This window comes from Calidris pugnax, unplaced genomic scaffold, assembly GCF_001431845.1.
Source record: "Calidris pugnax isolate Ruff unplaced genomic scaffold, ASM143184v1 scaffold138, whole genome shotgun sequence".
NCBI classification, from domain to species: Eukaryota; Metazoa; Chordata; class Aves; order Charadriiformes; family Scolopacidae; genus Calidris; species Calidris pugnax.
The window spans coordinates 894,078-965,943 of record NW_015090858.1 but is presented as its reverse complement, the minus strand read 5'-3'; the positions used below and the strand labels follow the sequence as shown (position 1 = coordinate 965,943).

The 71,866-nt window shown below is 41.9% G+C and overlaps 3 protein-coding genes across 9 annotated transcripts in view; 1 reads left to right on the top strand and 2 right to left on the bottom strand.

Annotated features, from left to right (window-relative positions):
* Positions 1–13,294: 13,294 nt before the first annotated feature.
* TXNRD2 (thioredoxin reductase 2) lies at positions 13,295–42,063 on the bottom strand. The gene is made up of 17 exons (XM_014943996.1): positions 41,988–42,063; positions 40,826–40,891; positions 40,065–40,121; positions 39,074–39,218; positions 38,681–38,755; positions 37,757–37,835; positions 36,767–36,829; positions 36,168–36,238; positions 33,402–33,421; positions 32,925–33,016; positions 31,096–31,270; positions 25,286–25,422; positions 19,907–20,002; positions 19,580–19,672; positions 18,879–18,950; positions 16,969–17,066; positions 13,295–14,737 (listed from the first exon to the last, which is right to left on the bottom strand). The coding sequence occupies exons 1-17, from the start codon at positions 42,061–42,063 to the stop codon at positions 14,614–14,616; spliced, it is 1,539 nt and encodes a 512-aa protein (XP_014799482.1). The 3' UTR covers positions 13,295–14,613.
* Positions 41,923–65,194, top strand: COMT (catechol-O-methyltransferase). 6 transcript variants are annotated; one of them, XM_014944001.1, is made up of 5 exons: positions 41,923–42,147; positions 57,902–58,184; positions 59,932–60,125; positions 62,057–62,188; positions 63,922–65,194. In XM_014944001.1, exons 2-5 carry the CDS (start codon positions 57,902–57,904, stop codon positions 64,099–64,101), a joined length of 789 nt encoding a protein of 262 aa, XP_014799487.1. In that variant the 5' UTR covers positions 41,923–42,147; the 3' UTR covers positions 64,102–65,194. The 6 variants fall into 6 exon arrangements, with proteins under 6 accessions (XP_014799487.1, XP_014799488.1, XP_014799489.1 ...); XM_014944002.1 differs by lacking the exon at positions 41,923–42,147 and adding an exon at positions 42,223–42,404; XM_014944003.1 differs by lacking the exon at positions 41,923–42,147 and adding an exon at positions 42,718–42,739.
* Positions 65,195–68,987: 3,793 nt separating this feature from the next.
* ARVCF (armadillo repeat gene deleted in velocardiofacial syndrome) overlaps positions 68,988–71,866 on the bottom strand; it is a 249,277-nt gene continuing 246,398 nt past the window's right edge. For both annotated transcript variants that reach the window (XM_014943992.1, XM_014943995.1), the window contains one exon: positions 68,988–71,866. This exon is cut by the window's right edge and continues 2,289 nt beyond it. The gene's annotated coding sequence lies outside the window, so the exon portion shown is untranslated.

Genomic DNA, 71,866 nt, shown 5'->3' with positions numbered 1-71,866 from the left:
GCATACATTGTGGTAGCGTTAAATTTTCTTGCATTCGGAGCCATCATCTAAAGTGAAGCATCTTGGGTCAGCTCAAGAGCTTAGGGAAGTATCTGTCAGTGTGGAGAATGAATAATTTCAGCTCTTATTCTTGAATTCTACGAGTAAACTGTGCCAAATCTTCAACATATTAGACTAGTGCCAGATGAAGGCTTAGGAAGTTTTTTTTAATATATGTTCTTTATTAGCATTAAAACTTTTATTATTAAAAGAATTAAGTTACAACATACATGCACAAGATCCATCTAAACTTTTAAAAAAATAATAAAACAACTGAGAAAGCTACATTCCTAATATTTTTTTGTTAGTCCCTTTGGGTTACAACTCATCTGAGCCACAAGTGAGGAGGACACAAACCCCCGCACGCAGCGAAGGGAGCTCAGTGACCACAGAGGGAGAGCGGGGCGGTTTGACAGCGCAGGGTTTGCGGCCACGGCTGAGGACAAGACAAAGTCATTGGAAAAAAATTATTATAGTGAAATTGTGGGGACTTTGGATCAAGGGCTACAAAGAAGGCTAAACTGCCCGATTCAGCCAGCTCCCCTCAGATTGTTCCTCCAGTTCCTGGGCTGCAGGAGCCACCCTGCACAACTCTACCACTTCCCACCCCAGCCTCGCTGGTCAGGCTCCAGTTCGTAGGCACTCGCATCTCCCCCCATTTGAGCCAGTTGGCTAGTGTTGCTGGTCAGAAGGATGCCAGATGGCTAGTACCTTAGTTAATCTAATTTCTAGATAACTGATTTTTCTAGCTACCACTTTAATTAAAATTTTAAAAAATATATGTGAAAGACACAAGTTTATCACCTGCTAACACATGCCGTGGTCGTCTCTTGGTCAACCAGTGTGCAGCAGACAGAGCCACAGGCTTCTCTTCCACACCACCAGTATCTAGAGGAAAAAAACCACAACTTAGTCCATCTGCTAAAGCTATCAGGGCCTTTGTGCTTCACTCTATTCATTCTTATTCACAGGATCCACTGCCCTCTACTGAGCAGAACCAAAAAAAGCATTAACGTGTCCCGGGCCCCGCAAAGTTCCTGTAAAGGTACAGGAGTGTTAGAGCTGAGGGGCTGGGAGCCTGTCTCTCCCCTCCGTGCCCCCATCGCCCCATCTGCCACCAGAGCTCCCAGGTTATTGTAAAGCAACACATGGAAAGCATCGAGGACCCTGCAATGGCTGCAGAGCTGTCAGAAGAGTAACGTGTCACTTTCTGGAAGGGGAAATCCATGTGGACATATGGTAGTCGTGAAAGGAGCTGGACTAGCAACCTTGGCAGGCTTGAGTTGAGCAGAAATGTTGCTGCTTTGCCTTGATCTTTATTTACAATAAACGCCTGGGCTCCAGCTCAGCGTTTTATCTGGGAGCAGCCGCCGGCGTTTCTGCGCCCATGTTCCGTCTCATTGCAGCACTGACATATTTACACGCGGGCCGGGGCCCGGGCAGCTGTGAATAAGGGGCCATATATCAAGAAAGGAAAAAGGGATGCAAAGATGAATTTTATGAAATATTTTCCATTTTTCTTTGACTTGGTTGTGCATTTTGCTACGGCCCATTGGGCACTCACTCAGCACTTGGACACTTTGCTCCGTGCAGTCTCGCCTATATTTCTAATTGTGTCTGCATGCCAAGCCCAGCCCGGTACCTGAGGCAGCCCGCAGGGAAATGGAGATTCCAAAAAAGAAAAAGGTGTGTGGGAGGGAAATTTCCTGCCCTTCGATGGCAAGTACCATGGGAGCGAGAATGTTGTCTTCTAAGTCACCGGTCTTTTCTGATTCCTGCAGGACACAGGCTGTTGTGTTTTACATCCAAGTGCCAAAGTGAGAGGAATTATTTCCAGTACTTTTTCTGAGAGAAAACGATCGAGTCCCTTTTCCAATATCATCTTTGATTTCTTCTCTGGGCAATGGGAAGGGTTAATTCTTTACAGTGTTGACTTAATCCTTTCCTTTTCCCTGTGGCTGACTAATAGGTTAGGTGTGTTGACTCTGTTTAAAAAGGCAAGCTTTGGACATAATATTAATGATATTGTATGTGCAATACCATTAGAAAACAAACACAGAGGCACCTGGGGAGTCTGAAGGCATCTTCTGGCCTTTCTGGGCTGACAGCACAGAGTGGCCCTCCAACATTCCCATGTGGAAAAACACTATCTAGCACGAGAGAGTTTACTTTGAGTGACCCTCTTGCCTTTCAAACAATGAGAAGTCAGGACCATTGTGAAGCTGAAAACCCATTTCATAAGAACAGGCCATTGCTCAACCAGCTGAAGAGGGGAAAAAAGTAAAAAAGGAACCCAGAGAAACAATCGGAAAGAAAAACTGGACGTTTGAATGGAATAACTGCTGATGTCTTTCCTCTGGCATTGACATCCCAACAAAGGGTGTGAGAGTTTTCTCCCTTATGTTTTTGCAAGGCGAAAATGGGAAGAGAGCACTCGTTTATTTATTCATTTGCCTTAGAGCCCCACGGGCACAAAAAAGCCCTCCTGAATAGACAGCATGCTTATCTCACTGCACAATTCCAGTTGTGTCACCTTGGTAGGGTCTGAAAGGTGGGTAGGCCTGACTGACCACTTGGAGGTACTAATTACCACAGGTACGTACACGGCCTTGGTACAACCAGTCTCACTTCAAAGACCTGTCAGGCTTTGTGCAGGTGTCCCCTCCTAAGTGTCATAGCACAAGCAAAATAAACTGGATGCCCTACTGCTGCCAAATCATAGATTCTTCTAGTACAGCTGTGCTTAAATGGAGCTGAATCAAGGCAACCTCACCTCGAATAAAGGGCCAGCAGTTCCCAGGAAGAGATATTCTCTGGCTAAAACATCTGTCAGCAATGTTGAAGAATCTTCTCAGCTGGTTGTTTGGACCTCTTGTCTCTGGGCAGTTTCATGATCTGCACCGGAGCAGCTGAAGTCGCACTGGAAAGGAGCACTGGAGGTTCTCAAGCACGCCCAGAGCTCAGCAGGAGACTGGCAGGGGAAAAAAGACAGTCACCACTTTAAACTAAGACAGGAGGATCATTTAGTGACTCACCCAAGATTACCCAGATGGTGCTTACACCAAGAATTAGACTCACCGAGCCATCCAACACCTCTGGATTGTTCATTGAGGATTAGAGTGCATTTAGGAGTCCATTTCAATATATAAATGTAGGATTCGGAGCTATGATGGAATGGTAAATTAAATACTGAGGAGTTTGTCACATCTCTGTTCAAAGCAGGCTAACATTTCATGTAAGGAATTACACGCTTGCTTCAGACAGTTGCAATCATCTTCTGCACAAATAATTTAAGCTTACTTTGTCTGTTGTATTCTGATTTAATTTTTTATTGGAAATATAAATACCTATGTCGGTCACCAAACCAAATAAAACAAACATATTGAGTAGGGTCTATTATAGACTAATATGGAAACAAATAATCTGCAAGTCTGGTTTTATTTATAAGCTTATTTGAGTTTTTACTCTAGGCTCATATTAATCGGGTTTGTGGTTTCCACATCTGTACTGCTGATGCCCAGTGCAGACAGCGTGCCAAGTCAGACCTGGGCATCCTCCAAGCTCTAAATGGAAAACATCTGCCCCAACTCCAGCTACCTCGAGAGCAGCAGTGCAAGTAACCTACCAAGTAACCGCAGCGGGCGCAGCAGGCAGAGCAAAACACTCCGGGGAGCTTTCGGAGGTGCCTGCTCGCAAGCTTCTTGCTTCTGACTTGCTCCAGGGGCAGCCAGGCTGCCGCCTATATTATATTTGTTCTCTCTGATGATCAAGAGATACCAATTCCCCTCACAGCCTCCCTTTTCCTCTAGCTGTAGCTAGAAATTCCCAGACTGGACCAGTTAGTTCACAGTGTCAGCCAGTGATACATGCTCTAGAGGAAGATGGAAGAACTCCTGCAGATGATGGCAATGCATTATGAATTCTTTCCAGAACCCTTGATTATTTTTAATATTTATAAAAAGCATTCTGAATGTTCACGAGAGCCATAAATATACACAAAAAAATGCCCATGCCCCTTGTCAAGCCAAAATGGATCCAGCTGTTCTGCGGTGCTGGTCTCTGATTGCGGAGAATCCCTGTATTAATGAAAGATGTATAAAGGGAATCCCAAACTAGAAATATGATCTCTGCTAAAGACTGTTCAAATCAACTATTAGAGAATATTTCAGGGAAGTACGTGAATAGAGAGCTGACTCTCGATACAGCTGAGATCCAGCCCTGGGAAGCCATCTCCACAAGGACATCTGTGCTGCTTGCAGACACCTTTCAGCGCAAGCTGCTTCCAGACAAACTTTGCTTTGTGCTGGTCCAGCATCTCCAAAGTTTTGTGCCAGTGCAACTGCATCACTGCAGATCCATCCCCTGGGGCCCAACAGAACCTCAGCACAGTGTTAGGGCCAGACCTGCTTCTTCCTGGAGCTCAGGAGGGAGGACAGTAGTAAGCTATGGCAAAATGATGTGTATGACAGCAGTGAGAGTAAAGGAAGCAGCATTGCTGGTTTAAACACTAGAAATTTGGCAAAGTAAAATTTATTCCCGATGTACCCTCTGGTGCTCACCTGGCAGCCTCTGCCACCTGTACTAACTATCTCTTTCCTGACAATTTTTACATAAGTAAGGTATAGCAGTACCATAAAATACATTTTTTCAAGTTACGATAGCATTGTCTGTGTGTGCTCATACAGCAACGCCATGGTTCATTTCAAGAATTCAGAGCAGGGAAAGGGGGAATATTGGGGGAGATAAAAAAACTAGCACAACCTCAGTTCGCCAGCCACGTCGAAGGGAATCACTCCGTCACCCATCGTTCTCCTCCCTCCTCAGAGAAGTGCTTTGCCCAGCACAGCTGCTCCGCTGGCCCCTGGGCAGAGGCAGTTATCATGGAACCGAGATGGCAAAAGAGCAGTGGCTGATAACGGAGGGGCAGATCTGTCATCAGCACAGAAGGCACTCATTCCTCGTGGCAGGGGCTAGAGAAAAGAAGATGCAATTAACAATTAGCTTTGGTAAGAGAAGACAAAACCCTTAAAACACAGTTTCTACTGCAGGAAATCAAGCCACAGACTTCAGAATTAATGGTTCAAAGTCTTGGTTCTTGCCTTCCTAGATACAGCGTAAGATGAAAGAGAGAGTGAATTTCTCCTGTCACTTCATTCTGGCTAGCTAAGAACTGGGGCTTAGCCATGGAAAAAGGCCAACCTCGCAATGGCTACAGGAAATGAGAATAGCTTTGCAGCATTTCCAAGCAAATCCAGCACACCTCCAGCTTTGTATTTTAGGCAAAAAATTCAGGCTTCTCACCCCAGAAAACCAAATGGAAGCTTTTCAGTGGGTGCTGCACTATCTTCCCTTCCCATCCTCCCCTCGCAGCCCCCAGTTTCTGAAGTTAGAACCAAATTTGCACAGGGCTCTTGGTGCATCAAACAGGCTTTGCTTTCATAGGTTTGACCTGTGAGTTGCACCTCCCTTCTCCCAAACTTGGTTAATGGTTCTGGAAAAACATGGTCATGCCAGTTACACTGTTGATATACATAAACTGGAGAATTATCTATGGTGCTTTCTTCCAATCAGCTCTCTCAAACACTGCTGTGAGAGCAGCCCTGGCAACAACCAACCCAGGAAGCCATGTCCCAGGCACTGAGTCTGAGCTACGCTGTAGGAAATGGCACGGTTCAGGGGACATCGTCCTAAGACACAGGCCATGGGTATTGTCAAGTGTTGTCTTAGAAGGATGGACTGGATTTTTAGCTCAGAAATTCTAGCTGTAATTTAGATCTGCTGATCTTTATTTTTAATCAGGACTCTCAAATGATGTTAAAGAACAACCTTGTTCTATGATTTCCCAGTCTGCAGGTGCAGGAGACCAAATCCAGCAGAGCCTACAGCTCAACATCCCGCCCAGCACTGCCAGCCATCCTCTCCTCCCTCCCTCCACATCACTTGGGTTCTTTGTGCCCTACAATCATTTCCCCTCCTCTTCTCCAGCTTCTTTTTTCCCTTTGCCCATAACACACCACAAATTATTTGTGGTCACAGTGATTAATTTCACAGCTCGCACCTAATTTGACCCTAATAACTTTGGCTGCCAAGTGGCAGAAGGGACAATCCCTTGTTGATCCAGACAACTTATCACCCCCAGAACACAATAAAAAGGCAGAGCTGGTTATCAAGAGGGAGATGCCCATTAGTATTTTCACAGGCAGAATGTCTGTAAGGAGGTCCCTTATCAGGCAGGGGGAGAGCTGGCGTGTAGGCCAGGCATGCGGGGGGAGCAGGCGGCTTTCGGCCTGCAAGGCCACACAATATGGGAAGTGGGCGCTTGAAAGAGGAGTGGGACGAATGACAGATGGTTTGTGCCTGTGCGTTTTTGTAGAGGACACCGGGTTCCTGCCATGGGAACAGGGTGGACAGTAAAGGCAGTGACTAGACGTGAAGAGTGACAAAGCAAGTCAGCCACGGACGGCCCGTGGGAGGCCGGAGGAAATGCACCATTAGTCAAAGTCGGAGGAAAAATAAAATGCGATGACAACTGGGCCATTCATGTGCTTCCCCTTCAAGGACTGACCAGACCCTTCGCAACTCAAAAGACTCAAGTATCAGCTTCTTTTTCTCTTCAGCCAGGCTAATGTGCACCGGCACAGTCTGAGAAACTCCCTTGTCACTTATATTAATTCTTATCTTGTTGTTCTTGGCTACACTTCACTGAAGTACAGTGAGGGAGAGTGCTTCCATCAATAATGTGGATCCAAGGGAGCTCCCCCCTCTGCTGTTCTTAGGCATCAACTCAATAGCTTAAAGCAAATGTTCACCCAACTTGTGAACTTGGAAAGATCAGGACTTCCAGAACCAGAGTGTAAGACAACGAGGTGGCCTCACAAGGGTATTTAAGCACCCCCCCCGAACAATCTCATCACTCCAGGGTACCTTTCTGCACTTTGAGACTTTGCTACTCGATACAAAAAAAATGCAAGACCCCAGTGACAGAGAAGGTGGCCTTGCATTTCACAAGCAGATTTCATGAGATGTTCCAGTTTGCCACTGGCACAGAAACCCTGAGGCAGTGCTGTCACAGCTTGTGAATCTGATGCATTTTTCCTTAAGGAAAGGTGATGCCCTTCAGAAGGTCCAACTTTAACCAAGTTAAATAGAATGAGCATCTCACAAAAAAGCAGAACTAGAAAAATTTGAGGAGTAAGGAAGAACACACTTAAATCCCTAATTAAGGACGAGGACCAAAGTCCTGAGCTGAAACTTCCAAGGTATCCTGGATATGTGTAGAATGAGCAAGGTCAGAAATCAACGCAAGCAAAGTCTGAAGTGTCAAGAGAATTCTCCTTACTTTTCCTGTGTTTGAAATACGTCTAAGAAATAAATTCAATGAGAATTAAAGAGGTAAAAATCAAAAGCACTCTCATGATTTAATTAGATCCCAGTCTGGTGTAAATTAAATGAGTCAAAGAAAAGAAAAGAAATCCTTTGACAATCTGAGAGCCATTTCTTAAGTCTCCAAAGCAGCCTGTATTCTTTAAATTGCTTCCTGTTATATGGTTAATAATCTCTGCTTTCTACATTACGGGAATCATTCATCTAAGCCAGCCAAACCGAGCAGGGCTATCGGAGCACGAACACCCTGCTGCCCAAAGCACTGCTCTAACAGCATCTCCCAATTACTCAGGAGTCTCTTGCCAGCAGAGCATTAGCTGACTCCATTTCTCTAAGGAAAACGCCTGGGTTTCCTGATGTTTTCAGCTGTGTTTGTACAACTTGCCTTCGTGTGAAGTTGAAAATTAATGCACTTCCTCTTGATCCTTTGAGAGAGAGACAAAAAGGAAGATTATCAAGATTAAATAAAAATGCCAAAGCTCAGTCCTTTGTCCCTGTTGAACAAAGGCGTTTAAATAAAGACCGCTGTGCATCACTAATTGCATTACAACCTCAGCGTCGGGTAGGACAGCTCAACCCCCTGCACAAAGCTAAAAGCTGTCGTGTAACCTGTTGTTCTCTTCACACACAACATTGGTTGGCTGCATTACACCTCATTCCCACATCAGTAAGATAAAAATAAAACAAGCTTTCAGTTCTGACTGGTTTGTCAGGGAGTACGCAATGGAATAATATGTTTGGGCCTTGTCTCACAGGGAGCCTGCAAGGAAGGGAACATTTATTTATTTTATTTTTGTTTAAATCCTGAAAGCCGTCTTTTTCCCCTTGTTTTCTTTCCCTTGGTATTTTATTTTACTGGAGTTACTCAATATTCTAATAGATAAAGACTGAGCAAGTATCTAGAGTCCTTTTGGTTAGATTTGTTCAAGTTATGTTACCACCTAGCTAATTCTCCCATAGCCTTGGGAAAAAGATAACTCCTCGTGAAAGGTCTAAGACGAGGGATCTTACTGTTCCGTTCTTGGCCGAACCAAGGAAGAACAAGCCTGATTTCCACCTTGCTTTAAAGTAAAGGGAAGAAGGACAGGAAAAACCCCAGCAGTCTCTCTGGTCTTCATAGGATCCGCAGGAAAACAGGGGAGGAGATGCAAAAAGGGTGAGTATCTTTACAGTTCGTTTTTCATGGAGTATAGAGGGTTTCCTTAAATTATTGCATGAGTATATCGGACATACTCTACCCCAAACTGCTGAGACTTTTACCTGGAAAAGTTCCACCCACCCTCTCCTCGGAGACGCTGGTTCTGACAGGCTGCAGCTCCCAGGAGCCCCACGGAGCAATCGACACCGAGCGCCCTGTTCAAACAGGATCGGTCTCCGTCTCACACCACCCCCAGGGAACATCCACTTCTCCCTTCACACTCTGTCTTTCTGACTGATGCAATCAGACTCTGGAAACCTGCCTTATTAGTTTATATTCCAGTTTCTTAGGGATGATGTTAATTTTCCATTGTAAGGCCAGCAGATTTTAGATGTGCCAGATCTTGCCTATAAGAAACAACAATAAAAATGACACGCAGAGTATGACACTGAGCGATGGACCTCGGTGAGCAGCTCTCCTTGCAAAGGAAGTCTAGGGGTTACAAAAGAAGACATTCCAGCAGTGCCTGAAATAAGGTATTTTACAATTAAAGGATGAATAAATAAATATGCATTTTCTTACTTATTCACATGAAGTATTCCGCTTAATTTCTGCACCAGTTCACCATCCTAATTGTTTCCTTCATAGATCAGTGGTTTAATATTAAGCCTTTATACTAGGATGGCCAAAGAATTCCATTATATCCATTAAAGATTAGATCATTTTCTTTTGTTTCCCACAGCAAACAGGATCCCATTCATGTCCCAAACAGAATGTCAGTAGTTGGAATGGTGTTTTCTTAAGGTGCATATAAGATTAAAGACTGAAATCAGATGCAGTGTTGCCAAAGCCTTTGTAAAGCCCATGTTTTTCATGGCAGGATGATTGACAAGAATTGCAGTAAGGTGCTGAAGGGGATATTTCACCTGGCCCATCAAAACTCAATGTAGAGGATTAGAACTAAGAAGAGCTGACAATATTGACTTTGAGTGCCACGACGGAAACATAATTAGTTCTTTGACATGTAGTGGACAGAAATACTCCATTTTTAAAAAATCAGTTAGAGTAATTACACCATATCTGTTGCACACTGCCCTGGAAAAAACAAGGTCTGCTCTGCTCTTTCCTCTTTTCCCAGTGAAATTCAAGTTTGGCACTGGAATAAATGCACGCAAACCCAGCCTTTCTGCTGGAAGAACATCAGGAAAACTTTGTGCATAAAACGAAAAAACCTCTCTTAAAAGAGAGCGCGCAGACCTGAAAGAATGAAAAAGTCAATGAATTTTATACAAGTTTACTTATTGCAAAACAAACTGTCTGCACTATGCTTATTAAAGGCATATTTCATTGCCTAATCATAGATGTCTATTGTACCTTTTATGTTTTGAATCATAATTGCACTCTGTTCCCCAACTGTAACAATGAAAGACGTTTTGGCATATGCTTATATCGATTCCCCTTTAATAAAGCACTTAAGACACATACTTGCATCCCACTCAAATTAATGACTAACATTAACTTTGAGTACATTAATTTCACCAGGATTTAGACAAATGGCAATTCATATGGGCACAAAATTGCCTACTTTGTTGGATAGCAGGAGGCTCTGAAGGGAAGCCTTCAAACGTCTGTACAATGTGCAACTGTTTTGGTTAGAAATATGTTGCACTAGAGCATCTATGTTTTTATCAGAATAACCGTGCTAGCAAAAAAATGTGTATCTGCTGCACTGAGGTATCTTTTCCAGCTCCTGGTCTGGAATAATCTAAACTATAGGAACATTTTCCAGTAGGTAGAACGATATACAGTGCATGCCAAAAGGCAAAATTAATTGTACACCATACCACAGTATTGAGAACAAGCTATCATGAGGTATTATATAAATAATTCAGTATATTCAATTCCTAATTTATAAAGATTATTGTCTATATGCTTGTCTATTATTCTTGTTTTGAAAATAAGGAGGAAAAAAAACAGCAAGAATTATGCTTACCTTATTCCTTTTTTTAGCCATTGTTTGTAGCTATCTTAATTAGTTAGAACCTGCAATGAAATATTCAAGGAAATTAAAACAGATTAAAAATGCTGAAATAAAAATGCCTTCAAATAAAATAAAGTCAATATTCCTGCTCAGTATCAAGTCCAGGGCAAACACTGAGGTAATACTGAACCAGCCTGTTTCAGAATCTCAGTGTCACCTGACTTAATGGGAACTTCTCATCAAAATAAGTGGATTTAAAGAAATAAAATTGAAAGAAATTTGAACAATGTAGTCCTTTTCTGACAGAGAAGTTTCTCAGAGTATTTAAATACATTTTGCTAGTTATATCCTAATTCATTTTTCCAACACTTTGACTTAACAGTACCCATAGCTACCCAGTGGCTCTGCCCCAATGCATTTTTTCCACATGTTCTAGTTGAAAACCCAAAGTGAGCAGCTGATACAGAATAGCTTAGCTCTAACACCTGCACTGCACTGTATTTCAAGGGAGCCTACTCCTGCCGAGCCTTCGGGAAGCACGTCAACCAACACACATGGGCCAGGAAAATACCTGTGAGACCTCAGCAGATGGAATAAACAGGAGAGTGTTTGAAACTATACTTACCGAGGCCAGAGGTTCTCTTAATTTAAATTGAAGAAGGTAATCCAGCCTGAAATAATCTCCCTGGCTTTTCAGTTTACACATCAGAGAGGTATCAACGTTTCCTTTTTAAAAGGTCTAAGTCTATTTCTTTCTTTGTTTCCTTAACACATACCTCAACCAAGAGGAACAGCATTAAGATCAAAAAAGAAATCTTTTGTAAGCAGAAGCCATATGTTTAAAATTAAACGAACAGAATCAAACATTTACTAGAAAAAAATTGTCTTTATTAATTAGTTAATTCACAATACAATAAATATTGGGATCACACATATGAGGGACCCAGCAATGCTCAGACTCGTTCGCACCACGGTGTGGTTTGACAAACGAGCCTTCATCCGCTGGCATCCTGAGAAGAAGCCTGACTACTATTTCTTTATTTTTAATTTTTCCACACATAATCAGCAATTTGCAGCATATATCAGTCATTTCAATTGATGTTAGTCAGGCTTTTAAAAACAACTCTTAACGACCATCCCTGGCAAATCCTTCAGGAAAAAAAAGCACAATCACAGTAGTTGTCATTATTCCCTGGCTGTTGCCTCTGACGCTGTGAATGGGTGTTTCGTTTTACTTCAAGGGACAACAACCTCTTCAGGAAATGAGGAACAGAACGCAGCTGCTGTTCAAGACACAGGAGCAATTTTCACACAGTCCACTCAGCCATTCTAAACCCAGGAGAGCTATATTCCTTCTGAGAAGGATGGCGTGCCTTAGTCCCACACCCCACATACACCATGTTTCCTTGAGATCTCTTCACTTGTTATCCCAAATTACTATTTTGAACTTTATGATAAATGAAATTAACTCCTCTTTCCATTGATTTGTCTGTAGGGACAGACAGCTCGATCTGCTGGATGCACTGGTAGGACAGAGAGGAGAAGCAGCTTTCACATGGCTTATCACCAATGGTTTCATTTATGCGTAAAAAAAAGAAAGGAACTGCAATAGGTAATGGCCAGGAAGAAAAAATCTTGCAAGAATACACATTACAGTTCAGACAGAGGTGGGGTGTTCCTCACAGCAAAATCTCTGGAGACTGAGATGCTCAGTATCTCAATGTTTTGAAATATTAAGCAAAACTTAATTTACTATGAACTTTTTTTGTGTGTGTGAAGAGCTGGGAAAACTAGTAGGGTTTTTGGCTGTCTCATGATGCTCAGTATCTCAATGTTTTGAAATATTGAGCAAAACTTAATTTACTATGAACTTTTTGTGCATGCGTGTAAAGAGCTGGGAAAACTAGCAGGGTTTTTGGCTGTCTCACTCGTAAGACATTTATTAAAGGAAATGGGAACTTCTGAGGGTGCAGGTATGCACACATTTATATACAGATATAAAGTTTTCAATCATTCCTTCTAAAGGCAGTTGCAATATTCAGGCAATGTTTCAACTACACTTCCACCCAAAGTATTTCTTTTAAACTACACGCTTATGGATAACTTCACATACAAAAAATGGCACCAGCAGATCTGATAAGGGATGCCCCTGGCTGTCAAATTCCTTCCTCTCTTACAGACTGGAAACATGGACCAAAAATCTGGAAACTTGGTAAAGAAAGCATTTACAATTTCTTTTGTTTCTGTTCAAATCAGAACAAATCTTTGAAAATAGAGTATTCTAGTATCAGTGAAAGTGTGATAAATGCCATTACATCACAGGGAGGTCTGATCACCTTTTGTCTAACAGTTTCTCTGACAGGTACAATTCTCAGGGTAAAAAACCCCAGATTTTGCACTTGAAGTAAACCAACCATTTGTCCATGTTACACGTTGTAGCAGTGAAATAAACAAAGAAAAAACAGCAAAGATATACCTTATCATCAGGTTATTCTTCCAAACTGCAACAAGGAGGACAGCTACGAAAACATCCAATTCCACACACAAAAGCACTGATCTAAATTAACTGCAAAAAGGACACATTTTGTTTCACTTCAGGCTGATCACTTTTCCCAATGCACTACTCTGCTGGAAAGGGTGCAAGAAATGATTTGATTATACCTACAAAAATGTTGGCAACTGCAACTGGGATTGAAATTCAGCGCAGTTTGGTTTGTGTTTGTCAAGATACTTATTTAACAGGGCACTGCAACTGGGATTGAAATTCAGCGCAGTTTGGTTTGTGTTTGTCTTTGTCAAGATACTTATTTAACAGGGTTCTGCAAGAGAAGCTTCACTATCAGATTTCTGTTTCTTTATTGCCAGAAATTAGCCAGCATCTCCCCCTTCTGGATAGCAGGAAAATAAGCAGAAATTTGCAACAGATTAATGCTTTCTTATTCTGGCCAATACTCCGGGGGGTGGGGAAAAAAAAGTTTGCAGATAATTATTTTGTCTCTCTGTTCTGAGCAGGACCATTTCCTCTCTAGATCACTGTTTAATATAGTTCCCTTCAGTAACATATTTTATTAAAGCCAGACCTAAATCTATTCAGATGTAGCATCCAGCTCATCAGTGAGGAAATCTTAAAATCAAACCAAAAAAATATATCACTGTGTCAGCCAGATTTCTGCATTCATTAAACGGAAAATGCTGCATGAGTTGGATTATTAGTGGTTTTGATTCCACTTGTCAGCACTGCTTAATATATGGTGTTCAAGCAGTAATTTGTGAGATGCGTCAACTGAATTTGAACAGAATTAGAAATTTCAAGAGTAGGCAGAGAAGTCACCATCAAATTTATCTCTTCCTTTAGCACCTCTGAGCTCATTCATTCCCAGCCATCACCATAACGTTATGAGCAGGCTGCCACTGACTGATCCACTGGGATTCATCCAGTAGCAGCACATTCAGTGAGAAGTGATTTTCTATTAAATTCCTGTATGTACTACATTTTAAAGAAAAAACCCAAAGATGATTCCTTACCCATTGTTTCATGCTCTGGGAACGTGTTTCTACTAGTGAGTACTGAGCCTCAGTGTCCAAGATTAGGATCGGTGATGAGCTATACCCAAGTGCTCCGGAGAAAGCACCATCCCCAAAATTCTACGGGAGGCCCTGTCCGACTCCTGCCGTTGTATGAACGTTATGGGAAACACTTCTGTTGGCCATCAGTCGTGCCAACAGAGAAACCCAACTGACAACTGTTTAATTTGTAGATGGCCTCAGATGTCACTGGCTTCAGTTACATTTACATGTACAAAACTGTGATTATTCCTTAGTTCCCAGGAAGAGAAGAGCTGTTGGCACTTGGGAAGAGAGAGATTTGTTACAGGGAACTGCCTTGGGTTTAGAACCGTGATGGTGTGAGGACCATTTCCTTGTCCAGTGATGATAAAAACCTGTCTACAGGGAGAACAAGAAAGTTTCCTGGAACTTGAACCATTAAAGCTGATCCAACTCTAAGTGCCCCTTTTCTTTACAAATATATTTTGTGCTTTTTTTTCCTTCTTTCCAGGGATGGTATTTAACCTCAGCAGCCTGTAACTGTTGCATCCAAGCCAGAACGCTTTGTGATGTGCAACTTGGTAATTTCTTCAGCACAGGTAGGGTGAATGCCAATTGTCTTCATGAGCTGAGGATACGTAGCACCACATCTACCAAGAAAAAAAGATCCACAAAGTCAAACCCTATTCACCTGAAGCAGGTAGAATGTCCTAAAACATTGAAGTAACACTGCTCTTTTCCATTCGATCGGGTAGAGGAGTTGCATTTATTCTTCAGACAATGCTATTATTTCTCAGGCCCCTACACAACAACATTTAAACGCCAGCTTCACTACACTGTTAGGTAGGGAAGAATTGTCAGAAGAGTTGAGACAGAGAGAATTAAGCAATTTATCCCAAGTCACCACAGAGCCTATAGCAAAAACACGACAAAACTGCAGCCTTCAGCTTTTCTTGTACGTACATGTGTGTTTCACTGAGACTCCAGATGGAAAAACACACACATACACACAGAGAAAGAAAATCTAATTAGAACTGCTGGCAAGAATCTGCTGAAGGAAACAATACCAGAATCTTATTCCATGATCTTAGAGAAAGCCTGGTGCTTACACTGAAATTATCAATGTTATAAGTGGGAGGAAAAAAAATCTCTCATTTGAAAAACCAAACCAAAACACACCACCACCAAAAAACCCTTGAGCAAAAATCCCACTTCCTTAATTCCTTTACGTATCCAATAACGTTCTTAGAATTGATGACTTTCCTTTAAGCTGCTATTCCTGGCAGGTCCTGCTGTAAGAATAGCTGAAATGGCCCTAAATTTAAGAATTGTTTCAAGCTCCCTATGGAATAACACTCTCTCCCTCTATAAACACAGGGAAGAGCACCACAGATGTCTTCTGGTGTTCCCATCCACATCCAAAAAAGCACCAACAAGCAAAAAGTCATTGCTGAGCACAGATGTTACCGGAGTAGTAAGAAGGGTGGGAAAATGGAAAATCATCCTTTGGAGAGGCTGAAGCAATACTAACATCTGACCAAGGAGAACAGCAGCTCTTACAATGGGTGTTTCACTGAGAGCTCTGGATTTGTGAAATACAATAGAAGCCAATACAAGAACCTGACCTGCTGAAAACCCCTCACTGTGGCTGAAGTTTTCGTTTCCCTCAGGCGAGGCAGAAAAGCACTCCAGTTTCATGTGCTTCCTCTTCACTGGTTATTTTGGATAAAACTTCAAAACAATGACATCCTAAAAAAAAATGCAGTTCTAGAATCTATACCACTGGCAATTAATGGACTACAAACACATGTTGAAAGTGTGCACTGAGGGTATACTGCAATCAGCGATTTCCAAGAGATTCCTCACATGATACTTCTTGGTCCTGCCTTCTTAATCCTTTCTGCTTTTCATTTATGCTTCTCACTCACAACTGTAAGGCTAAAACTGCAATCGAATGGTGATGACACTTAGGAAAATGAACTAAAACCATACTTGGAGGTGATTTCTTGTGTCCCAGCCTACTTTCCTCAGAGAGGAGTTAAAAGTAATGTAAATACACAAATTAACATTTGTGAAGATGTGAATCAGCAGTAAGAAGGGAAATGAAAACACAAATAAAAAATAATTGTAGCACATGAGGAATAGCAGGAATTCTCCATCTAACCAGAGAGGACCCAGAATCCTTACTCCTTCAAAGAGAGGGCTTCTATATGAATATTTGCGCAAAATCTCAAACCCAATCAGATCACAAATGTTCACCTCTGTGGTTAAGTTTCTTACTGCAGTTATGAGACAGCTCCAGACAAAAGTACCTCCCCTCTCCCATCACCCTACGGAGGTTTTTACTTTATCACATTATGGCTAGCTTATACTCCAGAAATACTAAAATTCATGCAAGCTCTTGCTGAGCTTTTGACAAGCAACGGCTACGTGTATTTAAAGATGAGATTAGGAACGGAAATGCTTGGCAGGTGTAAAGAAAGGTTTTTATGAAAAACACAAGTATCCTTTTAAAGAAATGATTTGCAAAACTCCACAGTGATCTCCCATCCTGTGCACAGAATGCAGAAGCAGCTACACTTTGAGAAAACTAACATTAGTGAGTTAATGCACAATTTTGTTTTTTGCTTTAACTATACGAAGCCAACAATATACTTTCCTCAGTTGTTCCTTAACTATATCCAGTATTACAGTAACTAAATCCAGTACATCTTAATGAAGAACTGCAGTATTTTTAGTGAAAATATGTGCAATACTACATAAAAGTAACAAAAAGCATGGATTCTTTATAGTGTTGCCAAAACTAGGCAGCTATCTTTTATAATCTTACAAAAACTTAAAAAGCAGGCTTTAGAAGCTAGAGACATTCTTTTGTACTTACTTGATTCCAAGAGCAAATCCTTGAATAACTTCTCCTGCATTTGGGCCAATGAAATGAAGGCCAAGTATTCGCTGCTCTCTCTCCCGTAAGCACACCATCTGAAAACAATACATTACACAGAGATCTTTTCTTAGAACATTTGAGGCATGAAGTTGAATTAAATGAAACTGAAGTGCCTTGAGATCCTAGTTCAGCTGTTTATTCCCCGGGTGCCAAGAACTTACGCACTTGCTTAAGTCTCACTGACTTCAATAGCTCTTACGCTTGTCCTTAAGCACTTTCCTGAATGGAAGATTTATTAGTGTATTTCTGTCAGACTTCAGGGAGCCACTAACAATCATTTCTGGTAAATCGAATACTTTGTTGTTTGTCATTTGTATGAAATCCTTAAAATACTTTCTGTAGTCTAGTAACTGGACTAGTGTTATTTTGATGCTGAACAACCACTTTACAGTTCCCCAAGCCCGTTCCTCTGGGCAGCTGATGAGCTGTACTGCCAACGATGCCCACCACCAATTCCTGGACATTTTCTGCCACGGTGACTCAGGCCGTGAGCGCTTACAGCAGCAGGTTTGGTGAGGTACAGCTGTCACTTCAGCCACAAAACCTGAAAAGGAGTCAAGCTTGGAAGCGGCCAAAGAAGAAGGTGAGTTCATAATGATCTGGGAGGGCCTGAGTCGCTGCACACTGAACTGCCACCAGAGAACTTAATGAAAACTTGTCAGTTCCTCTAAGACCACCATCTTTATAATTATGAAAAGAAAGTCAGTCTCTCCCTGTGCCCTCCCATCAAGCATCATCATCATTAATCTAATAGATTCTGCTACTCAGTGAAGTTTTGGATGCTTTGATTTGGAATCCCAGGAACAGCAGTGATCTTGGTGGGGTACTTTGAATATTGAGAAGGTTTAAAAAAAACAAACCTCTTGCAGGAGAGTTTGCAACTCTCCAGTTTGATGTTTTTTCATGTGTTTGGGAGTTTAGTAAGGACTATATTGAATATCACCCAACAACTATTATGCTATTACTACTTCACACTCTAATATTTACTTAAATTGACATAATTTAAAGGCAATAGCTAAAAAGAAATAGCATCACCTTAATTGCACTGATCCTCGGAGGGTTAAGGTAAGCTACCAAGGCAGTTACACAAATTAGATAGGACAAAATATAGTTAGAAAAACTGGTTGCAACCATTGACAAAGGATATTTCTCACATAACACAACAATAACAACATAATAATTTGTGATGGCCTTACAGAAGTTGCTATGTTTATTCAAAAAAAGATTGTTCCTTGATATTGAGGAGAATAGAAAGAAAAATAACATAAAATTAAAAAAAAATAATTCTACTAACAGTACATTTCACCTTATCTAAGATACTCTGCTATGGGCAAGTGCATCAAAAACCTTTTCAACACTGAAACAACTGGACACATTTCAACTCCAACACTTTGGTCTAAACCGGGACATTTTTGTTTTCATGAATAAGACTGAGCAGTTACTCTAGGTTTTTAAACCTTATGCCTAATTATTTTTGAAGGTAGTGTACTTTCCTGAAGAGATGGCAACTCAAATATTATGCATAATAACTAGTTAAGAACTTTGCTGGGGGAAGCAGAGATTAATCTCTATAGAATTTGGAATATTTCTGAGGACCTTAAGAGCAGTTCAAAGATCAGCAAAATGTCAGCTTTGAAAAATGCTAATATCGGTAAAGCAATTTCAAGATGCAATAGGATATGTAACAAATATTAAACATTTGAAGTTACACTAGAGAAACAGACTGTCACCAAGAAAATATCTCATCCATCTTGTGAAGTTTTTTTGCCAAAGAGTCCTCCTTAAAGCTGGCTGAACCATATCTCTTGTTTTAACTTAAAAGCAAGTTAAAAGCTCATAACACTCACTTTTATATAGCATTGAGTCGCATCTCTTTCAGCCACTGTAAACTCTAAAGGTTTATAATACGCATGGTAGACCTGGCAGGGAAAACAATAACAATTTGTGTTAGAGTTCTATTATGTCAAAACCTTCCATTTAGTATCATAATGACGACTACTACTACATAATTATAATGTTGTATACAAAAATTGATTTATTTATAGCCTGTTCGTTATTTTAAAGAAAAATACGGAAAGCACAATAAGAGTTTGACACAAACCTTTATTATAGAACCATTAGATTAATAACGAAACTGAAAAAAATTACAATCATGTTACTCAAACCAGCACCCCAAATTAAAAATGTTAGTTTTGTTCCTTTAAGTTTCTCCCAGAAGTTTAACACCCTGTTTACTGACAATAATCCAGGAAGTTTTCCATATCTATAATAACGTAGACTACAAGATAACCCAAACTGTAATTTTTGTATTCTGAATAATAAATGCTTATTTTTTCATTAAGGATTTTGCCCACAGGGTAACAGTTTCCATTGTGACCTGCTGCAATACTTTTGAAGTCCTGAACTTTCCTGAAGACACCAACTCCCTAACTGCAAACATAGTATTTTTGGGGCACCAAAAATTTTGCCTGATACAACAGTGAAACTTCTGTCTTTTCACAGTGCAACTCCAACACGGACTGTAAAATAAAAAAAAATGTTTTCCTACCTCAATATTATCTGACCCATAACTCTGCGCGGCCGCCTCTTCTGACAGTCCAACACATCCGTACTCCAAGGGAGTGAAAACTGTCGTAGGTACCTGCTCGGGAGGAAACACAAAGTGGGTCTGATGAACCAGGGGAAGCTGCTGCCCCACAGACACGGGGGAGACTTGTCCATGACTGAGCAGTGCGGCTCCATCACACACATCTGCTCTGGCTACTGTCAACGCTGCGTTCCAGACGACAAAATGCAATGCCTTTAAAAATTCTTAAGGGAAAAAAAAAAGCATAAGAATTGCTTTTTATTGTTGAAAAACGAAATAACAACTCACATTGTCATAGTCCATCAGTTCTGAAGACTGGCCAAAAAGACGCCGAGCCAGCAGCTTTCCTGCAGCTATTGCTGTGGGTGTTAATTCAGGACGGCCCTAGGAGAGAGCACAAAGCTTTGTTTTAACCAAGAGAAGCAGCATCCAAGGATTTCTCCTGGGACAATGGTCAGAGGAAAGCCAAATCTTTGGAATTCCAGCCTAGTAGCCAGCACTGCAAGTAGAGAGGGCAGTAGTAATTTCTGTCCAAACGTGCTTTTAAGTCTCTGAGTGTAATATGCGTCTTGATGGGGAGGGAAACAAATGCCACGAATGAAGGTCAAAACCTTCTATCTTATCACCTCACCCCTTGAAAAGCAGAGGGTATTCACGTGCCAACCATTCATTTCCCCCTTTCTTTACAGAGTAAGTCATCAAGAAATTTTTCAGATAGTCTTTTTAAAGCAGAAGAAGCTTTTTAAAGCAACAGTGTTTTTATAACATCAGACCTTTTTAAAAAAAAGTGATCTGACACATTTTTACAGAACACAGACACACAAGGTAGTATTTGTAGGCACTATTACTGACTTCTGTGTTGGTTCTGGATCGGAGAAGTGGAACCTATGGGTTGAGCTGGTCCTAGTCTTGGGTTCTGGATTAGAGGGACACAAAAAGGGTTGCTATTGGCAAGTGTGAACTTCCTGCAAGTGAGAAAGGGAACGACAGCAGGACATGACCAAGACACGTTCCAGTTCAAGTCATGAGTCCAAGCTACTTTTTATATCCAACAAGGACTCTGCAGGGTGCCAGAACCCCAGTCCTGAGTGCAGGCACAACACCGCCGGAGCATCGGGACTCCAGGGCTAGTCTTAAGCAAGCTGGAAGTTCTTGCAAATTGAAGTCAGGCATTTGCAAAGGAATTTGTTGAAGTCTGAGGAAGAACAGCCCATGTAAGTTAATAAGATATAACAAACTTCATAAACCTAGTAAAAAACATTATTTAAGAATTTACTCAAGACATGTCATCAAGATGCTTGTCTGAGACAAGGAAAGAGGTCACAAATCTAGAAGAAATGATATGGAGACATAAGAAAAATGTAACTGAAAACCAGGCTTTATAAAACACGTGCAGTTTTGATTCTTACAGGTCCTATCTAGATACAACACTTGTCTCGCTCCTGCAAAGCCCCACTTGGAGGTCGTCATCCAATAAGCCCTCAAAACCAGCCTTCAGCAGAAAATAAGGATTCCCCACCAAACACGTTCAAGTTTTTCACACTTTTTTTCATTATGCTAAAGTTCTTTAGCATTTACTGCAATCCATTCCTCTTTCCCAGCTTATCTGTTCTGAATGTGGCTGGATAGATTTTGTACATGGTATTAGCTATCATTTACTTCAGTGCACATACCAGTATCTGCACATTAATATGCATTATTAATAACCACTTAAAACTTCCATTGCAAAAAACCAAACTGAAACATTATGTCTAACTTTATAACAGAAACTACAATTCTAATTATTAATGAAGACTAATCTATTTTTCCCCATGGCTTACGATAAATCACAAAACTTCAAGTCTACCCCTTTTTTCTGCCTAAGATCCATCAAATTATGGTTTTTCAAATCCAGCATTTTGACTTTCAAGTCTGTAAATGTCATTTACCAGATGAAATTTGCCATTTGTTTTTTCTTATACACATTTGCCTGAAACATGGCTGCCAATCATTTCTGTAGCAGGAAATACAGATGTTGTTTTGGCATTCCAGAAATGAATAGAAGATTGGAACGAGAGATAAAATTGTGAAAGCACTACCATGCATTCCATAAAACCCAACTAATTACTAAAACATCCATGCAGATAAAGCCCAATTTCTCATAAACAATGACTTAAAGACCTTTGTCGGTAAATATTTGAAATGAACATTCACTTTGCAGTCATGTGTAGAACTACTCTGCTGATTATTATGGATACAAATTGTTCATAAGAATCCTCCAATGTATTATACATTTAAACGAGATGGCTCCTAAGAGAGTTTAAAAAGCTTTGAAGTAATGTGTATTTGTTCTAACACAACTCTTTTTGGTCTTATTTCTACTCAAAGCAACATACTGTACATTCCACCTTCTCCACACATCTTTGTTATAACACCCTTTGAAATATGACAGATGTATAGTGGCATGACCATATGATAAACCTCCTTCTGAGAAAACTTCTTTATAGCGTGTGCCATGCTTTTCAACAAGAATACTACTGGAGGAAGAATTTTAACACAGAGAGGTTATATTAGCACTGGGAAAAAAAAATCAAAATAAAATTCCAGCTTGGTCTTCCTCATCCTGGTTACAGAAGATGAAAATGCCTAAATGCAACTTCACCTGTCAGTTGAAAAGAATATTTTGCCAAAGCTTGAAAAACTTTTTTTGAGAGTAGACAAACTGGCTGTAAGGGTTTTTTTTCCCCCCATTCTCTAAATGAACAGCTTGGATAACATTAGGATTCCATTTGCCATACAAGGGTGCAACAAGACACCCATGTACACGGATTTCCCCATTTGTGCCAGCTGGGTACGACTCCCGAATGAATGTCATTCTGAGCACATCAGGAAAGCAGCCTTTCCCCTCTCTCACTCCCTGTCCAGCCAGGGCACTGCCTTAAAAAAAAATAAATAAAAAAAACAGTTCTTGCTATTTGGTAGCAATTTAGTGTCTATTCAGCAGGGTGTGGTAAAGGAGGGAGCAGGAGGGCTTGAGAACTGCTTGCAAAGGTTTGAGCAATAGCACTTCCTCGGAGCAAAAAGACTCTTCCAGGGAGAGAGCAAAGGAAAGAGGAATCGTGAGCAGGAACACTGGAGAAAAAAAAAAAAATCGTATTCCTATAAGCAATATTGGGGATCAGTGATGCTCATTCACAGGAAACAAGATTCCCCTTCCCATGCTCTTGTGGTAGGTCTCTCCCGGAGTATCCCACACCAGGCTCTGTGGTTCTTACCCCAATGCACTTCATTCTTCTGGGTGCATTTGAGATGTGCATCAACACAGAACTTTCTTTTGCTGGTGGTTCCCATGCCAATGAAATTTATTATCTAAATTGATTCTGCTTAAAAATGGACAAAATTAATTTAATTTTCAGATAAAATAAGCTTTGTTGCTTAGCAAGTGGAATTACACGGCTCACATTGTACTGGAGTCAGATAAGATAATGCCAATAATTTCTTCTATCTTTAAACTCTATAAATACATGAGTACTATACTGCGACTTCTTTAATACACTATATTGAGCTCATATGCAGATAAAAGCTTAAGAGAGTATTTCTACAGAGCACTGATTTAACTCTTCAGTTCTTCCCCAGTTGTTCACTGGACACAGCACAGAACTATGTTGCTGTTTTTAACACTTACATTTAAAAGTGCCTATTGAACAACTCCAGTTCAAAAGTCTGCACTAATAAGGACAAAAGCAGGAAAAGGAAATCCAAGTTTTAACAACAAAATGAAAATGACAAATAAATGAAGACATGATTTTTTAGATCCCGAGTAGGAAAGAGGAGAGCATCCTGCCTCCAGCTTCGTATTTCTTAGTTAACTAAATCCTCAAAGGGCAAAAGGCAAAAAAGCACCCAAAAGGAAATTACTTGCCCAAGATAACACTGCAGATTAGCAGCAAAATGAGCAACAGAATCTAGGGCCCTGCCAGCATCGCCTCTAACAACTGCTGCTTGGATGGCATTAAAAAGAGAAGCTTGGAGAGCAGGAGGCCCAAGCGAGGCCTGTACCAGGGACCTGCAGGTGGAGGACACTGTGCAGGGAACAGCCCAGGGCAAGGGGTGACATGGACAGAGGGACCCTGTGTCTGTGTGTGACGTGAGGAGAGAGAGAGAAACTGCCCTAATCTCAGAGCTCCGAGTGACTGGATGGGACTGAGAAGCTGTGGAGAGTAAGGGGGGAAAAAAAAAAAAAAAGGATAAATAGCTGAGCAGGAAAGAGTTTTAACACGGTTTAAAAGGAAACGGCCAGTCATTCGCATGAAGATGGAGACAGACAGGAAGAAACATATGTCTACACAGAGGGGAAGAGGTCGGGAACGGTCAGCAGATTTATGAGATTTAAGTGTCCCTGGCAGTTCCAGAGTCCAGTCAGAAATTTGCAGGGCTATTCCCAAAACATTGTGTAACCTGTTACACCTCTTCAAAAACCCTGAGCATCTGTAGGGTTTATACATTGGGGAGACCTTTAAAACATTTTAAACACAGCAGAATGAGAAATCTTTTAAAGCTCTCCCAAATAATACTACCTATATATGGTCTTTGGATATTGCTACAGTATTTACATTTACCAGACTTTTAAAAAAAGATGCCTTCACTATATCAAAACCAATCTTGATAGGAAGGCATTGCTTGACTCCATTCAGTTCCACAACCAGCGAGAGGACTCTGCACCCTGCAGTGTCCAGCCCCTCCGTTCAACACAGTGCCCACATTTCCCAGGAACAGCTGGTAGTGATGAAAACACCCTCCTGGATGCAACTGGACAGTTAAGGATCCAGACAAACATTATTTTTTATGAAGACAACATATTTGAAGATGGCTAACTTACAAGAGATACTCTGAGCTCTGTAAACTGAGAAATGAGGGACTGAAAGTATTTGAGTACACTTTGATCAAGACAAGACATTCTTGTCACAGATAACTGAAGACTATCAAATAGCAATAGATTAAGGCCACAAAATTCTGGTTTTGCATCTAGAATAAGTAAGTAATTTTGCTAAAGTTATAATGTCCCTTCCCTTAAAAAAAAAACCCAAACGCAAACCAAACCACCTCATGTTCACTTGGCATAATCACTCAGAAATCACGAACAGAAGTCAAATGCATTTAGTATCTACAGGAGTTTTTCTTATTCTAGAGGAAGATACATTTGTCAGAAGCATTTTGTGTCAGGGAGCAGAAATGCTGTCTTGTGACTAGTCTCAATTAAACCCCACAATACTAAAAATGGAATTACAGAACTTTTCTCAGTCATTCCCAGTAAGAGTATTCAGCTCTAGAAGGCAAGAACTGCTTTCACTCAGCATTCGTAAGCAGTATGAAGTCATACGTCTGAAGTGATAAAAACATTATTAGAAAGATAACTGAAGTGATAAAGACATTATTATTAGCCTCTGACCAATGATGCATTCCCTGATAAACATCAGTAATAATCCCTAATGCTGAGATACTTCACAAGATCCACGTGAAGGAAATTACTGACCCAGGTGGTTGGCACAAACACCACAGCTCTGCAAAATGAAAAAGAGCAAAACACCAAGATATATGCTAGAGCATGACGACATCTGGGGACTAGTTATTAGTCAGGAACAAAGTTGGCTTCCTGTTATTGTAAAACAGTTTATGTAGTCTCAGTACCTCTGTTATGTCTCCAATGGCATAAATGTGAGGAACAGAAGTAGCTTCAGCGGCATCAACAATGATCTTTCCAGTTTCAGAATTAGTTTTCACTCCAACTGTCTCCAAATTGAGAGTTTTAGTGTCAGGGGCTCGGCCTTAAGGAAAAAAAAAAAAAAAAAAAAAAAGAAATTAAAGTTAAAACCATTGAAAAACTTCAGCAGTGTTAATTAAAAAAGATGGCATCCCCCACTGGAGGCTTTTAAGAACTTTGTGCCATTTGATAGTCCAGTTCTCATACTGGAAAAGCTGTGAGGGTGGAAAGCAGGGGTAGGAATTTCTTCATGAAAGAAGCTCTATTGCTATTGCCTTTGCTCAGACTGTTTCAGTGAAAGGTATCCTTTAAAAATGCACGGGACAACACCCACTGCAAAAAGTGCAAACTCCACGTGATTTATTGCATGTTCTAAATTCAGTTTCCTAATGTAGCCAACATTAGGAAAGTTTCCTAATGTCACACACATACAATAACTAAGAAACTTCTACATTGAAAATTTCCAATAAACATTAATCCAATGGGACTCGACAGTAACAACAGCCTGTTGTGCACACTTGTGGACAAAAATAATGCTGTTCAACGTTAAACATTCCTGAAGTCCTCTTTTCTTGTTATCTGATACACTTATCTTCAAGCTTTTTTAGTTCCCTCAGCTTGGATGAAAAACTTTATCAACTTTGCTCTCAAGTCCTTAATGCCGAGTTATTTAGCTCAAACTCTGTATTTTAGCTATTTCCGTAGAGTTTAGAAACAGTACTCCTAGAGTGTAGAAACACTATTTAAATGGATTTAAAAATAAAAGAGGCAAATTCTACCAAGCCTAGATTTTATTACAGCTTCCTCCTCCAACAATTTTAAATTATCTCATCTTTAAAAAATATTTTTGTAGTGCTTTCTGCATAGAGTTACCACTTACACCACTAAAGTCTCGATAACATTACACCCAGCTATCTATAAAGCATCTGACAAAGCAATTCCTCACCCAGAAACTGGAATCTTAAATCCTATCTGATTTTTCAAATGTATTTGAAGGTTAATAAGTATAGTGAAATTATCAGGTACTCCCAAAATTTGTAGGGACACACAGGAGCGTATAGAAAAGATTACCTGAATATATCCAAATGAAGGAAATTTTATAACATTGCATCCGTTTTGGAGGCTCTAAATGACTAAGGCTATATCTATATCTACAGCTACATTTATAGGTCTCCTTTGCGTGAGTCACGGTTTTGTGTTTGATGTTAATATAGAGCCATAGCAAAGCAAAACAAAAAGGGAAACGTGTTTTCATTATAAAAACAAGCTCTTTGATGTTAATGTAGGAAATTATTAAACAAAAGGAAAACCTGGCTTGTCAATACAGACCTAATTATATGTAAACATATGATTCACTGCTTTATACATCTGCCATATCGCCAGGCCTCCCAAACAATGTCACATCTGAATGCCTCTGTAAAGACTTCTGTGTATTAATTTCATCTGGTGAAACCAACACTTCCTCTGGGAGCAGTGACTGAAGCTGTCGGCACTTGGCTATCTGTCTGTCTTCCCTCCCGCCGGCCCCGCGGGACGCAGATCTGCTGTTCCCTCTCTGCCCCCGCTCCCCAGGCCTGATGCTATCGGGCAACAAAAATAATAAACCTCCAGGACCTTATCTTGGCTCGGATGTGAAACAACTTCCTACCGTTGTATTTCTTTGTGTATTGAGAGTAAAGCCTGGATATTCTGCAAATGGACAACTAATGGGGTTTTCTAGTTTCCCCTTTTTCCTGCCAGGCAGAGCCAAGAGAAAGCTTAGCACGCAACGGCAGGCACTGCCAGAGGAAAAAAAGAAAAAACTGTCAATAGAGTCATTTAAAGACCCGTGACAACAACAGCTGAGTTTATCAAATCTGCAGGATAACACTTAACCTTTCGATTCCAGTCTATTTTAACATGTGTACAGCTTGGTATTAATAGCTAAGGGTTACAAAAAACCTGTTGCTACTCAAAGAGAAATTTCTCCCTCAACTTTACTGCCTAAATATTATTTCTGAAAGCAAAAATAAAAGTTTAAAAAAACTGAACTGAAGCTTTATTGGCCTTTAGCCCTACGCTGGCTCACCTCCAGAAGCCACTTGCTGATCCTCACCTCAAATTCAGTAGCTCAGGTTCATGACTATCCAATGTGTCTTGGCAAGTTTCAATGTCAAATTAAGGAAATGATGATTTTTCCTGGCATTCACTTACCTGTATTATAGAATCAGTTCTCAGCATTTCTCACTAATATTGGATCAGAAGGACATTTGTTTCATACTGTAACTCCTAAGTTTTTTACATTTACAGCCTCAAAAATGCATGAGTTTATGGCTTATTTCCAAAATCCAGAGGGCAATACAAAACCATACCAAATCCTAGCAGGCACGCAACACGGAGATGGCCCCAGCCCCTAAAGCCAACACGTGTTTTGTTTGAAGGTGTCCCCTGCCCTGAAACTGCCACAGAACAAGGAATGTTTGACTGCATAAGACACTAGATTTAGCTTTTATTCAAACCAGTGAAAAAAAAAAAAAAATCTGAAAGCAAAAATAAAAGTTTATAATCTGACCCTTAAAAAGGTTACCTGACTCCTGCACTTTTAATACCACATCATAATCTCATCTTTAATAGACCCACACAATAACCACACAGCTGTGAAAACCATCCAGACCCCCTGCTCTCAGGACCTGCCCCCATTTGCTTCTGTAAGATACTATGCCAGACAACTAGAAGAAATGTGCCAATTCTAATCTGACCCTTAAAAAGGTTACCTGACTCCTGCACTTTTAATACCACATCATAATCTCATCTTTAATAGACCCACACAATAACCACACAGCTGTGAAAACCATCCAGACCCCCTGCTCTCAGGACCTGCCCCCATTTGCTTCTCACTTTTACCAAAAAAAAAAAAAAAAAAAATCAAAAGCTGTTTTTTCTTTTACATCTAACAACATGGTTTCCTATGGGGGCTGCCACAGACACGTGCCAGGCTGGTTATATGGTGACATGGCAATCCTAGACTTTTATGGGTGAACAGAACCTGTATTCTGTAGAAAATGTCAGAGTAATTATACTGGTTTAATGAAATTACTTTGGAGCATCTTCTACCATTTTTTTTATTTATTTAAAGCACCCATCAGGTAAAGGCCATCACCTATAACTCAAATAGCACCTTACAGTTCTGAATCCCAAACGTTTTCTCACATGCAGACGAGAGGCATAGTCCACCATCTAACTTCTCCTCAACACAAGGAAGTGGGTTTTGTAGTTATAAGCTGGTAAAACAAGTAGCATAAAATAAGTGTTACACTCAAAGTTTATGGGTGGGTTAAACAAAAGAAGGAAAAAGTACCATCCAGGCCTCTTTCAATGCAGACAAATTACTAGCACGTTAAAAATTGCCCTGTTGAATAAAGTCTGACTGAATGTCATTAAAACTAGATATTGGGGAAAAAACCTAGAAGTACTGGCTGATGTAATGGGAATGACAATTTTCATTAGGACTGCAGAAACCCCAGCTTACCAAGACAGTAATAAATTAAAATTAATGAGAAAGAGACATGGGAAGTTCAGAACAAAGACCCAGCACCCCAACAAACCACATCACATTAGCACTAACAGTTGTCTGAGATCAAAAAAGGTGCATTATTTTTCACTGAATAGTTCAAAGGTTAAAAACTAGATGGGAAGATTTGGTTTGCCAAGACAGCTCTAAAGCCCATCCCCATTTTTATAGGGGCTGGCAGAGATATGCTCACAGGAGATCACAGCAGTGTTTTACCATATGGGACTTTTCAAAGAAAATCTCCAAACAAAATTTCTGTTTTCTTAGTTAATCCAAACCGATTTGGTCGTAAGACTTGAAGAAAACTACTATAAAAATAAAAGTTACGTACTTAACCCCTTCTTGCTATTGAACAGTGAGGATCTTACTTTACTGCAGTACAAAATAAATGTGCCAAGTGCCCAGCCTGACACAAAGGCCAATGTCCTTGATTGCCCGTGATGTGCAACACCTGATACCTGCTCAGCTTTACACCCAGCTAATGTTGCAATTCCTTTTCACAGCAAAGATGGTATTATTTCTAAGACACAGTGGCTTTCCTCTAAGCTTATGAATGCAAAGGAACTTGAGAATAATTGTTCCAATGCTCTCTTGAGAGATAAAACTATTTTTCTAAAGCCAAATTCAAACTCTGCTGCTGGTCATTGCTCTTTCTGTTGACAGTTGGAAAGCACATTACCTGCTCTCTCTGTCACACCAATCCCTGGGTATGTTCGAAACACTTGCTTAGTTTACAAAGTATGAGATATTAATGAGATTTTTTTTTTTTTCCTCACATACTTTGACTTTTTCAAAAAAGCTGCTAGGAAAGCAAAGGGTGCATTGGCCCTGCTTTTATTGGCTTATCCATACAAACAGAAAATGACACATTGCAAAAGACCAAAAAAACCTCTCCACAGAAACACAATGTACATTTTTTTCTCAAAGCACCTACATTAAGAGATAATACTGTAGCCTACCAAGCTCTAATTGTGTCCCACTGTCAGTAAATATTTTTAACATTTGTCATAAAATCCTATTAAAATTCCACAATGCGCTTAAAAAATTTAAGGCTATATCTACTATAATTCAGGCTACGATTAGTTAACAATAGCGGCTGCCTTTTAAGCAGCTCCACAAGCTGCCTTTCTTCAATCAGTATTGGAACTGGCACATCTGCTGGCAGGAAATCCTCAGCACCACCGAGTTTCCCAGCCCATTATCTGAGACACCTGGTGCGGGTGTGTTGATACAGAGCGAAACAATGAATCATATGGACTGCACATCAATTAACCAGCTTTGGCTGTTAATGTGTTTAATCCTTCAGGGTGGAGGGCCAATTTGGACACTAAAAAAAAAAAAAAAAGTCAACACAAGAAACCCCAAACCCTCAAACTATTCAGTTTGCAGTTTCTAAATATGGACTGTAACTCTATCTATGACAAAAGTTATAATACATGTAGTTCCTCTGTATCAAAATAGTGAGTGGAATCACATTACAACTGAGCTGCAATAGAGTATCATGCAACCTGATTCCATTATAATTAACACTAAACCAGGACTTTTTTTTCATATTATTTGAATTTAATAGCTATTTTTTCCATCCCTGACAAAAGTAAACAAAATGACTTGACATTTTGCAGGTGTGACTGCACCTCAGCATACAGCTACCAGAAAGCCTGAGAAAAATCAGACACAGCATTTAGAAACCCACTTTTTGGAAACATTTTCATCTCACCTCATGAATATTATTCTACAGTTTTCAGGGCTTTAAACTGCAGCACAGTTTAGAACAGTTCCTAGAAGAAATGGTAGCCCCTTGAACAGAATAAATGGGAACTTGCAGAGAACAGCTTCATGCTTAAGTCAGGCGTGGAGTCAGAGAACACGACCTGCAGCACAGAGGCTGCTGGAATTCACACTCTCATCCTCTAGTACACATGAGGTCTCCCATTTATTGCAGCTCATGCAAAAATAGTTACCACAGATTTCTTCCATTCGCTGCAACTTTTATGTGTTTTTAGACTAAAAGTGAACACATCAGGCATGCAAGAAATTAATTAAAAAAAAATAAAATCACTGTTTAGGTAACTAAACTTTAATGTCATGTAAAAAAGAGGGAGCTGTTTGGCCCATACAACATGATGAGGCGACTTCAGTTTCAGAATGGAAAGCATTGAAAATAAATGTTAAGATAATCAAGTTTACCTACTGCCCACATCACTGTGTCAAAGGAATCTGTTTCTTCGGTGCCCAGGTCAGTATTTTTCCAGGTGACTTGCAATCTGTTGCTCTCCAATTTTTCAACTTTAGTTGGGAAACATTGCTTTAAAAATTTTGTGCCATAAGATTCCATGTGCTCAGTTACTAAAGATGCCATTTGCTGTTGAGTAGGGGAAAAAATATTGTTTATTCTTAGAGATACAACCTTTTAAACACAAAGCCCTCCTTCAGCTACCCTCATGAACATCCAGTAAATAGACTGAGCATTTCAAACATTCTTTGTCACTTAGTTATTATGCATTCTCAACACAGGATAATTTATTAATCCACTATGACCTGCAACTCCACTCCAAGGACCTTTGACATCTGAATATTCAAATTATTTTTAAAAATGTAAAATAGCATGTGAATAAAACAGTTGCTTTTAAATAATTTGTTGCTTATACAAAAATAGCATCTAGAGTATATTCAATTTAACAATACCATAATTAGCATTTTCTGGCAGCTTGATGAGAATTAAATACTTTCACAAAGCTAAGGAAGAAAAATATTTCCCTTTGCCACGACACCTGCCATTTCTCTGCAATGACTGAATTGCTAAGGTTTCCTGGAAAGTTCTACTACAAAAAGGAAATAATGCTTTTGTCTTAAGAGCCTGTTTGAAATAACGCCACACCACAGCTGAGGAGTGAAGTGTCACACTGACAGGTTTATCTAAAGATGTCATTGCACTTGACTGCTGTGATTCTGGTTGCATTTTGTCAAAGAACACGTTTATCACTTAAAGGAAAATATCACAAAACCACGCACATAGAACAACTACACGCAAGCTCTTGGCTTACAAAACTTTCTGTAATATAAAGGCACCAGCAGGGTTATATCTCTTCAGAAACACAACAGCTCACTAACCAGTTTCCATCAGACTCGATGTGGCTACAGGCTAAATATAATTATTTTCTCTTTATATTATCTTTACGATATTTATCTTTATTATTATCTTTTGAAGTGTCCACTGCAGTCTCCCTGCCTACAAAGGATCAAGCTCTGGGAGAAAGCCATACTGTTTTATGCTTTATGGAGTGCCACACACAGCCTCTGTGCTCCACTCCCTGCTGCTCAGGGCTCCAGCTGCTACAGATGTGGAGCTCTTCAGCGGCGGGTGCGAAGCCTGAGGCACGATCTTGACCACTCACACTTTCAAATAAAGCTCCTCAAAATCTTTCCCAATTTGAAACCTAGCTTTTTCTCTTTACATTTCCCTGCCTGGACAGTTTTGCTTTTCATTTTCTCCACCTTAGGTTTGATAGCTCCACTGAAATCAGTATATAATTTTTTTAACCTAGTTATAACTGCCACTGTTGTGAAAGTGGTAAGGTTAAGATTTCTGATTCCTATAAACTTTCAGCTTAGTAATTTATTTATATTCATCAGAATGAACTTCACATTGAACTTTTTCACATTAAGTCAAATAATTTATTTTAAAAATAATTCTAACTCATAGACAGAAATGCAGGAGTACTTCAGAGACAGTCTAAAGTTTTTAGCAGTGGCATAAATCCCTGTCCTGCTTCCTAACCTTTCCAATCTTGTTTTCAATTAAGTAGGAGGGAAAAAAAGATTTACTTTTCTGATACGGTATCAAGAGATATGATAGGAAAACTAGAGCTAGTATTTATTTAATTTCTTTTTAGAAAGCACATGCTAGGAAACCTTTGGAGAAGCCCAAACCACTTTTTCTTTAGGAGACAAAAGTAATCAAATACACCTTAAAATATATTTGATATATAAGGAAATGCAAGATACTCCACACTCACCTGATCAAAGCCACGAAGCGGGATACTTCTCATCATGACTGTAGTGTCCAACCCAATGCCTGTCAGAAAACCAGCACACTCAAGTGAAACATCTGGTGAAGAATCAGTTAAGGAAATACAAACAATAACTCCAGATAAATGCAATTTAAAAGAGCATCATACCAGCAGGCTTTTTACCTAATCATATCAAGTTCTCCTCACACAGACAACATCTTTATCTTGCTTTTGTTGCATAAGATAAAACTCCAAAGCCTTAGAATATTTTCCTCATAGATAACATTGCTTTTAAGATCCTGAGAATTTATCCTCAGCTGACCTTAACTCCCATGATGCTACTGCACAGAAAACTATCACTATTTATTACCAACCCAACTACAGGGCTCGAGCAAAGGAATTCTGAAAACTGAGCTTTCATAGGGAAGACAGTGATGCTGCTTATAATCACAAATCATCACAGCTTTTTTTTTTAAAGGATACAGCTGGCTCCAACAACCAACCTGTTACATAAAAAGAAAAAAAGAATAAAGCAGTCAAATGAGCTTGTGCTTATTTCTACACAACCACAAAATGATTTTCTCAAGCATGTGTAGTTACAAAATTACAGGTTTGAGAAGTGGATCCGATGTTGTTAGACGGGCAGAAAGAGTGTGGCTTGTCAACTCCACCAACACCACTGTAACATGTGGCTTATTTTATTAACAGGATAAAAACAAGAACAAGCTTGTAAGACATAAGGGATTGTTTTCATAGTGTTAAAGAGACATTTAAGCACATACTCCAGAAGACAAAGCGAAGAAAGATGTTAAGAACTCAGAGAAACTAATCACAGAAAATGAAAATATTTTCTATGTGAACGTGTATGGCAACTAAACCCAAGTGTCAGAGACACGGTGGAGCTCTGCAGACAGCAAATTTGGCTTCTCTTTTTGGCCCTGCCACTGACCAGCCACATACCCCTGGGAAAGGTATTCTTCCCCAATACTGCAAGAGAAAAGCAAGTCAAATGCTCAGAAAGCTCTTCACACAGTCTGTCCTATACTGAGAGAGCAGAGCAAAAATAGCCAGTGAAACACTGGCTGCTGGCCTGTGCCTCACCCTAAACCACTCTGTGCCATCTCCCCTTTCTAACAGAGATCCCTCAGAACCTCTGAGAAGCGCAGACACAGGGGCTGCTGCTCCCAAAGCCCCAGGGATTGCAGAGTCAGTACAACACGTGTTTTCTCACAAAAGACCCTAGATAACATCTATCCATCCCATAATAGAAACATACAGCTTCTGAAGGTGTACAGAGAACAGGTTGCGCTACAGAGATTAAAATCTGCTAGTCTGGGGTTTATGTTTGGCAAACAATTTAACACAGTGGGAAATGATGTTTCCAGCATTAGGGCATCCCATTCACCTGGGAACGGATGGTCAGCCCCTCTGTTAGAGGGAGCTCCTGGGAAGGGCTGCAAAAAGCCACACTCAGCCCAGAAAGGAACATCTACTGGAGATTCACAGGGAATAGAATGAGAATATCTGCAATTTTGGCATATGTTTGCTCCTCTTTTTCATTAGATAGAAAATAGATGCCAGCTGGCACTCGTTCATAGTATCAGCAGCACATCATTCACAATTTCTTCTACAAACTAGAGGGTTCCTGGCCATTGTCAGTGTCTAATAGAAAACTTAAGAAACCAGAACCAAACCTCCTTCCCACCTGCTCAATCTCTCACTCATTCTGAACATATTTAAAGGCATCTTTCCTAATTCACCCTGCCAAAACCCTTCATCTCAGTAGTGAGAACTTCTTCGTACTGTTTGTATATCTAAGGGACTTTTAAGTTGGTTAACCGTTTGCTTTTGCTTTTTCTTTTTTTAAAAAATATGAATAACTGCAGGACTGACAGTTCTATAACCCCCAGGCATGTAATTTGTAGCTGAGATATGTACACTTGGAGAGGGAGAAAAGAAAGAGTAAGTACAACACAGCTCAGACTAAAAACAAAAGGTGTTAAACTGAACCTTGGGAATATTTATAATAGAAACAAACCCAACAGAAACAAACCTTTAACAACTCCCTCCTTCATTTGCTAGGACACAGCCTGATAAAGCACAGAAATGCTACTGTAGCCCCTGCAGGCTTATTTTGACTAAATCTCAGGAATGCAACATATAAACACTAGACTCCCACATTACACTGTTACAACTTGCATTAGCAGCAACTGGACAAAAGCCACATTTTCAGAGAAACATCATACAGGGAAAAATCTTATGTTTAGGTTTTTTGATGGGTTGGTGTTGTTGGGTTTTATTTCTTTTTGGCTTTTTTTTTTTTAAAAAAAAAACTTCCTTCCATAAATCATACACCTCAAAATTCAAGAGGTGACTGATGTATTGCAAACAACAGCAAATTTACTTTCCTTTTTAAACTGTACCAAGGAGCCTTGTTTATGTGTTTGATGCTTAGCTAAACACACTGCATTTTTTATATTAGAAAGTCACAGCTACGAATGGCAGCTCTGTCTTCTTTCAAACACCAGGACTATAGTTTCAAGTCTCTTTTTCTTATATATACACTTTGCTGCTTCTAGAATTGCTCAAACGCAAAAAGACAAAAAAATAGTATTATATGACTTTCATACTAGCAAATGTGCATTTTCTATCAGAGTTCTTTGCATCCAATTGCTCTGTAGAGCAATGTGGACTCAGAATCTTACAGTGCTGTAACAAAGACAATGGCATTTTACTATTCCCATTAAAAACATTTTTTTGTATTTCAGTTAAAAAATAGCTCCCAAAGAATAAGAAAATGCAAAAGTGACCCAAGTGTCTCATCATATTTTGTTATCAGAACTGTCACCACTTAAGAGAACATGAAATTATGTTGGAGTTTCTTTCCTAATTGAAGAGCAATTTCACCTCCACCCCCAGCAAACGCAGCCTTCGTGTAAGTGTATGCTGCCCTCTTGTGACAGCCGTCTGTAATGGCTCCAGCAACCAAGTCTCCTTCACCTAAGATGGTGAAAATTCACATTCAATTTGATTTTAGAAGGGAATTTCATAAAAGAGAGGGGAAGAAATTAATTAGTTGCTAATGAAGGTTGGTAGTGTGATGTTGATGCATAGCAAAACAAATTCTCAGAAGAAAAACAGAAGGACATAGAAACTGGTGTATGAAAGACAATTTTGAATGTTTTTCACCTTGCCATAAAGAAAAGTACAAATGCCAGCATCTATTAAAGCCACAGTAAGGTAACTTACGTTTTTCCAGGAGATTCTTTTAACCAGAACAGATCATCACTTGTGATTCCATACTCCAGTGCACCTGCAATCTGTTATCACACAGGTTGAGATCTCGAACCTACAATCCAAGTCCTGGCAGCAAAAAAACCCCTAATTGCAACTTAGGCTTCGTTAGCTGAAGTACAGCCAGTAAGTCAAGGGAATTATGTCTCTGGGGTTGCCCAGGTATGTCGTCCATTCTTCCTCCTTCAAGATTTTAAAAACCTGGCTGCAAAAAAGCCCCGAGCAACATGCTCTGAGCTCCCAGCTGACTCCCAGCTGACCACCCCCTCCTCCAGCAGGAGGCTGAACCACACCACCTCTAGAGATCCCTTCCAATGGGAGTTATCCCACAGCTCCAAGCAACACCAACTTCATGAATTGATGACATTTGTTTCCTATGGAAACGTTTTTTCTGAAATGCTTGTACTTCATATCAAAGATAATTTTTCACATGACAAAAGTACAAACACCTCTCTTGTGTTACTTTATTTCTTGTGTTACATTTTTATCCTCCTAACATCCATCATTATCTGCCACAAAACCAGAAAAGTTGTTAGATGGCCAGTGTAACTTACGTGTGTAGGATATTTTGGTCTTCCTCCAGTAGCAATGACAATATTTTCTGCAGTAACAATAGTCTACAAACAAAAATACAAAATCACAGTCAAGCATTACATGCAGGACTTTCTCCCACACATTCTCTATCCATTTTTGTTTTAATATTAAGCTTACAACTGTTCCGATATTGGACAAGGTTCTGATGACTACTTGGAAGCAACAGCTGTTCACAAATGGCAGCTTTTTAAAATCAATTTTTGCTTAGGACAAAACACCCAGAGATCACAGCAAGAGAATTCTGTCTCTAGGGTCTGGAGTTAAGCTACCTGGAAAGTGGCATGTTTTTAGAAAGTGCTAGGCACCTACCCCCAAAAACTTTTGCTCTCTCAAGCTGACATTTACCAGTAATTACACTTACCCTCAAGAAGGGTAAAAAAGCAATTATAATTACCCTCAAAAAGGTGTTAAAAATGCATGTTCAGTCTCTTCCTAAATACACAGAAATGGCCACCATTCTGTTACGTGCCCCAACTGCTTAAAGCTGTGAATTCAGTGTAATTGCCCCCTACACACAATCTGTATTAGAAAGCTAATCACCTTCAGGATTCATTTGAAGGAGGAAAACATCTCAGACTGATCTAATTCTCGGAGCAATAAGGAGATTGTGGTCCTCTTTAGTAAGTAAGTAAGATCTGTAAGCATTTATCAAAGCAATATGACTCTGACACACAAAAAAAAATTAATTTTTTTGTCTCAGCATTTCCATCAGCAGAGAAAAGATAAATGGCATCTAACTGCCAGGTGAGAGGCGAGGGACTCAGTAGGCAACAGTCAAGTTCACAAACACCTTCTCTAGGTGGAAAAATGCAAATATCCCTCACCAATACTGAATAACTAAAGCAAGTTGCAAAATTACAGTCTAGCTCACAGTTGACCTGAAAACAAACACATGAAGACCTGGAATGTTTGAAGTGAATGACACTGCAGAAGTCAGCAGAGCAGCTCACCTCTTTACCTGCTTTTGTTAAACCACGGATGGTGTGTGGATCAGAAAAGCTCCCTTTCATGTTGAAATATTTCACCTTCCTGTTTAGAAGAAAACAGCAACATAAACACACACTTAGTGAAGAATAGGGAAGAAATACAATCAGCTACTTTTTCCATGTCTGAAGTGCTAAAAAGGACAGCAAGCAGGCATAGAACAGTAAAAGCAAGACAGCATCTCATTTCATAGGATTGTTTGCAGCTCGGTCACATAATTTAAGTCACTTAATTCTCGTGTCAGAGTTAACTCCTCTGTACAGCAGAGTACCTGACCTTGTAACAGGCTCTGGGATCAGGCTATTGACCTCCTCAAATAATACATTTTCCACTGGTCAGAGTAATGGTACAGACTGTAATAGTAATGCTAATACAGTGCTCATTTGAGAGCATACAAAAACGACTCAGCAGGAGTCAGAAGACTAGTACCTGTCAAATTATCTATTAATATAGTTTCTCTATAAAATGAACCGCATGCGGAAAAATTTGGAATGATTTCTGCACTATAAGCAAAAAAATCAGCTGCTCTAGTATAGTGTTATCTGTGGGCTTGTAGGGCATCTAAATTTTTGTTGGACTAGAAACCCTAGCTACTTCATATTAATACAAAACCTTTCCAGATTAAAGAAAGCATTCCCTGGTCACTACATTGTTTGAAAGCTTTCATGTGTGGTCACTTTCAACCACTATTTCCCAGAAAAGAAAAGGAAGGAGGAGAAAACAACCCAAATCACTGACCTTAGCGAGGGCACTTACAGTCCTGAGCAGAAAGGACTTAGAAATTGAAAATACTAGCTCTAATGAGAAATTCCAAAGGCAGTTCAGCAATTCTACAAGAAGAGCAGCTCCTGGACTATGGGAAGAAAGATGAACTTCAAAGTCTCACTTACTTGTCTTGTAGTTGCACTCTGTGACCCCAGTTCAAGGATTTCACATAATTCTGAACAGCCTGGGCCATCACAGACCTATCACAAAACAAGAACCTGAGCATGAAGCCATCACACTACAAATTCAGATTATGCAACTCAAAGATACACGCAATTGCTAAAAATTAGGAATGTTCTACAGTACTTTTTTTAAAATAAAAATAAATTATCAAGTTCAAATCAACGTAATATCTGCTCTGATAAACCAGTAAATACAGTTCTGTGTTCTAAACAAGGAGCAGTCTGAAAAGCTTCGTGCAAAATTCACTTCTGTAACTGTCCCTAAGTAAGCATCAACTGGGAAAGGCTGTCACACGTTTGCAGCACACAGGAGGGGACACGGGCAATGATCTTTACCAGGTATGATGAACAGGTTGGGATATATTCCAGCCATAGCGTTGGGCATCTTTAAGGGCACTCCCTAAAAGGGCTGCTTGATGCATAAGCTTTTTAGGAATGCAGCCAACATTCACACACGTTCCACCAACTCCCCATGTGGTTCCTTGGGAAAAAAAAAAAAAAAAAGAAAAAAAGAGAGAGAGCACTATCTCCCTAGGTTTATAATGTCTAGTTTTTAATCCTATAATTAGCATTGCAGTGGCTTATCCTGGTAGCATGAGATATTCAAAGTTATCAGCTTTGCCACCCAAATTAGAACTCTTAGCCTCTCCCAGTTCAAACTCGCCCCCAACCCCCCCCTGGTGTTCTTTGGAAAAAAAAAAAAAAAAAAGTAAGAAAAAAAAAAGTAAATGTATCAGATTAGTGTAACAATGCAACTGGGTTACTTAGAGAATTAGGTTGTTCATGCAATTAGTTAAAAACTTTTGAAACAACACACCGTTCACTATTTCCTACAGATCAGTTTCTAACTCTGCTTAGCTCATTTTGATAAAAAACATCTCTATATACTTTCTTTCTAAAATTCAAATCATCTCAAGATGTTTCTCCAAGCTGTGACTATCCAGTTACTTCACGTTCACATTTATTTGCACTTGCAAATCTTATTTTACATATTGTACATGAAGATGTACATGTACAGCATGATGCGATTCGTAATTTTTAGAAATTGTAAATGATATTTTGACAGAGACAATATTCTCACATATTTAAGTCCAAAGTCTATGAGAAACAGCAGCATCAAACACTGCTAACAACCTTTGTGTGCAGGGGGGACCGGGGAGAGCTGGGACATCACAGGGGGAATACGGCAACCTGGGTTTATGGACTTCTACTACGAGCAAAGGAGGCAGTGGGGCTTTGGCCACTTTGCTGCCTGGAGCAATCTGCTCTCCTGGGCAACCGTTTCATACACATGTCCAAATATTAGCCTAATATTTCTCTTCCATACCTTGTGGAGAGGGATCCACATAATCCAGAACAGCCACTTTCCTCCCAAACTGAGCAGCTTTAAACAAAAAGCAAGATAAAGTATTTAGAGGAGGGAGAAACACACACACCTAAGCATTTTTAGTAGCACGGGTATAGACAAAGAGTTCAGGAGCTGACAGCTGGTGGTTTTTACTGTCTAACTCCAGAGGCCAGTCTAGGGACCCAGGCTGCCTTTGCAGTCAGCAGATTCTCCAGAAGGCACTTAATAACCCAGACAAGAGTCTCCAGCTTCCACCGACCCTAAAAATGCAGTTTGACCCAAAATGAGATGTTTTAGAGGCTTGTGGGTTGTTGAGCACATTATATTGAGGTGCAAAGGGGCAATGTTCTCTGTAGCAGTTACACAGTCTGGGAAACAGTCTGAAGGGACTGTTGTTTTAACACATAAATAAACAGTATAATTTAAAAAATACAGTACATATGAAGACACTCAGAGTATTTTACAATAACAGTGAAATAAAAGCTTATTAAATTTTCCCCTGACAAAAGAAGAAATATTTTTTAAAAGGTGAATAGGAAAGCCAAACAAGATCACTCCACCTGAGGGTGTGAACTAATTTGCAGATACTGTATGGAGCCAAGTTAATGATTTATGTGCAGGGACTAAAGTGTACTATATTTCTTACAAAGCTTTAGTATTATCAGTAACACTTTGGTCAGTTTCCATAAACACCACTTAAGCTAAACTAAAACTTTTGTCAGTGATTTATACATACCAACCTTCTTTTGCACAAGCAAGGCCTCCAGACCCTCCACCAATCACCAGAAGATCATACTCGTTCTTTCCTGTGAAGAGGCCGTGAAAGAAGAAGGAAAAGAAACAGGCAAGAAAGATGGAAGAGGTATGTAAGAAGGAAATAGCAAAAAGTACACTATTTTTTTTACAATTGATTATTGCTGATTTGGGTTTTCTTTACTTTATTAGAGCAGTGTGTTTTTTCAGTGTCCTGAAGTATTCTCCAAAAATCATCAAACTAGACTTGTGAACGGAACACAGAAAATAAAGCAATCCAGAGGATGTGAGGAATTAGATCGGATTTTTACACAATGTCCCAAGAAGCTCTTTCCGCATGATGAGGCAGCTGAAACTGGGCTCCAGCACACGGCTCCTGCCTCTGCCTTACAACAGCAAGTTCTGCACAGATTTTTTACAGCAGGGTCACCTTATCGGCCTGGCCTCAGCCGCCACATAGGCCTGGCAGGGTGAGGTGGGGCACTGAGGGAAGCTGCCCCTTCTGCCAGCCCAGCCTCCCCAGCAGCTCTGAGGCGGCAGGAGAAGCCCCCAGGTGAGCGGTAACTCCTTTCTTAGGAGGTGCATCAGGCCAAGCCCTGCTTCTCTGGCTCAGGGCGGGCAGCCGAGGCCGCAGCACCCGACACCAGCTGTGTCACCATGGGGTTGGGGACTCCTCTGGGCAGCGGGACCGGGAAGGCTGATCCCCCCCCGGTCCTTGCCGTTAAGCCCGGAGGCACGGCCTGGTCTCTCCGGAGCCCCACGGCAGGGACGGGGAAGGCCCTGCCCACTTCACCGCCACCTGCGGCCCGGGGCTCCCTCAGCAACACGGGGGCGAGGGACGGGCGGCGAGAGAGCTCGGGGGTGGCTCCGGCCGCCGGTAGGGATGGATGGAGGCAGCCCGCCGCCCTCCCCGCCTCCGCCGCTGCGGGAGGCGATTGGCGCCTGCGGGGCGGGCAGCGGGCTCCGGGCTCCACAGCGGCCGCTCAAGGAAGGCGCCCGCCCGTCTCTCCCCGCCGGGCGTGCGGTGGGAAGGGCTCGGGGGACCCTCCCCAGGCGGTTTGGGCGTCAGGAGGAGACGGCGGCCGCCTCCCGCGGGGAAAGGCGGAGGCGCGGCCTCTGCCGGCCCCGATCCCAGCGGGCGCCCCGTACCTGAGAGGGCTCGCACCGTACGGCACAGCCCCGCCGCTCCCAGGAGACGCTCCCGCCTCCGCCACAGCGCCGCCATGCTGTACGGCAGGGGGCCTCCGCGCCCAGCCAGGACCCCTGCGAGGTGCCCGCGCAGCGCCTGAGTGGAGGGCGGCGACACCGGGTGGGTGAGGGCGGCGGAGCCCCGTGAGGGCGAGGGGCGGCGGGGGCGCAGAGCTGAGGGGAGGCGGCCGCCGCTTTGGAGCCGCTGCGGATTCCTCAGGGGCCTTTTCAGAAGACGGGCACAGGCTCCGGCGTTAGAGAAGAGCGTTTGCGTTAAAATCGGATGTTTGGAAGGTGGAAAAAAAACCCGCTTTGCTTGACTGGTTTGTCTCCCCTGCGAGATGCTGCTGCGAGAGGGGTTCAGGGAAGGCCTTTTGGGTAAGAAGAGAAACACGAGTGCCCAGAACCTTCACGGATGTTCAGAGCCCCCTTATTTCCCCTCACATCCCTTTGTAAGGGAGAGGTGGGAGCTGTGGCAGCCCCTCCCGCAGGTGCAGCGCACAGGCTGAAAAGTTAAAATCCTCTGCGAAGGTGCTTTGAGTAAAGCCTTTCCCTTCCACGAGCTCTTGCAGACAAGGCGTGGTGGTGGTGGTGGTGGTGGTGGTTCGGATTCCTGAGGCGCGCTCAGCGGTGAGGGCAGGCGCCAGGGCCTCGAGGCCGAGAGGAGAGGGATCTTCAGCCAAGATGGCGGGGCAGGGCCCAACGCTCCACAGGTCAGTGACACAGCACAGCAAAAACAGCAGGGACACGGGGTTCAGCTGTGGCGGTAACGGCCCAGGAGAACCCGCCGGAGCACCTCCGATGCTCCACTACCTGCAACAGCATCTCCTGTCCCCGTGCCACATGCTGGCTGTTGATTAAAGCCACGCTGCTGACCTGCTCTGGGCAGGAGCTGTGGGAGTTATTAATGCTTGTAATGTATTCTGGCAGCCTGAGGTGAAAAGGCCTCAAAGTTGGCATTGATCAAAACGATACTGCAGGGAACAAGGTCTTTCTCATCCAGAAGTGCTGGCTGTTGGCCTTTACTGAGGCACAGTGGTGACCGTGCCTGCTGCTGTACATAGGGAGTTGTGTGATAAATACTGCCATAGCCAAACCAGAGCCTGGGACAAAAAATCGGCCGCTTTTTCTCGAGGAGGGGAGCTGGTGACAGAGACAGGGAGTCACGGTTCAGCTGTCTCCGCAGCAAGGGCCTGGCTCCAGGGGGCAGCATCCAACCGGTTTGTTTCAGAAACCATCAGTCGCCTGGTCCACACTTGAGGAGAAATGGCAGGAAATTAAAATACTCAAAAGTTTTGCAGAACTAACACCACCTCCAGGGTGGTGTTATGATTATTTTTTTTTCTCTCCATTAATGCTTGAAAATATACGAAACAGGAATTACTATCACTTCAGTAAATGGATTGGTGACTTGTCCAGTATTGATGCTGTTAAAGCAACCCCCTTCTCTGTTGCCTCCTGCAGCACGAATCAATAAATCACTAGAAACACTTTTACCCACTGCAGCAGCAGTAGAAGGGCATAACCAGAGCATACTGAGAGGCCTCAAGCATATTCAGATACTAATCTATGCTTTTCAGGTAGATGCGTGCAAAGTTGTTGTAGCTGTTCATTTTAGCCACTATCCTGAATTGAACCAGGCAGTGTTGAGCATATGCTCTTCTCACAGCATTTAGTTCAGACGCGTAGGATCAAGGGCAGAGTTAAATCTCCCCAAACACCCAACAAGTTTCTGTGAAGAAATGTCCCTGCAGCATTATGGCATTTTGCTAATAACGAAAGGCCTTATGTGTAGCAAAGCTCTGGATAGAAAACATTACCTTTAAACAGCACCCACGGTGGCAATTTAGGAAAGAATTAATGATAACTTTGGAGTAATGCTTCTAAACTCTTTTAATGATAGAATCTTGGCCAAGTGCCCATTGTAACAGCCACATTGTACACTGGCATTACTGATTGCTTTCGTTATTTTAGAGCTCAGAGGCTCAGTGAACCACAGCCTACGCAGCAGTGGTGAGATGGGAGCTTCTTTTAGATGATTGCGTTCCTAAACACAACACACACCCTCCCTTTTCTAGCTTGGAAGTGAGTCAGTTGCTTTCCCTTGGCATCCTCCTGAAGTCACCTGGGAGCCAGGACTATCTATAGCCACCGCTGGGCCTCTGGCAGACTGTGGGAAGCTGGGGTGTCACCATTCCTCGGGCTGTATCTCATGGCTAGTGACAAAGCCCTGTGCAGTGCCATGGGCTAGGGCTTTCCCATCTTCACAGGAAAGAACAAAGCCTGTGTAACACCACTCTGCTGCCTCTTGCACATTCTTACAAGCATGATCATTGAGACCGATAGAGGCAAATATCAGCAGTGAGGAGCAGGGTTTGCCTGTGATCACAACAGCAACAGGAGCAGTAGCCACTGCAGTTTGCTGTAGTCAGCACTGAGGAGGTGTCTGCTACACTGCAAAAATCCTCCTCAGGGACCAGAGACACACTCTGGTTATCAGGTGTGGTTCCTAATTTGGCTTTGCCTCATCTCGTATAACTTTCTTATTCTAATTCTTTTGTGGTTAGCGTTAAGCTGATCAAAATAATTAGTGGTACACATTTTTTCTACATATGTGTAATATTTATCTTTTAAGAAGGAAGCATCAGGTCCTTTCATGGCAAATACATTCTAGTATCAGGAAGCATTTACGTAAAGCATTCCGTTTCTGCAGTGAAAGCATATTTTTTCAAAACTTGGGATTAAAAAAAAACTTCTTACAACATAGCTATCAAATTTAACATCAAATTTCCACAGGATTTTGACAGTTGTAGCTAGTCATATTTACTAGTCATAAATTAACTTAATACATTAGATGTGGTTTGGTTTATTTCCAGGGGGAGATGTCTATTCAATGTACTGTAAACAGTGTGGTATTAAAAGGGCAAAGGAAACACTACTGTAATACATTTCAGAAATGTATATAAATCCATTCAACAAAATAGGGGTTTTGTGAGGCATTAATTGGTCCTGTTAACGGGCAGACTTTCTACTTTTGAGTTTATTGTAAGGACAGCTTGGAATTCTCTTCTTTCCTTCATACGAAACACCTTTTGTTACATTTATCAATGGCTTACTTAAATTATTCCTCATGAAAACATCTAGGACCAAACACCTTTTCTACCTAACATTTTAGAAATTTGGGCTTTTCAGACACATCTTCATGTCTTTCCTGTTTTTCTGGCATGGTTTACTCTATGTCTTATGCTCCCAGTTTAGCAACCTGGAGGGTGGGGAAAGGAGGGCTCTCGGGCAAATACCATCTTTGGAAGTCATCACGTTTCTTTTTTGGTGGGTGGGGTAGAAAATGGATTGTAGCAGTGGTTGCATTTTGTGGCATGACCTAATTAATAATTTACAGGAGTGTCAGTGAACTGTACAGGATCACTGGCTGAACTACGAGGTCTCTGCATGAGGTAGGACTTTTTTGGGTTTCTTTCCGTCTGTCTTGTGATTGATTGTACTCTCTTGGTTTTGTCACTGGTGCGTAGTGCGGTGTCCTTAGCGTTATGGGGGAAGGAGGAGGGAAAGAAAAAGCATATGGAAGAAAGGCATGTCAAATGGTGAATACAAACGTGGCAATTGAGAGAACTGTATCCCAGAGCTGCAGAAAGACAGAATAAGTGGTAGCAGGGGAGGTGTGGTTACCAACCCTTAGACTTTTTTCAAAGCAAGGTGAAGCCTTCTCACGATTCAAATTGCTAAATCCATAGATAGTATTCTAATGTGGGGATTATGCTCACAAGTGAGGACCCTTGTTCAAAGACACAGATCCAGGGTAAACAACAGATACATTTTAACCAGTTATATTTCAGGCTTCTTAACTGACTTGTGTAGCAAGAATTTTCCGATACTGCTTTTTGTTGGGTATTGCTTTACATTGGCATGAAGGAATCTGTGGCTGTTTGCTTACAATCAAACTCTGCTGTATTTTTCTGCATTTTTGATATCTGCTTTTAAGAGCTTTGATAAATCAATCTTTAGGAGAGTTAAATGCCAAACTGATAAGAAATGACTAATTTTGCTTTATGAAATGGATGTGGTGCTCAGATTTATGAGATGGATGTGGTGCTCAGCGGAAACAGGTGATGCTTCAAGTACCACAAATTCTTGACTTCATTCAAATGCTTCAACATATATTACTAAAAAGGAGAGGGAGAAATATGGTAGACTTAACTGAGTTTCAAAGTTTTCATGAGGAGTTATAAAGTCTTCAAAAGCAGGAAGTTTTTTCAGTCTACACAATAACTTTTTAAGATGCGTAGTAAACACAAAATAATCTAACTGCTTGGATAATCTGCTAAATTTTAGATTTTTACAACTTTGCTGGCCATCTTTCTTCTCTTTTAGCTGTTTCCTGTTTTAGATATCTCCAGGCAGTTTCCTGATTCATACACGAGTGGTGCTTCCTTTCTCAAAATTCCTTTTTTACACGTTTCTCAGCAAGAAGAACTAATTTGACTGTTGAAAACAGCAAATTCACATAAAAGAAAATCCCTCCTGCTATCCTGAAAATGCAAACTCAAAAGAATTTTCTTCCACTGGGCGTTTCACATGATCTGTGGGATTTATGGTAATGTGCTAGCTCTCCTGTCTCCCTTTGTCTAGGCTTTTACAAGCCAGTCTTTGGGCAGGATTATTAGATGAAGGGAATGTCATTTGTTGTTATGCCAGGCGTGGATTTACTGGGAAGGCTTTAGCCCCACGCTATGCACAGCAAGTGGGGACGGCGCTGCCACGTTGTGTCATGCACTTGCAGCTGGGGAGCCTCCGTGAGAGCTGGGGAGCTCGGGACAGGAGCAAGTCTGCTCAGGTTTGTGGGGACAGATCTGTGCTCAGCTCTGCCAACCCCCAGAGCCAGTCGGGCTGAACCAGCCAGTTGTTCTCACCTCTTGCCGTTCACGTGACGTTGCTCATCCTGAGCCTGCATCTTCCCATGGATGTGCCCCGTGGATGCAGCATCCCAGCGTTTTGCAGTACAAAATCCAGCTTTTCAGATCTTGTCCCAGTGTAAAAATGGCATTACTCCAAAGCTTTGATAGCTCTCCACAGTTCTCTAACCTAGATGTATTAATATCAGGGTAAATTTTTACTACGTAAACAAGGATAAGTCACGTGAATAGCGTACATACAAACTCTGCAGTTTGTAGCATTGTTATGATGTCAGTAAAAACTTACCAAAATATCCATACCTATATAGGCCCTGGCTCGGGCAAAAAGGTAAATGAGAGAAAGGCATAAGCCAATGTCTAACAGCCAACTGAAGAAACTTGTCTTGGAGAAAAAATTACCTTGTAATAACCTATTACAAGATTTCAGATTTCTATTAACTTGGAAGCAACTGATGGACATTATCAGCCAGTTTGAGTGGTTTAACTATCTGAACCTCTGGCTTTATCTAATTTGCGGTTAGTGGCATTCAGCATCTTTACTTCTGTAAGGAAGTATCCAGACAACAGAAAGGGTTACTGTGCAGGCATAACCTTTATCACACAAGTAAACAGTTGTGGGCAGGCAGAAGCAAGTTTGCTCCTCCCATGCTTCTAGCCTGAAGAATATGATTCAGCTCAAAGTTAGACGTCCTTTAGAAAAGTGTTGTCATGGGACACGGCTCAATCTGGTAAGTCTTGGCAGTAATTTATGCTGCTGAGCAGAAGCTGGGCTGATACCACCCACCAGCTCCCCACTAGCTGTAGTTAACTGCAGGGACGTCCCCAAAGAATAGCTGTGTGCTTACAGAACCAGGTCAGTGCGCAGATAAGTTCTACTGTTTTAAGCTCTTTTCTCCACAGCCCAGCTGTAAAAGAAATTCTCAGTTGATTTTAGCTGTGGGTGGTGTCAGGGATCGTGTGGACACAACCTGTCATGGTTTCACAACCAGTTTTCGACCAGGCAGGAAATACTGTCAGTAGAGCTGGAGTGCAGTATAGCTTATTTCATTCTTTGTTCTGCATGATGTCTGGATTACAAGAAAATATTTGTTGAGCTAAAGCTCTCTTATAAGTGGAAGGGGATACTTCAAAGTTATTCTGTATTGACCTTGGGTACTGTGCTATATTGCAGGGTCTTATGTTTTGTCTAGAGTTACTAAAACCACTTTGATCTTCACCTACCCCTTTTCCCACAATTCTTTATTCAATTCATCCAGTTAAAATTTTTTATTTCTCTCTTGTCATACTCTCAGGTAGTCCCAAATTCTTTCAAGGACCTCCCCCCTCATGTGACAAAGCCCATTTTCAGTTCTTCAGCTCCTGTTTCTGCCACATTTAATACAAACCCTTTCTTTGAATCTTTAAAAAGTTTCTAGGCTAGAGCTTCAAACCCTCACTGACTAGATCTGAGTTTTGTAGTGAGAATACAGCTGAGAACTACTACCAAGTTGTGTTTGGTTTTTCTTATTATTTTCTTTTATGGGGCAATTTAATTGCAGCTTGATTGTATTGTTTCCACCTCAAAGGAAACCGTATAGACAGTCAAGCCAAGAACAACGTTTATTAGAATAAACCTCTTCGTTTACCTTAGAGCTGTTTGTAGCAGAGTACTCTTCCAGCTAGAAGCTACAGAAATTCAAGTGTACTATTTATAATTTATTGATTGCACCTCCTGTGGTTGCTGTTAAGCAATTTGCTATACATACTTCCCCTCCCTCCAGCAGCACTCTATATTTAACCCACACGCCTAGGTCTTGTTTCTACGACTTTTGAGCTGGCTGTGGCATGCCACGTCTGCGCTGAAAAAAGAACTAAATCCCTTGGGCCAAATTCATTCCTGGAGTTGCTTGATTGAACAGAGAGCATTTACACTGAGCGCAGATTTGGCTCATACCTGACTTTGTCAGCATTCACTGTGCTGTAACTAAGTAACAAGAACACTGTAATTAGGGGACAGATGAATAGCTTTCTCTGAGGTTATTAGAGCTCTGAGCACCTTTAAGGAGCACAGAAATCTGTGAAAGGAGGAGTTGGGGAAAAGGACGCTGCTCCTTTTAGAGTCCCTGTAACAGAACTGATAAGCTATTCCTGTGATGTGATCGAATGTGACTGAATACTGCAGGCTCTTGGACTCTTATTCTATAAAATCCACATCAGAGCAGCACAGGAAAAGATCGGAGGCAACAGCTTCAGCTGTACTGAGAAAGGTACATATTTATATTTTCTTATTTCTCAGACTTGACATGATTTGTTATCTTAGATAATGTCTCTATTTTAAACAGTGGTGAATGTGAAAGAAGTGGTGTTTTCCTCATTCTGACTGGTCCTCATTGTCAGGAAGCCAGTCCGTGGGCAGCAACAGCTTTCACAGAGAAAGAGTAGGACATATTTGTGTGTAATGCATTTGTGCTGTATTGTAAACCTTGACAGCTGAAAGACGTGAGATGAGATAACCCCGATTAAATTGAAAATGTAATTTATGGCTATAAGTATGCTGGAATTTGGTACTCATTTGTATTGAAGAAAGAGCTGAATGCAAGTTTCAGTTCAGTCATATTTGACTCAATAGCTGCTTTTATAAATGTGTTGCTGCAGCTGTATTTTATGGGGGTTTCATTCTCAAGAGGGAGTCCTGCTACAGCAAAACGGCTGTGAAGAACTGACAAAAAGCTCGGACTTTTGCTTGCTAGCCCTGTTCCTGCTTATAGAGTATCTATTTAGTGCCCTTTATGGACATTCTTTACCTTCTGTCCTTTAAAAACAAACTCGTATTTACCGAGACTGTCAACCACATGCCATACCGATAATCTCCATAAGCAGCCTTTACTTTATCTCTGTACTTTAGCTTACTTTTTTCTGCTTGTTCAGCCATGGGCTCCTCTAACAAAGCCCTCAGGTCCAGAATCTCGTGCATTTGCACAGTATTGCAGTATTTACAGGCAAAAGAAAAATTTCCTGATTTACAGCTTTAGTTTGCATTAGTGGAAAAAGAGTTTAACCACATTAACACTGCAAACAATTACTTGTCACTCAAGTTTAGCAATATTTCTTAGCAGCCTGCAGCTGGTATCAGGTTTGTCTCTGCCAGTCCCACACTGTTGTCTTTCAGCATTCCTTTAGGATCAGTGGAATTAGAACTGACTGGGAATTTTCTGAAAAAACATCATTTTGGCAGCAGGCATTGAAACCAGATCTTAATGTGCGAGGCCATCCGTACCGGTTTTGCTAAAACTCTCTCAGGAGAGATTTCTCAGAAAGCAATTTCTAGCTAAAGTAAGAGACACTCTCTGCCCACCCAGCCCCAGCCACTGCTCCGGGGGTGCACTCGGCATTTGAGCCCACAGTCTCATGCCCTGCTCTGTCTCAGGCTGCCTCTGCCCACCCAGTGCTTTGGTTACCCTCTGTGCTGTGGTGGATCCCACCTCCTCCAGCCTTAGAGATGTTGTTTCCAGAGAAATGAGCCGTCATTTCAGTGGTTTCCTCCCTGCTCGCTCACGTCCCACAGTGGGTGTCCTCACTACCAAGTTTCAGTTGTGCTCTCCCCTGGCCCGAGGAGCAGCTTGTGGAGAGCAGAAAACTGTGCTGGGAGAGAGACAGATTGACACTAGATTAGCTGGTAGCCTTGGAAGCAGGGCAGGAGCACCCAGGGGGGATTTGGGACACTGAGGATTCAGCCCTTGATCTTTGTGATACAGAGAGAATGTGAAATAAGGCTGTCACAGGTGATTATGCTGAGCACAGCTAGCCATTTTGGTCTTTCCTCTTCCAGCCCTTTCTCCCTGCCTCCATTCAGGGCAAAAATAATTCAATAAGGAGCTTGTTTTACCCCTCAGCTGAGAAAAGTTTTTACAGGCCAGCTCCCAGTGTGTTGACAGGGCAGAGCACTTTCTGCTCTTAGCAGCCCAGTGCCTCCCAGGTGGGGCTTGTACAACTCAGCTGAGCAATGCCAACCACTGGCCTCAAACACTTGTACAAATAGTACAAATGTATCTAGAGTTCTGGAGTGGGAATAAGGACTATCAGAAACAAACGCTGCCTAGGGGGTACCTGAAAGGATCGTATTCCCAAAAAACTGTCTTTGCTTAAGGTCTGGAAAAGTGCATTTCTGATCCCTGAAGAATTCTCTTCCCACCCCACAGACTCTGGCTTTATTCCTGCAGTGTGTTCACTGGGTCAGCCTGGATCAGAACACTATGGACCCACAGGGACCTGCCTGGGGATGGAGAAGAGGCCCCTCTGTGTGGCCAGTTTATTCTGAACCCTGATCTTTATGAGGCACATAACCATTATACAAACCTTTTCTTTGGGTTATAGCACCAAATACCACTTAGACATGGGCTACCGTGAAGGGAGTTTTAAGTGGGTAGCAATTATCCTAATTGAAATCTGTCTGGGGAGAATGGATTTAAATGCCCTTATGAAGCTTAGTTGATGGGGCTCCCTGGTAGGCAATAGGCACTTTTCTGTTCTTTTCCTTTCTTTCAGTAAGAAGAAACCCGTATTTGTTTCCTCAGCCTGAGAAGCGGAAAACAGAAAAGACAAAAGGCCTTTGCACTTACAGAAGTCTGAATTTTTGTAGTCATGGTAGCGAAGCTAAATTATAGTAATTTGAAAAAAACCTAAGAAGGGGGAAATTTAGAATTCGTGCAAGAAATACTTAGTGAAAAATTATATTCAGTCTGGTCAGCTTGTTTTCATGATGTCAGTGGAAAATCTGAATGTCAAACTCCCAGACTAAGTTTCCACTGAAATACAAGCTATTCACATTTGGCAATATGCTGATTTTTCTTCACAGTGTTGCACTCATTTGAAAATACATAAACAATAATGAAAGAATAGGAGGTAAAATGATCTTTTTTTTGACCTTTGAAAGTACTAAAATACGAAGCTGTTGAATTGCGTTGCTGACAGCAATGGGATACAATGTGTTTGGCAGAAGTTAGTTTAGACTTTCTGACCAAAACACTCTGCCTTTCCTGTGCCCCGGGAAAACATTGAGAAGAGCAAAATGCCACAAACAGAGATTACCTCATTTTGAGCAGCACAGGACAGAGTCAGGAGCCCCAGCCCCATCTCCTCTGCCCTAGGCAGAGCAGCACCATGGTTACAACGGGCGTAGAAATGTGCTGACTCTTCCGCGTTGTTTTCCCAAGGCTTCTTAACCAGCTGATACATCCCCACTAATACCCAAATCCGCTGTGTCCTGCAATGCACGAGGTACTTACAGGCATAATTTCAGCAGAAGCTTTTAACAAGTATGAACTTAAACCTTTTTAACCCTTTTCTAAAAACAGGGGGTACACCCGCCTCCTTCACAGGTTTAATCTGTTAGTTTGTTTGGCCTCTGTAAGAAAACCTCTAGAAAATTGTTTGCAGTCCCTGCAGACTCAGCAGCAGTGTCTCTGCAATGATTTAGGCCCCGCTGTCCCCAGGCACTCTACAACTATAGACCATTTCTATTATCCTCAATACCATCAGACTGATGGAGAGATTATTTTGGAAAAAAGGTTGCATGGTATAAATTTACCAAGCACTCCCCATTCACCAGGTTATGTGAGCTAATAAAGTTTAAATTAGATTCTAAACCCTTTAGCATCAGAATGCTGAAGTACTGTCTGGATGCTTGGAGACTTGTAATAAACTCTTAAACAACCAAGCAGTACTTGGCAGTTGGATTAAATGCATGAAAAATTATAGCAAGATTAGATGTAACATCATCTTTCCTCAAAGGCCTGGTTTGTCAGCAGGCTGAAATCACTTAAGGAAAGTGTTTGAAGTGCTGTTTGTCTCCACATTTTCCCTGTTGTTCATAAACTCAAGAATAATAATGTCATGTAGGCGTTTGTTGTCTTGGTATCCCAAAATAGATTTCTTTAGTTAATGCAGATAAAATCATGTTGCCTTTCCTCAGGTGTTACCCATATATCCATAGCAGGGACTTTGACAAAGATTAATTCAGCTTTATAACACCTTGAAAGTTACGGAGATAGCAGTAACTTGAACTTTCTGTTGTGGCAACAAAATGTAGGTAAGCGGATCAGAAAATTATTGCCAAAATAAGACCCAAACCAAAGTCTCCTGACTCAGAATCCCAAAATTTACTCTCATCCCAGTCCTGGGGAACAGCAGTCCAATGTCCATGCTTTGTAGAAGAGATTTTTTGTGATTCTGTTTAGGACTTCATTTGCAGTACAAAGCAAAGCAGTATCAGTTTACCCAAGCTAAAATTGTAATGAGAGGTTCTGTAATTAGGCTTATAAGGATTCACCCTGATTAGAAAAATGTTCTATCCAACAGGTTTCAACCTCCCAAGTATTTTAATACCTTTCATTTCTTATTTTTGCATCTGTAGGAAATGAGGTCTTGTTAATTACTCATAATACAATGAACTAAGCTTCAGAATAGTTAAATAAATTTGATGCTTTTTTAATCCATTAAGTGTGAAACTCACTAAGGCATATGTCCTTATTAAAACTCAGAGCATTTAAATGAGCTTATTTTCAATATGTTTATTTTTCTTTGCAGTAAATACCAGTTTTTAGCAGAGGGAGGTTGTTTTGGAATCAGAGAAACAGTAGCAATCAGTAGGTTAGATCACATCTCCATATACATTTCTCTAACAGTGTTATGAAAACTTCATACCGTTTTTATGAAACACTGAGAAAAATCTCAATTTGAATTCATCTGGTTACTCAGTTACCTTAAAAATTAATGTTACCAATTGTTCTAATCCTTATTTTTTCACTTTATAAAATTCTAAGACCAATCATTTTACAACAGCACTTAGAAAAATGTACCAGAAGGACTGACAAATAGCATCACTGAAAGATTCGTAGCGTAACCTTTGGTGAAATGGCTGGAGTCACCTGTACAAAAATGAAGAACAGGATATTCAGGGAATTCTAAGACCAATCATTTTACAACAGCACTTAGAAAAATGTACCAGAAGGACTGACAAAGAGCATTACTGAAAGATTCGTAGCGTAACCTGTGGTGAAATGGCTGGAGTCACCTGTACAAGAATGAAGAACAGGATGTATTGTTTTGTGCTCCGTCACACAGGCATTTTTAGGTTTATAGGAAAACTGGAGATCATATCATAGGAAGGGGGTAGTCAGTCAGTTATTGCCATAATAGTCCCTTAAGTGTGAGCCAATCTCTTGAGGCTTCTTTTACAGCCATTGGAATGACTTAGATACTTCATCTTCGGGGACACGTAAGCTGGGGCAGCAGATTCCCACAGCTTGTGTTTGCCTCTCTCTTTGCAAGTGGCTTTTTCAATCTCTGTAAGCTGAAACAGAAGTACTCCCATCTAAGTGCTGATTGTTTGATTATGGTTTGCATCAGGGGAAAACTGCTGAACTGCAAATCAAGTTATGATTTGGTCTTATGAAACCTGCCAAAATGAGTAAGATTAGATGCATAAGAAAATAACCCAGTTCTTTAGAAAGGCTCGTCAGTAGTTTGACAGGTTTGGGCATGAAATTTTAATATGTTTCTTCTCAAAAACAGATTTAGTGATATGTGTTATTCACTCCTTTCCATAATGTTATCCCTCCAGTTTTCTGTTTATTCCCTTGCTCAATTTTTCTTTTTGCCTACTATTTTCCATGTCAAATTTTGGCTTTCAAATAGAAGGCTTGCTTTATCATGGTGTTTTTAATACACAGAAGAGGTTGCAGTGCTAACCTGTGTATTTGGGACCTCAGTACAAGCGTTAAATAATAAGCGTGACTGCCTTGTAATAAGTGGTTATGGGAAACTTGACTATGTGCAAGTTTAGTTTTATTGCATATTTAATGAATCTCATGAATCCACATTAAAGCTAAAATTACAGTTGCATTTTCTGAAGCTGTCATAACATGACTGTCTCTTAGGTAGTGGTAGTTTTAAATTGGTTGAATTACGCACTTAATTTTCATATCAAATATTTTCCAGCTAAGAATATGAAAGCAATTACCTATTTTGGTACAGATTTTTTCTCCCCGCGCTGGGTGCATGACCATTACCGATGTATCTTGCTCATGGCAGGCTACTTTTACAGTCTACTGCCATCACTAAATTTATTTTCACATCTAAGAAGACAGAAAGTAAAAGATCTGACAGATCTTTGAAGGGCAGCCCCAAACACGCTGGCAGAATCTCGTAATGCCAAAGCAACAGCCTGTGGCAAGTCGTACTCAGAGGATGCCAAAATACCCATTGTAGCCAGAGGATTATGTCTGGTAGTAATCTAAAATAATTCTGAATTTCAACAGTCTTCAGTTCTAGAGGGACCCGAGCATGGTTGGATGGCCACCAAGTCACTAGTACGCGGGGCTCACACTGTTTCCTTGTCCAGAGGCAGGAAGGTTAGATACCTGCTGCCATCACTAAATGGTTTCTGGGCTCCATCCGTTCATTACACTACGGGATAATTATCTCTCAACCGTTGTCACTAATCCAAATCCATCAACAATGACCATACAATCAACTAAGCCACGCAAGCCAAGTGAGTACAGAGAGATAATTTTCTGTTAAACTAACAATATTTTCATAGCTCAAGCCCAGTTCTCCATGGGCAGATAATGTGGAATGTATTCATGTAGAACTAGAAAGAACAGAATTCCCATCTGGAAGGTGCAGGACAATGGGGCCTGATCAGTAGAACTACTAGTGCATAGAAGGGAAGAATTAAAATTGACAGCCAGGCCTTTACGATGGTACTGAGGTAAGAAGCAGGTTCTTATTCGCTAGGAAAGAAATTCAAAAAGTCCAAGAAGTACTAATCATGTACTAATGATGCTGGGGGGGCCCTGAAAGCAATTCCTGAAAGGAAATGTCTCAGGTCAGACTTTGCAAGGAAAGCATGAAAGATAAGTATTAACATTGGTGACTACTTAAAAGCAAAAGAAACTGACTTTTAACTGCTCCAAACAAACCAGACTTGCTGTGCCACTAAGATAAGCGGATGGGTGAACAAACATCGGCTCTACTGCAGGCTGAGCAGATCTCCATGGAAACTCAGTCATCTCCTGAACTCAGAGTGTGTTCTGCATGATGAGTCACCATCTCAAGCTGGGGGGTAGATTTTTCCCACGTGTATGTGCCAAGTCCCACTACTGAATGGTCTGACCACCCGTAAACTTTAGGATTTTCCTGGGACAATTTTTGGGGAAACAAACAAAAAAGGGAAGCAAGAACAGGTAGTAAGAAAGGTGGGGGAATATTTGGCTTATTATATAGCCCTTTTACCTCTGGCCTTGGGCAACTCCGGCAAAATTTTTGAGGATGTTGTAGCTCCTGTTGGAGCAATGGTGTTGTTGAACTCCAGGTAGGCAGAACATTAATGCAAGTGCAGGTGGAAGCTGTTCACCATTTTTAGCAAGCTGGAAGAGAAAGAGGCTTGATAGAAAGAATCAGAGACTGGAAGGGGTTAAGTGTCATGTTCTTTAAAATAACAGTTTAAAAAATGGTGCAACCCAAGCCAGCCTGCTGAGGTTAAGAAATTGGTTCTGAATCCTTTAGATCTGCGTTCAAATGTCAATTAGACTTAAAGAACAAATGAACTTGGCATTTGTTTGTCCAAACACTGACTGGAGCACATTCCAACCCGTGCTCTCCTCCTGGTGTGCAACTGCCAGCCCCGACTCGTGGGGAGCGGAGGTGGAGAAGCAGAGGTGTTATCAGCTGCATCATCGAAGCCAAGGTGTGTTTTGGGTTGTATGAGAGAAGCTTCACACGCAGAGAATCCTCAGGCAAATCACAACCCTGACTTTGGCACCTTCTCAAAGCCTAAATCAATTCCTTAATTTTAAGAACCCCTTCTTTATCAGATCTTTTGTGCTGTGACTCTTGCGTGGGAGCACTATATACTGGCTTGTCTGAAATCCATCTGAGTCAATGGCTTTGATAGGATTTATTGCTTGAGCTGTACAGGGTGACATGCATCCTATCTGCTGAGCTGAATGCTCAGACGCCCTAAACTCAGGGACAAACAGGAACACACACCCCCCGCTGCACACAGGCACCTGCAGCCATGGCACGGGACTTCAGGGGGAGAGTAGGCACAGTCCTACCAGATAATTTGAGCTGGCCCATCAGAAGCACAATGTGCCCTTTAATTGCATCTCTTCAATTTCATGAGCCAGAGGTCTTTGATTCAGGGATTCAGCTTTATGTGAGAAAACATCCCTACTTTATAGAAGAAAACGCATCTTTTGTTCTCAAAAGTTATCAGATTGATGGCTTGTGTCAAAGGCTTTATAAGCAGGAAAAAAGGCTACTATCTTTTGTAAACTGTTCCACCTGGGTACCTGGGCTGCAGGCTCTGAAGGGAAGGGGCAGGTTGAGTCCTGCTGCCACAAGCTGAGGGCTCTGCAGAGCACACAGGGCAGTGACTTGGGACCTGCAGACTGGTTCCAAACAATGCCATCCCACAGTGCCCGGCTGCTGATTCTGTGCTGAAAATTAAAGGGTGAGATGTTCCATATTTTCTTACCACTGCCAGCTTAGAAGTTTTCCTTTGCTCGAAAATTAGGAGAGCGGGATCACATGCAGGCTCTAATTTAAGATTTTTAAATCGTTTGAAAAATGGCTGGAACAGCTTTGGTACTGAGAGGCTCCTTGTGCAGTGGCATGTGTGGAGGCAGCCTGAGCAGCTGCGTGGGGGAAGGGACCCGAGCATTAAATAAAGCTACTTGTTGACTGCCTGTAAAATTGGCTTCTAAAGGGAGTGCCACAGAGCACCATCCATTACCAAGTGACAGAGAGTCATTTCCAGCTACTCTGGAAAATATCATAATTAAACCCTGTGTGTTCCTGTTCGGTATGATTGGTTGTGGGTTATTCAGCTTCGTATTTATAAAAAGGATAGCGCTCTCCTGTGCCACCTTAACCCTGGGCTGTTTTTCTCTTTCCTTCCAGATGCTGGAGAGCTCTTCAGTCCTTTTGTTCATTGTCTTCCTCCTGCTTTTCATTTTGCTGCTCTTTGTGGTGCTCATCAAGAAAAATGCCAGCGCTGCCCTTATCTGGAATGAAATAATCCGGGAGAAAATAACCAATTTCATCATGAATCAGAGCAAAGAACAGAGGATTTTAAATTTTGTGCTGCAGAACGCAGTCCGAGGAGACCCCCGTAGTGTGATGGACACTATAGATAAGTACTGCTCCCAGAAAGAGTGGGCCATGAACGTGGGCGATGAGAAAGGTAATTGCAGCAGGGATCAGCACTCGAGAGATCCTGCCAGACTAGCACAGCACAGGATGTCTTATTGTATTCAAATGGGAACTCCCATCTGCTGGAAACTAACCCACAGCAGCTTGGTGGGCAGCAGAGCAGCTCGGTAACCAGCCGTGCCTTTGAGGAGGGGTGTCCTGTGAGGAGCTGAGGCTGGTTTGTGTGTGGTGCACGTTGCCCGTGTGTGAGCAGAGGGGAGCAATTTACGGGAAGAATCTAGGGTTGTGCTGTACCTCAGTTCCTACACAGGGTGGCCTTAATGCATAATTCATTATGTTAAGTACTTTCAGATCCTTAACCAAAAGATAGCAATTTAAAGTGTTTTAAACTATATGAATTTTGTATATGCGAGCAGAAGTTATAAGCTACTGTTGAAGAGAGAAATCCTGCCCACGTCATACACAAAAGCAGCTGTCAGACATTGTTGCTACTTAGCGAGTAAATCATCTTGTTCTTGCCTCCTGAAGGAAAATATGTGGACAAAACATTTATTCTTAGCTGCAAGAAAGTGTCAGTCTTTTCAAAAAACTGTAATGGCAAAACATTAACATGTTCCCTTATGAATTAGACACTGAAGTACTTCTTGCTGGGAAATTGCAGGGGAAATTAGCTTAGTCTGGGATTAACATAGCTAATGAAATACAACTGTAAGCACAGTAACAAAAATGCTGCTCTGTCACGGGTACGTTTTGTGAAACTAGCTCCTCTGCACACCAAGCTGGGGTGCTCAGGGCAGCACAACAGTAGGTGGTGGCTGAGGGGGAACTCTTAAAGCTCTAAACTTTGATCATTTGGGATTATATTCTTAAAAATTTCACTCCAGTTTTGCTCTGACAGGATCACATTTCCTCAGATAGGAACCATCAAAGTTAACACATCTTTAGTTCCTAAGATTTTGCGAGTGACCACACGATCTCAAAATCTCATCATCATCAGACTGTTCATAAACAAGTGACACCCAGGAAAGTGTCACGGAATGAAATGTACACGGACACTGAAAAATTCCATGGCTCAGAGTAAAATCCCATCATATACTTTTTGAGATTAGTTTCTAGTTTCCAGCCACACAAGTAAGAGAAGACAGTTTTCTCACAAATAAATCCCTTTCTTCAGAAGGACTGAATATAGTGCACTCTCACTGCTTTTTGGGAATGTTTTTTGTTGTTAACAATTGACTAATGTTTCCATCCCACAAATTCATCTAGTGAATCCAAATATTTTGCAACTTTGTAACTAGACTTTTCTTTTTCCCTCTAAGAAAAAGTATTTAGGATGAGAAATTTTCTATCAGACCACTGCATGTAACGTTTGCAACAAATACGAGCACTCAAAATTCAAGCATTACATATTTCACAAATATGGCCAGTTTCTACAATAAACTCTTGGAAAAAAACACTGCATTTTCCCCTTGTAACATTATAAATGTTTTAGTTAATTCAGGCACTTCTTTACTCCAAAATGTTTATATTTTGAAACTAAGTAAGATTTTTTTAGTTGAAAGTTTGCATTTTGAAACTGAGAATGTCCATGATCAACTTGATTATACATGAGCCAATTTGCAAAGGAAGCAGTATATAATTTGACAACAGCCCTTAATTTTTGAATGTCCTGAGCAACTGAGTACATGGATTTTGTAAGTTTCTTGTCAGTAACTTGCTCTTCTATATGTGAACCAGTTTGATCTTGACAAAAGTCAACCTGCTTCCCTTTTATTCAGGTTTAATTCTAGACAAGACAGTGGAAGAGGTGCAGCCCTCAGTTGCCCTGGAGCTGGGCACGTACTGTGGGTACTCAGCCGTGAGGATCGCTCGCCTGCTGAAGGCAGGAGCTCGTCTTCTCACCGTGGAGTTCAACCCCGAGTTTGCTGCTATCGCTAAACAGATCATTGAGTTTGCTGGAGTACAAGATAAGGTAAAGACCATTTGTCTCTGATTGGTATGAGGAAGCAATACATGGAGAGTGAGACTTTATCCGTAGAAATAACAATAACAGGTTTAAATTTGTTATTTACTTGTCAAGCAAGTCCGACACCCTGAGCATCTGGGAACAAGCAGAGTTAACCATCAGGCTCAATAGTGCCCATGCAGAGGACCAAGGTCATCTGCTCTTCTGTATATACAGTGCAAGTGAGCTAAATTTCTTGGCATCAGTCAGGGGTCCAAGTACGACGCTGACCCAGCCGAGAGTCAGAGAGAGTTCGAGGCTTGTCAGTATGTGACTGTGACCAAAACAATCAGAGCTGTTCTCCAGAGTTCTTTGCTGTGTGACTCAGGATGAAGATTCGGAGAGACAAGACCAGAAACAATCACATACATCCGTATCTCCTTAACATTTTGAAAGCATTTAGACTTCATCTTCCAGTTTGGCCTCTTCACTATTCACTGGTTAGTACAGGAGACAGGCTATTCTCAAAACCTGTAGTGACTCCAAGAATAATGCAGGTCTGGAGGGAGGCTCTGGAGTCAGTTATTTCACTTACTGTAGTCACAGGACATCAGCACACACAGTCCTTTTCATAAATTAGTAACCACTATTGCAAAACTGTTTAGATTTACTGCCATTATTGAACTGCAAGAACACCCCACAGATTCCTCCTCCTGATAATCAGAAGCCTTTCTGTGATTTCCATCTGACATTTGTTCACATTCTTTTTTTCTTGCACTCACAGACCTTATTAATTTAACTAGTTCCGTGCCTAGTTACAGTCCCTGACCTCTCACAGCAGCACAGCTGAGAACTTCACTGTTACCTCCCCAAAACAAGTCTAGAATATTGATTTTCTCTCTAGAAACTAAAATGTTCAAATCAGTGTCAAGACTGAGCACAACAGAAAACAGAACCGTAGTCTAATTTGTTACAAAAGCTCATAAGCAGCAGTGGCACTATGTGCAACGGACTTCAGATGAGATGTACTTACCCAAATCTAGTTGGTTCCAATACACATACCTAAATTTTGTGCAATCTGAGGTGTCTTGACTCTCTGTACAGTTGGTTCAAAGGCAGGAATTCCGGTCTATAATCCATCTTGGCCCAAGGCAGACATCCACGGCAGGTCAAGGGATTCATGCCTGAGAAGAACCCGTCTGTTCAACCAGACAACACACTTAAATGTAGATGACAAAAACTAGAGGAAATAAATCTTACCATGAGGTCTTCTAATGTGTTTCTTAACTTCTTGAAGAGAACCTAAAGAACTAGTGACATGTAAAATTGCATTTTCCCCATCTGATTTAATCTCCCCATCAGCTATGAGTCATAAGCCAGACAGATTTCCTTACCACTCTCTTCCTCCCCTCACGGTGTATGGCACTTCCGTATCAAATCAGTGCACAGTGGCTTCTCTCAGTTTAGCAAAAGTTATGCCAATAAACCTGTGAGGACGATGCAATAGCCTCTGTGCTGCCTCCTCCCTCCACTGCCCATACCAGTTTTACATGCTGTAGCCTCACGCTTCATTCTCAACTAACCTGGGCTCTGTATTTTTCGCTTCCCTTGGACTACAACATCCAACTGAGATGCAACTAAAGAAGTAATTAAAGGTACTGTTTTCAACAGGAGATTCCCAGGAGTTTCCAGTAAAGAATCACATTATCCAACAGAAACAACAGGCCACTTTTTCTGCTATTATTAAAAAAATAAACCAAGCTCATGTTTTGGAACATAATTGAGTTGATTTGCCAAAAAGAAAAAAGTCCACTTGATCTAACTCTATGAAAAAATTCAACTGACACAATAATGAGCTGTAAATAGGGTAGTTGGTGTCTGGCCACAATTTAAAAGGAGCTAGAGGCATGTGCTTTTTCATAATGGTGCGCAATTAATCAGGTGGATTTGCATTTCAGGTAAAAATCCTAGAAGGCCCTTCAGAGGAAATTATTCCCCAGCTGAAGAAAAAATATGAAGTGGATACTCTGGATTTTGTCTTCCTGGACCACTGGAAAGACAAATACACACCAGACACCATCCTGATTCAGGTCAGTTTGCACAATTCCAGTCTTAAAAGTGAAGTAGCCAATGTCATGATGTCTGTGAGGCCTTTACTCTCCATGGAGGACCTCACCTGTACAATGGAGGACAGCATCCTTACAAGAAAAGAGGATTTGGGGGAGAGGATCCCAAACTTGTGTCAAGGTCAATGCCAACACTACATAGCTCAGGGCTTCGCAAATCCTGCTGAACTATGTTGTTTCCTGGGCCTGCAGCAGACATCCCAGCTGGAGGATGGCATCAGCTGGGTCTTTTGCTCCCTGGAAGGAGCGTCTGCATGGTCACTAACTGGAACACTTGATCCAAGTAGCTGAAGAAAATGTTCCCTCCCTACAGTTATTTTGTACCCAGAGAAAGTTTTCTTTTGAAGTGGCTGTGTAAGGATGACGGGGCTCTTTCCACCAGGAAGAGCAAGCGCATCCTTATCAGAGCTTAACCTCCACACCACAGCCAAAACAAACAGGGAGCTCAGCTCCATCCCAGTGTCAGGCTGATGCAACTGTCACACCAAGTTGCTTCACCTAAAAAACCCCTTGTGCAATTAAGAGGAGAAAGATGAAGAAAAGATCCCTACATTTTCTCAGATGTTACAAACCTTCTAACATGCAATTTTGGCATGTATTGCAATACGAATAGTGAATAGGAAATGTGAATGTAAAATACTCAGATATAGTGAAAGTGGCCCAGAGAGCTTCCTTTTCATGGACTTCTAGAAAAACCTGACACAAAGAGTATCTAAAATCCTGCTGACCAGTTGAAAATATCACATGTTGTCACTTATAGCTTTCTGTAAACTGTGCAACAGACCAGAGGGTATTTGCCATGCTTTTAAAATAGTTTCTGCTGTGCTGACTGGTGCTCAGGCACCAGAGGCAAAAGCAGTAAGCTGAACAGCCTCCACAGCACACTCATCAACAGGGCTTCTCTAATAGACTGGGAGTGACAAAAGCCACCCCATGTTTTGGCTACGACTGCTGTCTGTAACCACAGGATAACAACCAGCCTGATTAACTGCAGGCTTGCTGTTTTAAACCAGCTGGTAAGCTCAGATAAGCAACTTCTACTAGACAAAAAAATACCAGTAAAAATTAGGTTTGTAGGTTTACTGAGGATAAACACTGCACTTGAAGTGAATGTTGCAAGTTAATTATGCCTTGTGGAAATTTGTCAGTGATCTTCATTGTGCACAAACCCTGCTTCATGCCCAGCCCCTGAACCAAGCGGCAGAAAGTTGTACAAGATCAAAAGAAAATCTCTTTTATTCATTTAGTGGTTTTGGAGTTTGACTGAGACTGGCCAAAGCAGACTGGTACCTGCCACTCTCTTGGGTGACCTTAAAAGCTACCACAACATTTTAATGCCATATTAAAAGTTTTCAAATGTTAGGCATGAAAGCCAACCATATAGCCACAGCTGGATACAATCTGAGCAGCAAACTGCACACCTGTCCTGCACTTGATTTGCTATTTCAGAACCTGAATGACCCAACATCTTATCAGCATCTCTGATGTTCTACTGATTGTGTTAACAGAAAGACCACGACCACAAAGGATCGGGGAGTCACTCAGCTTCTCTCATGTCTTTTCTTCCCCCCAAACCTGTAGTACAATGAGTTTTTGGATGCAGGCACTGGAGTAGGACATGGTTAACATGAAAGCACATTACATTCAAGCCAATGTCTGCTTAACAGCCACCATGAAGCAATTTCTCTTCTTTCTAGGAATGCAACTTGCTGAGGAAGGGCTCAGTTCTTCTGGCTGACAATGTCATCGTCCCTGGAGCTCCAGAATTCCTTAAGTATATCCGCAACAACCCCCGTTTCCAGTGCACTAACTACCCATCCCATCTGGAATATATGAAAGTGGAGGATGCTATGGAAAAGGCTGTGTTTTTGGGATAGAGAGTGCCATTAATACTCAACCTTTGTTTCAAATGATGTAAATGCAACTGCACAAGTTAACTTGTCCATGCTTTAAATTTTGGGTTTTTTGTATTTTGGAGCCTGTAATTGCAGCAAGCACTAGTGGAGATCACTTTAGATCAGCTGGAAACCAGGATCGGGAGCAAGTCTGCTCACAGGTCTGTTCCATTGTTTCACACCATTCAGCAAACCCAGGGTGATGCACATTGCCTTGCCTTGACCAACACATCATCAAACACCACAGTCTGTTATTTTGAGCTCAAACCCAACCAACCACGGTTTGGGCTTAGGGTGGGATGGAGAAAGTCACTTCTGAAGGTTTGTGTCCCCAAGCTAAACTGATTAATCATTACCAAGAGTGGCAAAAAGGATCCATGCTGCAAGAAAAGACTAGTTCAGGACCCCCAATTTTGCTAAACTACTAGCATGCCCCTTAATGCAGTGAAGGTTCCTATCATGCTATCAGGTACATTTTTGCATAGTTATTGCAAAAGTTAATCATCTCTGTGCTAGAGAAAAGGGCATGCACTGAAAGATTACTGACCCATGCAGTGATGAGACAATAAAACAGAATTTTGCAGTAGACAAATAAAATTATTAATCCACCCACGCAGAGTTAGGGAAACTTGATGTAGTGAATAGATTATACCAAACACAGTAACAGACAAAAACAGACAAAAAGAGCAAGATCTTTCCAAAGGAACACCAAAGCTACATGATATCAGAGACCTTGAGCAAATGCTGTTTATCCCCTCGTATTTACTTATCCCCTCATTATATTGTGTATCCATATATTATGCTTTTTAGGGGCAGGACAAGCTGCTTACTCTGAAGTGCTTTGTATGTTGAAGATGCTGTATAAAAATAAAGACCAGAGAGAATGGGTTTTACCAGGTGGGTCCTGCCCACCCCGGTTAACCCCAGTGGTGGTAACACTATGTGAACAGTGAGGGTTGTCATTGAGATGATACAAAGCCAAAGTCTCAAACTCATCTGAACAATGCAAAAATCCACCAGCATTTCCTGGCATGTCCTGAGGCAATGGTTGCATTTATAAGTAAAAACTAAAAAATGATAGAGCAGGCATGTGACTTCCTTTGTTTCCCGTGAATTCTGCACTGCACTTGGGATTTCCAGCCTTGGAACAGCCACAGAAAGATCCAACAGCTGAAAATCAGAGTGAAAATCAGCGATAACCATTCTCACCTTTCCCATTATGGATTCTTTCAGACCCATAATCGGCGTCTTCCCTTTATAGCCCACCTTGCAGGAGTGGTGTCTGCCCGGCCCGAGTGCTAGAGACCGTCCATCCACATGGAGAGCAGAGAACTGCCCCACAGCATCAACCAAAACTAGAGCAGGCGACAGTGACAGCGTCAGTTCAGAGATGGACAAAGCAAACCCTGGTGACCCAGCCAGCGTGTAATGGGTGCCCTTCACAGGGATATGAGAAGGCAACATCGTCAGAATTCCTTTAGCAATTTAAACTGTCACATTGAGAAAGACCAAAGATTTACTCTACTGGATCCAACTATGCAGAAGCAGCCCCGTGTGACTCTTGTGCTGCCTTGCATAGGGGCAGACCCTGAGTTCATACACTTCCATCCCACACTGTGAAGAAGTCGATGATTTATTCTGTAAGCTTGCTTAGCAGCACGTCCTCTTGGTATTCAGGCTGAACTCAACGTCCTTCAGGTGAGTCCAAGCAATTTTTGCAAAATTTGCAAAAGAAAATGATCTTCAAGCCCATTTACCTGCAAACACAAGTTCTAGAGCACACTGGAAAATCAGCATAAATATAGTTGACCAGAATATTTTTCTGTACCTAAGGTCATGACTCCAAATTGTTTCCAGCTTTACACACCTTTGCACCTAAACACCCCTGCAGAGCAGGGCCTTAACACGTACTGAGAAACAAGCCAGTCTCAGGTACAGGCTGAAGGAAACAGGTAGAGTGTTCTGCACTTTACAAGAGAGGATCAGAAAAATACATTCCTACTGCTAGTTAATGGCCAAAATTACCACCCGAGAGACTGGCAAGATAATTATGGAAGGAGGGAACCTGCAGAGTTCACACGGATATTTCAAAAGATGCATTAGTCAATAATGCATGTGTAATATATGTAAAAATACAACAGCCACCTTTTAGTATTAAAAAAAGGCATTTTAATTCATTAGACAGAATCTCCCACATGTCAAATTGTAAAAATAAACACAGTGTATGTACCATCAGATTACTTACAGAATTCCAAACGCAAGAAATTTTTTTCCACTTGATCACACTTCTGAAATGCTCTTAATTATTGGTGGCAAGGGATGAAAAGGAAAAAGCCCGACTGTTCGCCTGACTGACAATCAGAGAAAGGGCTTTTGGTCAGTTAAGCAAACACGATCGACTGTTCGCCTGACTGACAATCAGAGAAAAGGCCATGGTCAGTTAAGCAAACACGACGTGGAGTCGCTGACACATAAGTGTGAAATCTCCCAGGGAGAAGATTTACTTTTCCAAATAAAGTCATGCCTGCTTTGAATTCTGGGAGAAGCACAAGGCAGACAATGGATCTTCTAATGCAAACAGAGTCTAAAAACTCACCGAGTGTTACCGCAGCATCAGCCTATTGCAATTAAAGACACAGCCTGTTCCTGCACAAGGTGGGTATGGAGTTGTGCTTCTGGAAGTGTGTTTAAGGACTGCCCACCGGGAGCAACCCCGAGAGAGAAACCCACTGGAGAGAACTGCCCTGAAACGAGATGCAGTTTTGGCCACTTCTCACAACTCGTGTCACCAATGGTTGATCCCACCAGTTACTGCCAGTTGAGGTCTGGTCTCCAAGTGACAGCTACTCTCTGGGTTGTCTTCTCAATTCAGCAGCACGGGAAAGTGGGGTCTGGTTCCTGCCAGAGCCTCTCTGTTACCTCAAAGGGACATGATGTTTGTCTTTCAAAATGCTGATTCTTTAAATCAGCATAGAAGAGGAGGGGGTCAATCACAGCATTAGTCCCTTTCACTTCCTAATTTAGTACCAAACTGAGCAAACAGCACCCACATAGCAGTCTTACAGCAGAAATAACTCAGAGCCAACAGTGGTCATAGGTCTGTACAGGAGCTACTGCTTCCTCCTGTCAGGGTGAGGCAGTGAGAAGCACCCCACTGACCAATTCTGAGCCTTGGAGCGGTGTAGAGAACATAGAGACACCCCTACAAGAGCACGAGGGAGATCCCAACGCTCCCACTGAAGGTGACACCACCAGTGATGTGTGCTCACTTGGTGGAGCAATCAATCAGGAATCAATTATAAGGTATCTTATGAGTAATAACTACCTATACTTGCTGTGCACACACATCAAACATATTAAAAGAGCTTCAGTCTTTGCCTCTGATTCTACAGCTCAGTTAATGGTCCCTGCATGAAACAACCTCCCATTGTAATAAATCCCATCAGCTCGTACCAGAGATTCTGCCACTGCTGTGCTTCAGCTGCAGAGAGACCTTCACAGAGAGACACCGGGGAGGAGACCCACGAGGACAGAATGTTCCCCTGAGACACTGCTAGAACCTGGCAGAGATGAGGGCTGTGATATTTCTTGCCCATCATTACCAGGTTAACCTTTCACCCCCAGGACTCGCTGCTTCCATTTGCCCAACCCGGGATACACTGGAAATGAAATCATTTTGACAGCTATAAAGGTCAGCTGTAGAAACAACATACTTGTTTTAGCTCAGGACCTTACCTACAGCATCTGCTAGTCGTTGCTGTATTAGTGCATCCACAGAGGAAAAATCCAGTTCCTCACTGCAGCAGGACACCGGTGGGACCAGGGAGCAAGATACTGCACCTGGGAGCTCCTGTCTTACCACAGCACTTGTGAAATCACATCCTCCAGCTGCCAGAACAGGATCTGGAGACGGTTTTACAAAACTGGGAATGCATTTGGGACATCTGAAGTCAGGGGGGAATGCAAGCTGCAGATGACCTCCCACGTGCTGTCTGCAAGCATCGGCAAGGAAATGGAACCTTCTAGTGCTGAGATCAGGCATTAACGTACAGCAACCTCTGTTACTGGCACAGATACATCAGCCCTTCACTCACAGAGAACCTGACCCCCCTCGCAGGGCCCCGTGCCAGGATTCACTGGGTTTCTCCAGCTCCAGGAGGGCAGGGTGCTGAGTGTGATGTCCGTGGGTGAATCAGTCCCCTGCTGAAGGCACCAACACAGACCAACGTGCCAGGGAGGGGCACAGCTCAAGAGAAGGAGATCTGTTGGTAACTGGCTGCTGCTTGAAATACAACGAGGACTTTCCAGTATCGGGATTTTTCTCCTGCACAGCAACAAATGCAAGTTATTTAGAACATCGCCAAAATAACAATTTCTCGTGTCAACCAAACCTCATACATCACTACAATAAGCTTAAAGATTTTGTTATTCTTACACACCTGTATCTATGAGAATACTTGCACACATTTCAGAAACGTGAAGTCTTTGTAAAGCTACAAGGATTTTATGACTAAATTGGGAAAGGTTAATAAGGTCCCCAGTGGAAAAGCCATCAGCAAGTTCAGCCTGTGGTTCCGAGCGTGCAGGCCTTTGACCAGTGACGCAGACGTCTGCCACGGAAATACGACAGAATATTGAAAGGGGAAGAACCCCCATGATCTGCAGTCCAGGGTCCTCGCAGGATTTGTGCTACAACTCCAGCGCACGGCAGTGAATCCACACGGTTGAGCTGAACTCCTTTAAGGCTGCTCCAGTCGCCTTATTACCCTGGGCCCGGCGGAGCGCTGCCCTGCGCAGGAACTGCTGCTCTGAAGCCGACGGGCACTGGAGGTACCTGACGTCACAAAAAGATAACCAATGGCACGGGATTCTTTCCAGGCATGGTTTATTGAAAACACACCAAATTGTTATCCTACATACCTGGTTTCTAACAAGCATTCTACTTGTCTGCATTATGGAAAGATCCTATAATAATAATACATTCTGTCACGGTAACATTTGTTCTATGAAAAGCATAATCCACCTTTTTTTTTTTTTTTCTCCTCTCCATACTTGTAAAATCAAACCATTCCAAGTGTTTCAGTTTATAGTACAGTGTAAATACAATGCAAAATCCCACCAGTCTAAACTACAGAGAGAATGTTGAGCAGTATTACAGAAAACACATTGTTGATTTTTTTTTTTTTAGTTCTCCTACCATGAAAATTTTAAGGCACATGATAGTTACAAACACATTAGCTACTAATTACCAGTAAGCTTCTTAGTCTAGTTAATTTTGTTTCTCTGAACAGTAAGAACCAGATTGGCAGGCCTTGTAGTATCTGCGCTATCTTCCTCCTCGCCTCGGAGTTCAGAACATCCTACCCTAATGGAAAACTTAAGACAGGAAAAAAAAAAAGGTTCATAACACCTTCCCCTTAAATGCACTAGATTAGTTATTGTACCAATCAGTCTGAGAATTGATCCGTCGCAGATAAGGAAACACCAGATTTTAGGGACATCAAAACAACGAAATTTGGCAAGAAACTAAGCCTATTTCGACACCTTTGAGAACTGTGGAGGTACCGGCTCCCCGGGTGCTGCCGCGGGTGCGAGGAGGCAGGGACTGCTCCGATGTCCCACGGGGCTTCTGAAGCTTTGCTTCCTCCCAGGGTGTCAGATGCACAGCTCTCACAGGCAGCCGAGCCACGCGCGCAGCTTTAAGGCAAGGAACGGAGGGGAACTCACCTTCCAGCTCACAGAACCACTCCAGGATTGCCCAGCACAACCCTCGCACGCTCCAAACCACCACTGAAAACTTCTGGGAACAGGCAACACCTTCCTCATCTGCAGTAACAAGCACGCACCCCCTGCTGTGTCCCTGTGTCACAGCGAGCCCGCTCCGTCCCCAGGTGAGTCCCTGCGTGATGTCTCACCAACACAGCCCGGGGTTCCTTCCCGACACAGCCACGTTCAGCAGCAGCACATCTGAGCTCCCGAGAGCAGGACTGGGATGGGCAGGTTCTGCCCAGAAGACACTGAAGACCAGGACCCGCGGCTGCCCAAGCTGTTCCCTGGGGAGCGTTTCAAGCTGGCAACACACCTTGAGTTGTCAAGTTCAACTTGTGGCTGAACTGCTCCTGAATTCCAAGACAGAAACTAAAAGCTTTGCCCTTCCACTCTCCTCCTCGGCTCCTGCAGACAGACAGACAGACCGGCCCGGGACGCTGTAAGCACAACAACAACTGCTCACACACTCAACAGTCAAACTTGATGCTTCTCCAGGGGAGTCTTGACACACAAGGGGTTTTTTTTAAAGCCTGGGAGATGCGCCTCCCTGGGAAGAAAGTTCTGCAGTAATTACTTGCCATCAGAAGTCTCCCTCTCCCTGTGTTATCTCAGCCCTCACTGGGCCATCAAATTTCCTCCTCCTCTCTCTAGCAGGAGCCTTGCAACACCATCACTTCCTTCCACAACCACCCCTCCCACTAGAAACCTCTGCAGGTAGAAATCTCTTCTACCCCAGCCCTTTGCAGGCAGGTTCCCTCCCATTTTCACAGCAGAGCTCACAGGAAAAGAGGAGGTCACGTACCTGAGCCCTAAAAAACACCACCTGCCTTCGAGCAGGAGACTCCAGACCTACTGCAGCTTTAGTCACACACTCTGCCGCTTTCCCTTCTTTACGTACAGTCCCTGCTGCCAAAACACAACAATTACAGGTTCATCCACACACATCCCAGAACAGCCGGAGCAGCCAGTCACACTCGTGCCAGCGAGGGAAGAGGCATGGGCACATGTGCCACCACACGCTCCTGGCCATGGATAAAAGAGACATTAATCACCAGGCGTGGTTCAAAGTACCTTGCTTTGGACCCCATCTGGTGGGGCTGATACTACAAGGCGATGGCCTCACGTTCAAGTCACCCCCAACCCTTCTTCCTTCCTCAGCATCCCAACAACAGTTCGGTGAGAAATCAAAAACCCCACAATGACGTAAGTGCTGGGTTATTGCTACACACTCGGGAAATCCTCCTTGCTGTAAGGCATGGGAAGGGCAGGGGCAGGACACGCCATTCCCAGGGGAAGTCTTGGCACGGGGACTTGGCATTTGACTTCTTGATACACCATCCTTTGCTTTTCTTTCGCAATACACCACGCTGTTGGCTCACAGCCTCGCTGGCTGCCACCAACACTTACCCCAGGAAAACAAAGAACAGTTTTCTGCACCGACCCCAGCAGCCGAGGCCACAGCCCTGCCCGGGGGTCGATATCGCAGGACGCAGCACAAATACAAATGGAATTTGGGGGGAAAGCGGGATAGGGTATGAATTTACTTCCTAAACACTCCTCGGGGTTGTCAGCCCAACAATGACAGAGACCAAAGCCGGTTCCAATCCAGATTTGAGTGTCCCGTGGTGCCCCATGGAGAGCCACGGGGATCTGGGAGGGGGGGCAGGGACAGAACTGCCCCCGGTCACTTCGCTTCCCCCTTCCTGCCGTTCTCTCTGTTCACCTCTTACTGGCTGTGAGATTCCTGTACAATAACTAAATCACAAAGTCTTAGCAGAGACTCCTTTCAACAGTCAGGTCTTTATTTTAAGTGAACTTTTGCTCAGACTCCTTTGGTAAATACGTGGTTTGAAGTAGATCAGGGACAGACTGACAGCACGGCCCTTCTCTTACACTGTTCTAATCAGCTACAAAGCAGGTTCCATTGCTAATTACTGAACGTTTTTAAAAAAATCCTTTCATATACAAAAAGAATACA

Coding starts and splice junctions, on each gene's coding strand:
- TXNRD2 (XM_014943996.1), bottom strand. CDS start 42,063: ATGGCGGCGCTGTGGCGGAGGCGGGAGCGTCTCCTGGGAGCGGCGGGG. Junction 36,830..37,756: donor TAACAAAAGCAGGTAAAGAG/GTGAGCTGCTCT, acceptor TTTTGTTTGTAG/ACTATTGTTACTGCAGAAAA. Junction 18,951..19,579: donor ATGGGTCAGATAATATTGAG/GTAGGAAAACAT, acceptor TTTCCCTGCCAG/GTCTACCATGCGTATTATAA.
- COMT (XM_014944001.1), top strand. CDS start 57,902: ATGCTGGAGAGCTCTTCAGTCCTTTTGTTCATTGTCTTCCTCCTGCTT. Junction 58,185..59,931: donor GAACGTGGGCGATGAGAAAG/GTAATTGCAGCA, acceptor CCTTTTATTCAG/GTTTAATTCTAGACAAGACA. Junction 60,126..62,056: donor TTGCTGGAGTACAAGATAAG/GTAAAGACCATT, acceptor TTTGCATTTCAG/GTAAAAATCCTAGAAGGCCC.